We start from the raw sequence: 51,979 nt of genomic DNA on the forward strand, positions 1-51,979 counted from the left end.
AGGGTGTTTCGGCGGCGTGTAAGGGAAGGTGCTCCCTCCCCCTCCCGTCGACGACGCCCCGCGCCCTCCCCACGCTTGCCTTCTCCACACCTCAGTTTCTGATTCGCGCCAACCCATAACGCTTGCAACTTTGGCCGTTGGCGCTGGTGGCGTTAGCGGGGCACTTGCCCTGGAGGCGGCGGATGCGACTGACGAGCCGAGACCCTCACCTTTCCCAGCTGAGCCTCCGGGTGCCGCTGGCGTCCACGCCGGCCTCCAGGCCCTGCCCCAGTCCCAGCCCGGCGCCAGAGTCGCGGGCCGAGCGCTGGTTCAGCAGCTTGACGATGCGGTTGAGGGCGGTGGACGAGGCCGAGCCCGTGCAGCCCGTCGAGGACACGCGGTTGCTCGGGCCCCGGGACGCCGAGGCGCGCGGCGGCGCGGCGGGGAAGTCCATGCCCGCCGTGGTGGGGCCCGGCGACGACAGCCGGTGCAGGCGGAGGTACTTGTGCGGGTCTGGAACAGAATAAAAGCGCCGGTCAACAACAACAAGGACAACAACAAAGACAAGGTACACCGATTGAATTAGTGCCACTTTAAGGACATCAAACAGCCTGCCATCCAATCAATTCCAAACGAAAGAGCGCGTAATTTGTTCCGGACTGAGCGAATGGCGCTGAGCAGTCGATCGATCATTACCTAAAGCGTTTTCCATTTTCCCCTTAACACTAGAACCGCGGAGGGGGTCAATTTGACCCCTTTTAATTTTCGTCATAAATTTTTCTGACTTATTTTTTTCTTCTCGGATTTGGGGCTTTTTGACTTTTTATAAATACCAGAAAAGAACATTTGAGTGAAAATTTTGGCCTGTCGGACCATTTTTGTGGGCGAGGACAACAATATACCTAGAACCGCGGCAGGGGTCATTTTGACCCCTGTATTGTTTGCACTCAGGAAGTTCGAATTTTGGCAATAAAAAAGCGTCACAAGCGTCAATTTTAGTGGTGAATCATTTGGGAGTGCTATGGACTGCCCTGGGAGACCTAACTTGGCCAACGGCATAGGCGACCCGCCGAGCAAACGCCTAAATGTATGCAAGATGCGTGTGTTCCGCGTAAGGTATCTGTAGAATAAAAAAATCTCATTCAACGAACGTTAATGAAAGCAGATGATACTCGTTTGGTTTTCTTCGAGGTAGTAGTTCGGGCTTTTTTATAACTGTGTATGAAATAAATAGATAGCCCAATAATATACATGGACCTAAGCGAGCTGGCCAATGTCGGTGCGAACCGAGCTGTGGCTTGCACCGGCCGAGCCGTGAGACATTGTTGCTGTTCTGTGCGCGCTGTACCCGGGGCAGGGGATTGTTGGCCGGTGCCGCTCGCGCTGTACCCGCGAGGTATTGTCGATGTTTCGAGCAGACTGCCTGCCATGCGACACTCACGATCCCGCCCGGCAGCCACCACCCTAATATTATTGTATTATTGTTAGGATACCGCTTGGTTTCTGGACTCAGCAGTAAAAGCACGGTGACACCTTTATGTGTCTAATAGTTTTAGATACGTTTCAAGTGTAAAGGTATCATCTGGTAAAAAATCTACGTCACTTAGTACCCATCCCCACACTGAATAACAGGAAAAGTTGCGATATACATCGGCAACTTTGGCCGTCCCGTACATTGAGGAATGTACTAATTTCGCCTATTTTAATCCGGACGGGACTTGAACCTGAGTCTGGGGTCAAAATAGATGTTTTTAGATCAGCATAAATTAGATCAGCACCCTCATACACATCAACAACAATGCAAAAACTGAATAAAAGGAATGTTCTAATGTACCCCACTGGGATTTGAACCCGGGTTCAAACCTCTCCGATGCTTGAAACTGGCACCGTTGGTTTGTCTCGTCGCCCCGATTCAAAAATTTCCCTTCATGCTCTTCTAGCTGATCCGTTGCCGAAATCCTCCTCGACCTAAGGTAGACCATGATGCACCTGCAGCAGCGCCCCCGGGGCTCGGATCGGATTTGCTGCCAGCGGGCGGTTCTGAAGGGTCACCCAAGTAGGCTGCATATCAAATTTGGTCAAGATCGGACCACGGGAAGTCCTCAGACGGACGAACGAACGGACGGACGCACAGCATGGATCATACTCCGTCCCTCCGTCATTTTTTTAACAAAAAAAATACAAGGGACGGGCCAAAAATGGTAGAAAAGGAGCAAAACAGGTTATTCGTGCCATGCGGGTTGCCTACCTTTGGCCTTTTAAGGCCCTATATAATTCAAAATATCATTGTTGATCTCAGATACATCATTTTACATCGTTAAGGGCCCATAACATGAGCAAAATTAAAAAAATACGGGCAGAAAAAATGGGGGGTCAAAATGACCCCTTCCGCGGTTCTAGGTATACAAAAAAGTCAGCGGTTCTAGTGTTAATCAAGTAAAAAGAAAAGAGAGAGAAACTGTCGGGCGTTTGGAAGTGTGACATAGGCCAGCTTTTCTCCAGACTTTCTGGCAGTGCGGTCAGGCTGACAACATTATTCGCGAAGCACCTCGGGGCGTGAGTGAGACAAAGCGACGAAGGCGCGGTCGGCGCGGTTCGGAAGCAGTCAGCTGGCCCTGCTTGGCCGCGCCCCGGCACCGCCCCGGCACCGCCCCGGCACCGCCCGAGACGGCTTAATCCGCCCTCGCCCCGCCAGCCCCTCCCCCTTCCACCCCCTTTCCATTTTCGCACCCCGCGAGGGGATCGGACCACCACAGCAGTAAGCATGCCGCCGTGCCGCCCCACCCCGAATACCACACTGCCGCCCCGCCCCGCCGCGCCCCGCCCGTGGCTAAAAGGTCAGCGGGTCAGTCTGGCAACGGGGGCACCCCGTCGTCGTGGAGGTGCGGGCGGTGTGGGGAAAAGGACCGGGCCGAACAGCCATGGCCGAACAGCCATGGCCGAACAGCCATGGCCGAACAGCCATGGCCGAACAGCCATGGCCGAACAGCCATGGCCACCCCGCCACGTCCTCGGCCACGTCGCACTGCGTCGCACTCGGGGCGACTCGGCCGTCGTCGTGATTCCTGCCAAAGTTATGCTGCTTCTTCTTTAGACAGTTGTGATGGACCGCCGGCCAGCCGGCCGCACCTCCGGTGGCACGTCCATAGTTTCACCCCCTGCTGGAAAATGCCACTCCGAATGTTTTTATCACTTTTGACGGTTTTTAAAATACCAAGATGAAACATGACTAACGTCCAAGCCACAGTGCCCCACTGAAGGATAGTGCGCAACCCAACCAGACTGTCAAACTGACTGACAGCTTCGTTACTACTTTGCACCATCCTTTTTTTTTTCTCCTTTCGGAGGGACATTTTGAAACGCAGGCTCATGATTGGTCACCGTGTAGTGGGTGCGGGTCTCGCAGGGCTACAAGTCACCCCGATTTCTGCCACTCCCCCGCCATCCCCGGGGACCACCCCAAGGCCGACAGGATCTAATCTCACAAACGGCAGGGCACAGCGCGGCGCGGCACGGCACTGTGCAGCATGGTGGCCATCCCGCTGGCCCTGAATTTCTTACTAGGCTCGTATACGCTGCCGAGAAACCCCGTAGCTCCAGATTTCGCGGCTTGTAATTGGCCGGGAACGAGCCAGAGGTAATTATGGTGCGTTGTAGTCGCCATGTCGGAGCGTGACCCACATCAACATTATGCCTGACCGGCAAGTGCGCGAGCTAGCGTTTATTAGCCGCCATGGACCATAACCTAACATTGGCCAACCTAACCTCACTTCAGCTGACAGGACCGCCTTCCCGCCACTCTGCCGGCTCGCCATGCTCTGCCCGGTTCTGCCGTGCTGCAATGCTCCGGCAAGGGAGGGCCTGGTGGTGTTTGCACACTTTATACGGCCGCCGTGCCGGCTGGCTGCCGGCCTGACGTCCACAGTGTCGACAGCGGAGTGTGCCCGGACGGCCTGGACGGCTCCAGTGTGCCACACACTCACCCAGCTGCGAGTCGTCGGCGAAGGCGATGCGAGGCGGTCCCGGCGGGCAGGCCGAGCCCTGCAGGCGGGAGAAGCTGCGTCCTTTGCCGCCATCTGCAACACACGACGCCAGCCACTTTACAAAATGGATCCAAGAACACACACGTCACGAAATGTCGAGGAAATATTGAGTGAGCAAGCCAAGGGAACAGAACACGGTCGTCGGGCCTGGCGGGCCCGTCTGGGCCACTCGCCCGCAACCTTCGCCCTTTTCCCGGGCCGCCTTCATTACAGTGTAGTGGGCGAGGGGAGAGCCCCGGCCGGCCCAGACGGCCCGGACGCGCGCAAACACGAAAAGCGGAAAAGTGGCGGGAAAGACGGAAAAAGCGGGAAAACGCCAACGAGCAAAAGAGCGAATGGCAGCATTTCTTCGGGGCGGCCTACACTGCTCCCCCACCCCTCTCGCTCGTTCTTCCGCGCGGCCTGGCTGACGCTCGGCTCAATCTCTCGCACTCACGGGGCGTTTCGTTCACGTGCGAGAGAGACAGCGCGCAAGCTGAAGCCGGCAGAAGGCCGTCTCGGTCCCGTGCGTGGCTCAAAGCTCAAAGGCGCAAACATGAACCGTTCTGTGGCGTCAGGCCAATACCGGTGCGCGAAGCGGATTCCGAAATGCGGTGCTGCTGTGCTGCTGCAGCACGAGGTGTATCGTGCGGGCGGGGCCGCTGCGCGCGCTGCGCCGCCACTTGCTGCTGATCGGCACTTTGGCGCCCCGAGTCCATCAGCAGGCAGCGGCAGGCAGGAAGGAGGTTGGGCGTGGTCAGGCACACCTAGCCAGGCGTGGGGGAACACCGCCCTGCGAAACACACGGCTGGGGAGCGGTGGCTAACTGAACACACCTCAGGGCTCGGGGCCGCCGCCGCCAGCCAGAAGGGCCGGTCTACACTTGTTTGACTGCAAAACCGTCCCTCTTTCTTTGTTTTCTTTCTTTTTTTTGGGGGGGGGGGGGGGGGATTTTTACTTTTTCTCCCTTTTGCGGCGACAAAGCTCGCGAAGGCAGCAGCACTGGCGCGCCACTCCGGCACTCCCGCGCTGCTGGCGCGCAAAAGAAACTTGATTTCTCTAATCATCGCGGCGAGAGGCGAAAGGCGGCCCTCTTCTTTGTCTTCCAGCTCAGCGTTATTAGCAATGCAGATCGGGCGAGGCGCGGCCCGGCGTGGCCTGGCCTGGCGCCCCGGGGAGAGAGGCACGACGCGTAACACACACACTCCCGTTTATTCCGGGGATCAATTAATTAGCATAAAGCATCTTTCGCTTCAAACCACACCAGCGTTTAATACTTGAATTTCTCAGCAAGTGGCGACTCACCAAGTAGTACCAACACAACCGAGTAAACATCAACATAATCTCACCGCTTGCAAAAATGAAAAAGGGAGAGCAGGAGAGAGAGAGAGAGAGAGAGAGAGAGAGAGAGAGAGAGAGAGAGAGGAGAGGGGGGAGAGAGAGAGAGACGAATACGGACTGACTTAACGAGCCCACCGGAGCGCGACTCGACGAGGACCCGACCCAGCCTCTTGGCATACTACCGAGATTCAAAGTAAAGAAACAATAACAACAGCGAGTCTTTTTGTTTTTATTATTTTCGAGTGGCAGCAGTGCGGCGGTATCGCGCGGTGGTGGCGCGCGCCGCACAAAAGGGCGGAGATGTTATCCCATCACATTGTCGTAATAATTTACGCGAGCAGCTTGGCTCGCCCGCGCCGCGCGCCGCTCTCGGGGCTGCAGGCCGTGCCTGCCGAGGCCTGCCCAGGCCTGGCCGAGCCGGAATGCCGCCCGAGCATACAATTTCTCTGCTTTCCGTAAATTAAACTGTTGGCTGTGCAACGCGAGGCACGGCGGCCTCGGCGGCTCCCCGAGGCGTCGGGCCACGCTCCGTCCTGCGCGTGTTGACTCGTGTCTCTCTCTCTCTCTCTCTCTCTCTCTCTCTCTCTCTGTGTGTGTGTGTGTGTGTGTGTGTGGTGTGTGTGTGTGTGAGAGAGAGAGAATTTGAGCGCGCGAGTGCGCGCCAATAGCTAGAGGCCACACCAAAAGTTGAAACACCTCGCAGATGATACTTTTCGCTAATTAATTTCAGTGCAGGGCGCAACGTCACTGGACAACACCGCCATTTCCGGCCATTTCTCACAGTTTATCCATCGGTGATGTAAAAATGAAGAACGTGTTGCTTATTTTAAAAAATGAATCAGTATTTTTTTCAAAATTGATTTTTGCAGTGGCTTATGGATTTGGGCTGATTCCCCCTCCCATTGCTCTGCCTTCTGCCCGCAGTGTACTTGGCCCGTAGCGTCCGCCAGGCCAGAGACTTGTTTTAAATTTGCCCCTCCCCCTCTTTCATCCCTTTTTTTTGGCGTGCAGATTTGATGCCTTCCTTGTCGTAAGAGATTGGGCGGGGTCGGATTAGGCGGTCGCGCGCTCGCGGTGGGTGTGGTGGCAGGCTGGAGGATTAGAGGCTGCCCATAGAGAAAAGGAAGAAAGCTAGAGTAGAAAAAAAAGGAGGGAAAAAGCACGAGAAAGGGAGTAAAGCAAAAACAAAATTACATTGAAACTGGGGCAGATCGCTCAAGCACACCGTAGCGCAAGAAGACCCTGCCATCAATTAATTCGCCCCCAAAAAAAGAGAGACAAACAAAAAATTGATGATTCGCGGAGCAAGAAATCGTGCAACGGTCTGGCCGGCACGACGGGCACGGCACGGCGGGAACAGCTTGCGGGTGGCAACAAAACGCCAGGCAATGCCGTCCGTAGTTTACACCAATCTTGACGGTCGCCGTAAAGGGGAGGCAACAAACACGCCGAGCACCTTGCCACCCCCTCCCCCTCCCCCTCCCCTCCCCTCCCCCTCCCACCCCCTCAGCCCTTCCGCTCCAAAGGACGAGTGCACCCGTCTCCTTTGTAGCTGCGACGGTAAATCATAAACCTCAATGCCTCAATCCCGTGCAGTGTGGCCCCCGCTTGCTCCGCCCTTATTGGCCTCCCACTTGTGCTCCCACGCCACTGGGAGTCCCACTTCAATGCAAAAATTTTAGCGGTCTCGTGACGAAAATTTCAAGGCTTTATTTTCCTCAAGAGACATTGTCGTTACGCCCATCCAATCAAAATCAGAGCGTTTTGAGTAAGATTTCATCCGCGACTTTTGTCACAAAGTGATAGCAGATTTCTGAGCGAGTGCTGGCCCACTTGTAGTTCTTCCACTTGGTTCTCCCAATGGGGCGGGCTGCATTCGCTACATTTTCTCGAGACGCTGCCGGCCGGGTCCACACTGCGGAAGGCCCGCCCCGCTCCGCTCGGCTTGGGTTCAGCGCTTCAGCCAGGTCGGGTTTCGGTTGTATTCATCTCCAGTTGTGCGGGCCTCGGCCGGGCCGGGCCGGGCCTGCCGCGCTGCGCCTGTTGGCCTGGTCCTTTGAAGTCGAGACGCTCTGATCCGCCACCGGAAGGGAAGGGGGTAGCGCGTGCCAGACTTGCATCACGAGGTGGATGCTGTCTCTCTCTCCCCCACCCTCTCTCTTCCGGTGCAGGCGCCCAAGGGCCGTCCCTTGGAAGCCCCGGGGGTGCAGAGTCGAAGGGCCACGAGGGGCCACGAAGGGCCACGAAGGGCCACGAGGGGCCACGAAGGGCCACGAAGGGCCACGACGGGCCACGAAGGGCCACGAAGGATCACAAAGGGCCACGAAGGATCACGAAGGGCCACAAGGGCCACCAAAGGGCCACGAAGGGCCACCGAAGGGCCACCGAAGGGCCACCGAAGGGCCACGAAGGACCACGAAAGACCACGAAGGGCCACTGAAGGGCCACGAAGGGCCACGAAGGGCCACCGAAGGGCCACGAAGGGCCCACCCTCTGACTGCAATTAATTGATGCAGACAGGCTGACAATGGGAGTGCTTCGGTTTCATTCTCTGTTCGCGGCACCCCAAAATTATGATGTAGCCGCACAATCTGTATAATGGATGGGGCCGAGATTCTCCACTCCCCTCCCCCACATTCATTCACTGTTTCTAATTTTTTCTTGTTTTCAGAGGAAGAGGTTTGAGAACCGAACCATATCTACATGCAGGGAGGAGAGGCAAAGGCAGCCGCCCCTAACGGCGGCTCAAGGCTGGCCGGTCCAGCGGTCCAGCAGCCTCCAGCAGCCACCCCGCTGTGAGCCTAACCAAACACCTGCGCGGATGCTGCTTCCGTCTTATTGACACGGCATTTCCCTCTTTACCCCTCGGACTGACTGCCGGTGCGGCCGCAGCGCGAGAAGAAAGTCTGTTTCCTGGTGGCGTCGTCGCGGGGTCGGCAGTCGCGGTCAGGACCCAGGTACGTGCACATCGTTGGAGAGAGGGTCGGCCAAGGGTGAGTCGGGAGAAATGCTTCCGGGCTTTTGCCGCGGAATTACAAATCGACACCTGAACAGAAGACCCGGCTATCTTTTCAGAGCGATTTGAGAACCGGCTACCTTTTCAGAGCGATCCGAGAATCGGCTATCTTTTCAAAGCGACCTGAGAACCGGCTATCTTTTACGAGCGATCCGAGAACCGGCTACCTTTTCAGAGCGGTCCGAGAACCGGCTAACTGACTTTTTTTAAGAAATTGAGTTTCTTACATTAATCGATAGAACAGGTGATGCGGATTATTTTAATGTAAGAAACTCAATTTCTTAAAAAAAGTCAGTTAGCCGGTTCTCGGACCGCTCTGAAAAGATAGCCGGTTCTCGGATCGCTCGTAAAAGATAGCCGGTTCTCAGGTCGCTTTGAAAAGATAGCCGATTCTCGGATCGCTCTGAAAAGGTAGCCGGTTCTCAAATCGCTCTGAAAAGATAGCCGGGTCTTCTGTTCAGGTGTCGAAATACTCAAGATACATGTGTCTGCACGACAGCCTGGAGGCCTTGGGTCCGCCCGCCCCGCCCTCCTCCATGGCCTCCATGGCCTCCATGGCCTCCAAGGCGGCCCGGCCCATCTGGCGCTGCCTGCGCTGCCCCGTCGTCCCGTGCGTGTCTGACCACGTAATGGCCCTGCCCTTCTCTATCGGATCGTGCAACCCCCTCCCCCTCCCTCTTTCCTCTGTTTCGGCTATCGTGCGCCCTGCCCTGCGCCCGCCCTTGCATGGTAAGCGCATCTTCCTTTGCGACGCTGGTGCCCCCATCGATCCTCTCGAATTCGTTTTGTCTGTCTGTCTGTCTGTCTGTCTGTCTGTCTGTCTGTCTGTCTGTCCGTCTGTCTGTCTGTCTGTCTGTCTGTCTGTCCGGCGGGGTCAACCTGTCCGCCCCACAGCGAGCACGGCCCGCACGCATGCAACACGGCGCACATCTGGTGCCCGGGGCGCCGCGCTTTGGAGCTTGGAGCGCGGCCAGCTGGCCGTATCAAGTCATCAGTACGCCCCCCCCCCCTTTTCACAAGGCAACCGAGGACATAAACCTCTCTGGGCGTATCGCCTCGCTGCCCCACTACAGGACAATCATTGGCTCTACGCACCACCCGCGACCTCGCCGTCAAGCGGCCAAGAGGCGGATAATTTCGGAGCGCAAAACACTTCAAACTCGAGTAATGTACGGAAAGCAGGGAGGGGGGGGGGAGAGCCTCCTGTAAAGATAGGACTCAGCTTCTCTCTCTCTCTCGCACTCACGCGGCGTCCCGTGCGGGTGCGACAGAGACAGACAGCGGGCCAGGTGGATCCCGCTCCGCTCGTGGAGTCAGCGTGGCGTATGTCTGCCAGCCGAGCTCCTCGACTCCACCTGCAGCGCCACGCAGCGCACAGTGGGCCAGAAGACCGGTGGAGGCGGCCAAAACTCCAGACGCGTTTTGAGCTCCAGAGTCGCTGTACAGTACTCGAACCGAAAGTGTGACCCCACCAATGGATTGCCCTTCGATCGAGGAATCCATTGGTGGGGTCGCACACGTTCGGTTCGAGGCCAGTTTAGCGACTCTGGAGCTCAAAACGTCTCTAGAGTTTTGGCCGCCTCCACCGGTCATCTGGCCCACTGTGCAGCGCCACGCGGCTCGCACTGACTTTCCAGGAACAACTTGCGCGCCGCTCTGTTCGCCAGATGGCACGGACCAACTCACAGTCAACAGCGACAACTTGGCGCCGACATAATGCCGTGACCAAAGTTAAAACAAATAACAATTCGCGGTGCAAAAGGACCGTTCTGAAACAAAAGAAGGTGGAGCGGCGCGCTCGACAAGCCCAAAAGTGCACCTCGTGATGATGACGGGCTAACCGCACCGCTCGCTGGAGGACGAGATGGAGAGGAGCTCCAGACACTGTTCGAGATTGAGAGCCCGCGGGACCTGTCGATTACTCGAAGGGCAATCCATTGCGTTTGATTCGCGCCCTCTCGTGTGCGACGCGGCGCTTTTTGGAACCGTCGGGCTGGCGGGGCTGGCGGGGCTGGCGGGCTGGCGGGACTCGGGCAAGACAATCACGAGCCGTTCCAGGGGCCGGCTGGAGGCTGGAATGCACTCCGTGCCCCGTAACGACAACGACGCCAGTGTTCGTGTTCTCTCTCTCTCTCTCTCTCTCTCTCTCTCTCTCTCTCTCTCTCTCTCTCTCTCTCTCTCTCTCTCTCTCGGAAATCACGGGGCGTCCCGTTCGGGCGCGAGAGAGACAGACCGACGGGACCCTGCTGAGGGGGAAGTGGTGGAGTGTTGTACCGCACCGCGTTGCCGCGCTAACGCACTTAGCCACTTGTTTGGCGAGCATGTCGGTGCGAGGCTACACAGCGTTCTTGGAGCTCCTGGAGTCGGGTTCGCCCCGGGGGGGGGGGGGGGGGTTAGTTAGGTAAGGATCGAATGGGATGTAAACGCTGCGGAGCGCAACGCGAGACGCGTCCTTGATTTCGCACAGGGCTGTCGCATCGTGGCGCGTCTCGCTGTCTCTCTCGCACGCCTGGGGCGTCGCGTCCAGGTGCAAAGGTGGCAGAGCGAGGAAGCGCTGTGCGGAATCTGTCCACAGCGGCGAATTTCTTTCCGATGCACGCTGCCATCATATGCTGATGTCGTCCGCTCTCGGAGCCATAGGGTGGCCGCCCGCCCCTGCCTCCCCGCAGCCATAGGGTGGCCGCCATCCCTTGCCTCCCCGTTGAACTAGCTGCCGGCATCCCGCGCCATTGGAATGCGGGGAGGTGCGCTGGCGGTAAGCGTGGGGACCGTGCCGTGCCTTGGGGTGCCGAGGAGCGCCGTGCCACAGTGGGCCAGAAGACCGGCGCAGGCGGCCAAAACTCTAGACGCGTTTTGAGCTCCAGAGTCACTAAACAGGCCTCAAACCGAACGTTTGACCCCACCAATGGATTGCTCTCCGAACGAAGAATCCATTGGTGGGGTCACACGTTCGGTTCGAGTGCCATTTAGCGACTCTGGAGCTCAAAACGCGTCTAGAGTTTTGGCCGCCTCCACCGGTCTTCTGGCCCACTGTGCGTGCCGCGCTCCGCCGCATTGCACGTTCTCCTGTTGGCCCGAAAGGGCACCGTGGCGGCGGGCTACACATCGAAGGGACTCGGTCGAAACTCGAAACGTCCAGGAGCGAAACTAGAGCAGTTTGCTGTGACCGAGGCCGTGACGAGATCGTGACGAGGCTGTGACGGGGCCATGCTGCTGCGAGGGACCGCAAAGACTGGCAATGCAAGAGGAACGAAGACCTGCCGGCCTGACCGCCCGAGGACGGCCATGTCTCGTTTTGCAGTGCAGGCGAGCATGTGTCGGGCCCGAAATGGCATACGATCATGAGTGGTCTAGCCCTTAATGGTAATGGTAATGGCAGGGTGGGCCGGCCCGCCAGACACCCCTGTCCGGCGTGCTGCCTACCCTCGCTCCGTCGGGCGCTAACCGGCCGACGCGGCGCGCCGGGCAGCTCGGCGATAAGTCGATTTTAATGCCACGGAGATCGATAAAAAGCCGAACGCCCCCGCGACCGAAACGGTGGCCGTCGTAACCGTCACCCGAGTCGGCGGGCCAATTTCCTAGTGCAGGCCCGCCAGGCCCGCCAGGCAGTCCCGAGTAGTAATTGGAGGCCCGCAAACCGTCCAGGGAAAGCGGAAGACAACGACCGCAACAAAAAACGAAAACAACCATAACCCTAACGAGGCCAAGCTCTTTCTTTGGGAGGGGGAATTTTTTTCGCAGTGGCGTTGCCTGCCACTCGACGACCGGCTTCGACGGGCGGTGCACGCGGCAGTGCAGGCCCCGGTGCAGGCCGCCGAGCCGAGGGCCAAGGGGAAGAGCCCCAGCCCGAATTTGCATGATTCAGGGGGCTGCCACCGGGCTGGCTGTGCTGGCCTGGGCTGGGCCTTCCCCGGCCACCACCCTGCCCGACAGGCTGAAGAGCCGCCGCATCCCTCTCGCTCTCGCGGCGCGTCCCGTCCGTGTGCGGGGGAGACGCTTCGGAGTGGCTGGTCGGCCCTTTATTATTTGGCGCGCTTCCGACGAACCGACAGCCGAACAGCGAGAGGGCAGTGGCAGCAGCGGCCGGCAGACAGCAGCATCTTGACGGCCATCTTGAAGCCCGCCAGAAAGGGTTGTTGTGCGGAGGCAGTGTCCGACGCAGTGCGAAAGAAAACAAGAAAAAACAGAAAACAAAACAACTGCCGTGTGGCTTTGTGGGAATCGGGGCGCCCAAACAAGTGTTTTATCTTGAGCCTCGAACACTGAACTTGAGCCAAGGAGCAGGCATTTCCAGTGTGACGGGAGGGCCCTCTGGCTGAGGGCTGGAGGATTCCATGGCGACGAGAGTTCCCTCTAGAGCACACCTTTCCTTTCTCCCTTTTCGGGGTGTTTGCGTTAGGGGTCGGGACTGCTTAGCGTTGACTGTTCTACAGTGCGGTGTGCGCCGCGTGAGGCGTGTGGGGCGTGTGGCGCCAGGGTACTGTTAGTGAGTCACGCAGACATAAAGGCATAAAGGTCACCCTGCCCGTCCTTTTCCCTTTGGGACCCGTGCCATGGGCTCACGGCTAAGGGCGCCGCTCTAAGGGCCTCTTCGCCATCTTCCCCTTTTTTTCGCGGAGGCGGGCGGCAGGAGCTGAACCCGACCCCAGGCGACGCTACCACCGCCGCGCTCAACAGAACTACCTGCTTTAATTGACGCTGCCAGGAGGGGGGGGGGGTCGCCAGCGACAAACTTTGAGCACACAACATGCGACGCGACGCGCCACGCTGCGCCGCCGTGTCGTGATAATCGCCTTTCGGCGCAAAAGTTGCGTCCAAAGTGAAAACGAGAACGTGTTGACGGTGCGCGGCGAGGTGCTCGGCGGGGCCGGTGGACGGGCGGTGTGGTGGCACGCCGAGCGCTCGAATGGTGCTCCAGGGTCCACTCGGACCGCCCACCCCGCCCCGCCCCGCCCCGCCCCGCCGCGCCCTGACGCCACTATCTGCGACGCTGCCTGTCGGCTGCACCCCTCACCTCAAATCCCTCGGCCGCCCCGCCGCTCCGCCGCACACAGTCCAGTACATCGGATCCCCGGACCGCGGGGCGGGGCGGGGCGGGGTGGGGGCACAGTGTGCGCTCGCTACACAGCCCCTAAGCCTGCAGACTGATTTCGAGCGAGAGGTCTCTCTCTCTCTCTCTCTCTCTCTCTCTCTCTCTCTCTCTCTCTCTCTCTCTCTCTCTCAGCGGGCGTCCCATAAGGGTGCGAGAGAGACCGGCTGACGAAAGCATCAGTCCACTGGGTGCTGGACGCGTCCAATCTCAAGCGGCACCTGCCCTGCTGCCAGCGCGCTGCGCCCTGCGCCCCTCGCGCTGCGGATGCCTGGACTACGGAATTCCCTGTTCACCCGCTCGCACCGACTGGACCCGGACGCCCCGGGCGGCGTGGCCTGCCGTGGCGTGCCGTGGCGTGGCACGGCGGGCTGCCGGGTGGTGGCGCGGACCGCGAGGACCGCACCATCCCCCGTCCGCCCCGGGCTGCCCGGGCTCGTCCACTTGAAAGCGAGACCTAATTTCATCGCCAGGGCCCCACCGCGCCACCACGCCCTGCCACGCCCCGCCGCGCCCCACCGCCTCCAGTCCGAGGGCCAAACAGCCAACACCTCCCCTCCCCTCCCCTCCCAGTCCCAGCGTTCCAGTGCCGCGGTTCCAGGGCCGAGGCTGTCCCTTGGGACGGCGGCTGTGAGGCAGGGTGGCCGGCGCCACCCCTGGCGTCCCGTTGGCGTCCCGTTGGCGGCCACGCCAGCACGCGCGGCCGGCCTGACGGCCTACCCTCCGCGGCTCCGCCAGTGGAGTGCGCAGAAATTTTGAAAGGGAGGGGTCAGGCCATGCTTTTTGCCTACTTACAGGGGGAAAGTGACGCAATTTGCCTACCTTCCAGGCGGCTGTCTAGTGGCCAAAGGGGGGGGGGTCATGACCCCCCCCCCGGGCGCACGCCACTGGGCTCCGCCGGGCTCCGCGGTGTGACGAGTCACGGGCGGCCATGCCTCGGCCATGCCCGTGAATAATGAATGAGAGGGAAAGGGGAAGGCCGCACCCACGGCCTGTTCATCACGACGGCATTATGCCGTACTACGGCGCGGTGCTCGAAATGAATGCGAGTGTAAATGCACATCCCGAGGCGGCCTAGTGGCGGCCGAGTGGCGGTGGGGGAGTGTGGCCGCGACCCGCTGACCCACTGTGCGACCGGGGGGTTTCGCTCTGGCCGACTGGCAGAGATACGGCGGGGAAGTTGGCCCGGCCCATTCGTTGGACGAGGGGGACGTACACTGCCCAAGGAGCGCCAAGGACCGGGAGCGCCCCGGGCCCTAACGGTGTACCCGCCTTATTTCACCTTGAGACTCCCCCCTACTCCCTCCGTCGTCGGCTACCTGACTGACTTCCACCACTTGGGAGAGAGTCTCCCGGGCCACGCCGCCGCCACGCCGCCGCGCCCCCGGGCCTTGTTTTCCTTCTTTCGCCGCCCGAAGTTGGCCATTCCCGTTGTTTGCTTCCTGGCTGGAGTTGAATGGCAGCCTGCAGACCCGCCGAGCCTCGCCATGCCTCGGCCAGGCCCGCACAAAGGGGTGCATGCCAGTCGCAATTCCAATTATTGTTCCATTATACTTTCGGGGTTTAATGCACAGCCCCCTCCTCCCTGTCGTCGTCGGCAGGTCCTGTGAGCCATTTAGCGCGAGCTGCAAAGCTCCTCCACGAGCCGAGAGAGAGGCGGTGGTCGCGTCGCTTGGCGCGGGATACGGCCCTGAAGGATAGCATAAGTTTCCCTCTTTAAAAAAAGATGTAATAAATTTAGCGCGGAGAGGTGTGCAGTCGGCTGCACTTCTTGAACGGGGCGCGGCTCGCCCGCGCTCCCGCTGCTGATTAACTTCGGGAGGAGAAGAAAGGAGATGTTCCTAAGCAGAAAAAAAAAAGTTCTCGTCGAGTTGACTTAATTTTGTTTTGAGTGGCTGGTCATCAAGAGCTATAAACGAAGACGCGATGGGCGAGTCACGCGAAATCAATGCAGCCCGAGGCGCGAACTGCGAACCCGGAGGGGCCGCCCTCACCGCCCCGAGGAAGCGAACAAAGAAGGACCGTCGAAAAGGAAATAAAAAGGGAATGAAATGGAATAGCGGCAGTTAGCCCCCCAGGCGCTGCCAGGCGGCCGGGGCGGGCCGGGCGGGCCGGGGCGGGGCGGGCCGGGCCGGGGCGGGGCGGGCGGGGCCGGGCGGGCCGGGGCGGGGCGGGGCGGGCCGGGGCGGGCCGGGGCGGGGCGGGCGGGCGGGCCGGGGCGGTTTCGAGTCGCGTTCGGGGAGGGCCGGGCAGAGCGAGGAGGGCTTTAAAGGTAGAGGCGGTTGGCTCGGCTTCGCCGTGGCTTCGCCGTGGCTTCGCTTTGCCCTCGTTGGCTTCGGCTCCGCTTTGTCTTGGCTGGTCGGGCCTTGGTCGGGCCGCCGCGCCCCCTCCGGGTTTATCCCTCGGCCATGGAATGTCTGATTGACTGGAAAACGAGTTCCTGAAACAAACGGCACACGCACGGCCCCCACCGTCCCCCCCACCCTCTAGCCCTAGCCTCTGATCCGGCATGGCCCGGGCCGGTCCCCGGACAGGCCTCCCGGCGCGACGCGTACCTCGCGAACCAACCGAACCACGCCGCCACCTGGCGCAGCGGCCCAGCACATGGCCTGAACCTTCTTCTCTCTCCATCGCACCCCCTGGAGAGCCCTGGAAAGCCCTGGAAAGCCCTGGAAAGCCCTGCAACCCTTCCGGGTGCGAAAAGTCGAAAGGAAAACAACAACAGCGGACAAAAAGGGCGGGTCGAGATTTACGAAGCGCCGTTTACTTATGCGCACAATGGCGTTCCATGTGTGTGTGTGTGTGTGTGTGTGTGTGTGTGTGTGTGTGTGTGTGTCTAAAAGAGGGAGGGGAGCCTTTTTGAACTTACATCGGTGGCATGACGACGCTTTGGGCGCGTTGCTGGACCCCTCGAACTCCCGTGCCACCGCGGTTCGCAGCCAGTGTGTGTGTGTGTGTGTGTGTGTGTGTGTGTGTGTGTGTGTGTGTGTGTGTGTGTGTGTGTGTGTGTGTGTGTGTGTGTGTGTGTGGCCCGTGGCCGCACCAGTGCCCCAGGGGCGTAATCATGAAGCAGTAGCTAGAAGGGCCGAGTGGGGCAGGGCCAGGCCGAGCCCTCGGCCGGGCCGGCGCTGCCCAGTGGACCAGAATGATTGCTGGGTCAGTCCCCCTCCGCCCTCTCCCCCCCGCGGAAACACATACAGCGAGCCGCCTCATCCAGGGGAATGCCGCGCGTTGTTCCTGACGGCCTGCAGGGCCTGCAAGGCTGTCCAGCCGTGGCGGCGTGCAGCGCCGTGACCCCTGACCTCCAAGGCAGCGCGTCGCGCGGAGCCACGCCTACACTGCAGCAGCCCTTCGCCGCGCTCTCTCGCTCTCACACGCCGCGCCGGGCGCCCAGTGAGAATGAGAGAGACAATGGGCTTCGCGAGAGAGACAGCGGGTCCGATTCATTAACGCGATTCTCCGCCATTTCGCCGTTCCACCCCCGCTTGTTTGGAGCCGCGGAGCGCGCAGCCAGGCTCGGAGCTGGTGCTTCCTTCCTGACTGTGCGCTCGTGTGAGTGTGTGTGTGTGTGTGTGCGGGGGGGGGGGCTTACCTTTACCTACAGGCACAAACGCTAGTCGCCTATTTCAGAGAGCGCGGGTAGGTCTGGAATGGAAGGGGAGTGGCGCTGCGGGCCACCTCTCTCTCTCTCTCTCTCTCTCTCTCTCTCTCTCTCTCCCCCTCTCTCTCTCTCTCTCTCTCTCTCTCTCTCCCCTTCAAGCCGCAAGCCGCGAGTAAAGCGCGACGTGCCTCGGCGGTCCGTACAGGCCGTATAGGCCGTTCGCACCCTCTTCTCCCCCAAGCAGTGCAGAAGGGACGGGCCCCGGCCCCGGCACAGGTAAGGCGGCCAACGCGGCCAACGCGGGGCAGTGGAGGGGGAGGGGAGGGACTCTGGGTGCACGCAACTTTACGGCTCAATCTGAGGGGCACTTGGGCCGAGGGGAGAGGTGCTCATCTCTGTACGCGCCGCGACGCCCGCCGCCCAGCGCCGCCCAGCGCCAACAGCCGGGAAGGGTAAACAAATAAAACGCCGCGTGTGCCTCTGCGCGCGCGCGCGCGCGCGTGTGTGTGTGTGTGTGTGTTTGTGTGTGTAGGCGTGAGTGTTGGTACGTGCAAGTACACATGTCTGTGTGTGTGTGTGTGTGTGAGCGCACGTGTTGTCCCGAGGCCTGGGAGGCCACGGGAAGGCCCGGCGGTGGGCCACTGGGAGCCGCGGCACCCTGCGTGTGTCCTCAAGGCCCGGGAGGTCCTCCAGGTCCTCCAGGACCCCAAGGCCGGCGCGTTCATCACCGGAATGCTACCCGGCGGTGGCGAAGAGCGCGAAGAACGACCTGCCGCGGCGCTGCAGCCCGATTCCCACCCCCGTCCAAGCCCCCCGGATAAACCCGCTCGAGCTATGGACTGCTGGAGCCGCTAGCTGGGGTTGCTCTTTATCTGTTTGGGCCCTGCTGGCCTACTTCCCGACGCACGTGAGAGAGAGAGAGAGGGAGAGAGAGAGAGAGAGAGAGAGAGAGAGAGAGAGAGAGAGAGAGAGAGACGGAGAGAGAGGGAAAGAGGGAGGGAGAGAGGGAGGCCTAACTGGCGTCGCAAGAAAGAGGCTCCTAATGAGACACTCCCTCACTCTCTCCATTATACACTTCTTTCCCTTCCACTCCAACTCGTTTCCCCCTCCCCCCTGACTCACCCGGCCCGCAAACGAAGACCCTGCTCGGCAGCGCCAGCAACGCCCCTCCTGACGAGGTGCACTTGCCGCATGCATCTGCCGGATTACCCACGTTTCTGACAGTTTTGTTTTCTTGCTTCCTGGAAGTGGTACGCGACCCCCAGACGGCCACATTCTTGTCCACATGCCGATAAAGGCAATATCACCTTTGTAGAGCAGAAGCCAGAAGCATGCCGATATAGGTAAATTTATCTTCTCGGAGCGGGGCAGTACCACAGGAATCTACCCATCCACCCATCCATCTGTCCGGCCGTTCCGCCCCTATCCTGTCTCCCTGTCAATGCCTGCCCCCCCCCCCTTTCCAGCTGGGCCCAATCCTCTCACATAAATGGACGCACGCCAGCGGTTGAGACACTCCTGGGATTGATCATCCTCCTTTTATTGCCAACACTTCCTCTTTAGTCGCATTTGAGCGCCGGGCTTCTTTGTTGTGAGTCGCCATTGGCGCTAGGCAGGCAAGGCTGGCCTAGGCGGAAAGGCGGTTAGCCCCCTGTAAACCCGGCCTGGCTTCGGAACGGCATTTCGGCCGCGGAGGGCGTTTGCGAACGGCCCACTCGCCACCGCCACAGGGAATGGACCTGCAGCGCCACTTATTGGGTTTCCCGGCTGTCTTGTTGGCCGCATGGCACGGCGCGGCACGGCACGGCACGGCACGGCGGCACGGCACGGCACGGCGCGGCACGGCGCGGCACGGCACGACACGGGGCGGCACGGCACGGCCGCGCCGACCCTTCGCCCATTTGCATAGTCCGCGGCTCCGCGGCCTGACAAGCCGTCCCCGTCCCGCTGCCAGCCGCAGAAGCCAATAGCCGAGCCGCGCCACCAGCTGGGAGCACCAATCTCGCAAAGTCGCTCAAAAAGTGGACACTGGAATATTAATGAATACTTGAGAATACGAATACAATGGGTGCCCGCGGGCGGGAACACAGTTTTTGGAGTGAATACCACCTGGCTTTGGTGCTTGGATTGACAGCATTGCTTTGGAGTGAGACGGCGAGACGGGCTGAGGTTTGACAGACGCGGCGCTTCCTGCGCGTCGAACGTCGTTCCGTCGCTCCAAACGCCGTCTGGACGGCAGTGCCGGCATCACGTGGAGTCACAGCCGACGCCCCCGGCGTCGCCTTGACCTTCAGCTCGCTCTGCGCCGGGACACCGCGCTACACCCACCATTCTTTACCCTTAGAAAGATGTTCATGACGGCCGCGGGGCGCGGTGGGGCGGGGCGGGGCGGAGTGGGCCCCAAGCAAGCGGCGGCGGATCTTCCGCAGCTCGGTCCGCATCTGGTAAACGGACTTGCCGTTGTCAAGGACAGAATAACAAACAACGAAATCAAATTTAGCCGCTGTACGCGCGCGACCGCGGCTCCCCGTTGTGCCCGTTTCGGGACGAGGCAGCGACTCAAGCGCCGGGAAGCCTTTGGTCCCCGACCCGTGGAGCCGCAGAGCCGGAGAGGGGCGTCTCAGCCCGTTTCGAGCGGTCACAGACACTTGAGACTGAAATGAAACGCGACTCCCGATTTCCGTTCTCTCCTTCCCTCTCTCACCGACTAAAAGCCACGTCCCGCGCCCACGCAACAAAATTGGAAAGCGGAGAGAAAGTTACTGAAGGTGGGGAAATTGGTCTGCATCAGGACACAAAGTAGCGGGCGAAGGGCTGCATGGCGCGCCATGGCGGCCTGTCTGCACCAGCTGCTGCCGGCGCGAAGTGGAGCGAAGCCCCCACGCCCCGGCCGGCCTATCTCGCATCCGCCCGGCCGCAGATGGCCGGTTCTTCCACCCCTTTCAGCGCCGCGGTTCGAGTGGGAGGGGGGGGGCTGTCGCCGCCTTGCCAATATGCGGGGACACACTTATTGCTGATCATCCATCGACTCAGCCTCCCTCCCCTGTTTATTGCCGTCTCAAGCTATAATATCCGCTTCCCATCGGCTGCCCGTCCATTCCCCCTCCCCCTCCACTCCCCCCTTCCCACACACCCTCCACTCCCCCCCCCTTCCCCCTCCACTTCACCTTTCCTCCCGCAGCAGCACAGCGGAGTCTGCAAAATATTGGCCGCCTCTCTCACTGGACGGACGGGGTGGGGGCGGGGGTCGGGATGCATAAACGGCCCAATGCCTGTTAAACTTTGGCCAGCGGGTTATGGTCCCTGCCATCCAGACGCAGCAGCGCGTGCTTGCAGTGGCGCGGCACGGCCAGGCGCGGCCCCGCGACAGACTGCGCCCCTCTCGACAGCGCAAAACAAGCCCGTTCCGCGCGTGTGAAATACTTAAAAAGTAAGAGGAGTCCGAGGGGCAAACAACTTCGTCAAAATTTGTACACTGTTGTTTCAAATTCCCGTTATTTCATTGTTATTTTAGCGTTATTTCAAGGACATTTCAACGTTGTTTCGCATTATTTTACGTTATTTCACGTTATTTCACCGTCACTTCAGCGTTATTTCGACGTTATTTCACGTTATTTCCAGGGCAATGTACACCAAAATTCAAGTTGTTCATGCCCGTCGGGCCTCGTTCGGGCAAATCGAAGCCACTAAAAGATGTTCCCGACAGCTTTTCTCCTGTTCCTACCTCTCCAATTTTTCATGCTATAGCCACTGTGGGGAGCACGGCGGAGTGGCGCCGCCTCGGCATGGAGATTCAAAGTAGCGACTTGGGCTTGACAAAGGCACACTGCCTCGCAATGCCTCGCGCGCCGCTATGGGGCCAGAGCCAGAGGCGAGGTGAGCAGAGAGAACTCTTTTGCAAAAATATTAATATTTCTGGTTCTTTGTTTGTTTTGCGTTTTATGTGCTTTAGTTCGTTTCACTGAAGAGAGCGTGCGTGGCAGTGGGCGTTTCATTTTCTGCCGACACATCAGTGTGCTCCCGCGGCCCGCGGCCTGCCTCTGACCGCCCCCGCCTCGCCCGCCTCGCCCCGGCGGTCCGCGCGCCCAGCCGCCGTCTCGCCCACTGCAAATGATATGCAAACACCGACCGAAGGTGCCCCGCCCCGCCCCGCGGCACCGGGGCAGTTCGGCCAGGTCGGATCACTTATCTTCTAAGGGCCGCCCGCGGTCCCTCGGAGTCCACATGGCAATCACGGGGGATCCATCGGGGAAGCCGCCGCCACTGTAGGGCGGCGAATACCTGGAGTGGATGGTCCCGCGGGAGGGAGGGAGAGAGGAACTTGATTGGTGCAGCCAAGCCTGCACCGGTTGTGGGAGCAGGACGCACGATCCCCTCTTGACGCGAATGAAACAATGTATTTGAGAAGGTGCTTTCCGAGCGCGCATTCACAACGCTGAGGGCGCACGCCCGAAGCACGCCCGAAGCACGCCCGAAGCACGCCGAAGGAAGCCCGCCCGAAGCACGCCCGAAGCCCGCCCGAAGGAAGCACGCCCGAAGCCCGCCCGAAGGAAGCACGCCCGAAGCACGCCCGAAGTGCGTTCGCGCGTGAGCGGCTCTCTGAAGAGAGGAAACCAGATACGCCGTCCCCATTCCAGGCGGCCCACCTCCTCCTGAAATCAGGCCTGGCTAATTTGCGCCACACCAGCCGTTTGTTGAACGTCCAACCTTAAACCTTAAACCTGCCACGCGCTCCTGACGCTGCGTTCCAGGAAAAGCCGATGCGCGGCGCACAGCGCGCACAGCGCGCACGGAACAACGCTGCACCCCTGTGAGGCAATATCAGCCAGTGCCTCGCAGTGCTCGCGCGGCCCGGACCAAACAACAACAACAACAACAACAACAACAACGTACCGGAAATTGCGTGGGAGGGCCCTGCAGTTGTTATTGTTGTTGTTGCGTCAATGTTTAGCATCGCCAAACACGAGCGCTTTGCGTTGACTTACTTGTTGTAGTTCCAGAGCGCGCCCTGGCGCCGTGGCGCCAACCCATGGTAGTCGCAACCAACCAACGGGCGCCACCACGGGCCTTAGCCTTCGGCAGCGCAAAGGCCATGATCCCACGTCCTACCGCCTCTGCCTGCACCTCACCGTGGGCCGCATGACGGTCATGGCGGATGGGGCATTATGCCCTGCCCTCGAGCCTGTCCCAAGGGCCACGGTGCATAACGCGTGTTATCGAGGTCCGGGGCCTCCGGGGCTCCGGGTAGTCCGGCTATAAAGTAAAGCCAGCGCAATAATTGATGTGCAAGCAAGCAGCGTGGCCGGCCAGGGGCTGACGGCGAGGTGCTGGCCCGCTGGGAGTACTCCGAGTACACGCCAGCCCGCGCCAGCCCCTCTCCCTGACAGATAGGACGGCCCGCTGACCAAGCCGAGAACGCCCTTCGGGCGGCCAGGAGCTGCAGTGCGCTGCAAACGACCTGCCGTGCCTCGCCTTCGCACACGGTGTGGCCTGGCCTCGCAATTGAAATCCACCCGACCAGAAAGCAGCGGACCCAGCCAGACCAGCCAGGCCCAGCCGGGCGAACGGACCAAACGGGTTGCCCTCGACGACACAGGGTGAGAGGCCCCTGAGCGGGCGAGGCGTTCCCCGCCGTAAACGGCCAAAGAAGAGGCCCTGCAGCTCTCGGACCGTGGTGGCCATTTGCCTCCGGGGTCGCTTTTTTTCAGGGGCCGGAATCCCAACACTGGGTCAGCTACACTCGCTGGAGAGGGCGATCCATCAGCCGCCCTCACGTAAGTAATTATCGCAGGGGCGGAGGGGAGGGGGGAGGGAGCCATAAAGGTTGGGGAAGTGCAGGGGAGGTGCTGGCAGGGCCCGAAATGGATGGCCCCTTCCCCTCCCCCCCCCCTCGCCAGGAGACACCGCGCGCATGCCGCGCATGCTAATGCTCGCCGCCCCGCCGGCCGTACACGCTGTACAGTGTACACGCGCTGCCGCAGCTGCCGGCTGCTTCTTGCGTTCCGCGCGTCCGACTGCTGCCGCCGCTGCTGCTGCGTTCCGACCTCGCCGAGGCTCTCGCCTCGCGTTCAACTTGGGGCTGGATCGGCGGCACGCTCGCCGTTCAGCAAATCATTGCCAAAGTCGCACGGATTAGCCCTCCATCCCGGATGACAGCCGCCTCGTTAATCTACCCCCCCTTTTTTTCTCTATATTCTCTCTCTCCCTCTCCGAGACAGCGAGACTGTTGTGCTGGGGATGAGGCCCACTGTGGCGCCACGGATCAGCTGCGTAAGCGGCGATGCAATAGCGCGCGGCGGCAAGACGGGATGCTCCCCGACGTCACCGTCGTCGTCGCCGTAGTCGTCGCCGTAGCCGTCGTCGTCGCCGTCGTCGTCGCCGACCACCAGAGCGCCCAGCTTCAACAACTCCGCCCAGGTGCTTATTCGGCGCGCCGCTCGGCCTTCATTGTTCCTCAAGTTCGACAAGGCGTGTAACGGCGGATGGGGCGGGCTCGCGGGGATGCGCTCCACTCCTGCTCCGCTCCAACTTGGCGGCGGCGCGAGTCATCCCGGGGAGAGCCGCCAGCCGCGCCCCACGCCCTCGGCCGCGCCTACCCGAGGAACAATGGGGCACTGAGTGGAACACGTTGGGGAAGGGCCGGGCACGGCCGGGCGGGGCGGACAAAGTGGAACACAGAGGAACCCAGCGGAACACGCCGTAGTAGGAGGGAAGAGTAACAAAGTGGGGGACTAAACGCTAAAAGTGCAACGAATTTGTGAAGCGCAAGGTGCAACGAAAGTGGAACAAGGTGAAATAAAGTGGAGCACAGGGCCGCTATAAATGGCACTCGCTAGCCGCTCCCTGGGCACTGGCTATGGCGCGACGCGATGGCCATCTGCACGCACGCACCGACAGACTGCTTGCAGTGCGGTCGCATGGACCGCATTGACGCAGCGCCCGCAGACCCTGGCATGCAGACGTCCTCCCAAACCCCAACCCTTAAACCGGTCCGTGATTGGGGGCAAAATGGAAACTCGGTCTGCACCGCGCCTCGTACTGCGGAGACTGTTTGCGTCGCTGTGTCTCTCTCGCACTCGTGAGGCGTCCCGTACAAGTGCGAGAAAGCCAGAGCGATGAAAACGACTCTCGGAAGAGTCTGCAGGGCTCGCCCATACCGGCGTCGCCTCAAAGGCCCCTAATGAAGGGGAGCCCCGAATTCGAAAGCCGGCTAAAATGTCATCGCTCCGCAGGAAAAAATTGAATTAAGTAAATTAAAAACGCGAAACCACAATTTGTTTGGCGGGAGGGTCGTGCCGTTCGCCGTGCGTCCTGCGCGACCCTCCCTGCGGCGGCGGCCTGGCGCGCCATGGCGGGGCGGGCTGCGGTCGGCCTGGCGGGGTGGTGGGGCGGGGCGGCGGGGCGGGGCGGGGCCCGAGGGACGCTCGCTCCGCCCTGATGACACACCGAGCCGAGGTGGCCGGCCGCCCGCACTGCCCCGCACTGCCCGCACGCGGTGGCCACCGCGTGCATCATTCCACAAGTCCCTGGGGACCGAGGCCCCCCTCTCCAAGTTCTCGAGTCTTAGTCTTCGCTTCTCTGCTCGTTTTCCCCCGTCCCGCCGGAAAGGCTTGCAAACAGTGCCGTTTTTGGTCGCGACGGCCGCGCTCCGAATGAAGACAAATGACGGGCAAATGCGCCTTCATGGCGGCTGGCTGGCGGGCTGGCTGGCCGCCCACGCTCCTTGCGCCGCCAGCCCGCCTCGGATCCGTCACTCCAGAGGAGGGGGGGGGGGAGGGGTCGGCCACTCTTCCAGCCGCACTTTGGGGCGCAGCTGGCGTGACACGACAGTCACGACACACAGTGTGTCAGCCGTGCCCTTATCATCTGCATGAGGGGAATAAGGAAAGCAGAGCGGGGGTTGGGGGGACTTTGTGCGGCCCTCAGGGTCGTGGTGGCGCCAGCACCACACCGTCAGCACCACCAGCACGGCCGCGGGGACGAGGGAGGCGCTTCATTAGTCCGTGCGCAGCAAGAAGGCGCGTGCCGACCTTTTCCCTTCCCCCCTCCACTCTCACCTTGCTGGCGCGCCGCCAGGCTCCACGACGAGGACGACGAGGACGTCACGAGCCGTACTGACCTGCAACACAAGAGGGGTCAGTGAGCGTGAGGACGCGGCAGAGGACACGACATGACAGTGGAGGGAGGGGCCAGGGAATCGCATCAACGCCGCGATGAGTCCATGAGTCCGGCAGGAGGAGAAGCAGAGCTGTCACCACACTGCAGTCCAGTCATCGGGTTGCGGGGCCGCGGGGCTGCGGGGCTGCGGGAGGCTGAGCCCCAGCGCCGTGACAGCCAGCGCGTGACGGCGCGTTCCAGTGGCGCGACAGCCCGCGCGAGCTTTCCCGTGTTTCTGCTATCGACCAATCTTCGTTCCGTTCGTTCCGTGCGTTCCGTGCCGGTCGGCAGAGATAGCTAGGCGGCCGTGGGGGGGAAATGAACCGAAGCGAACCGCGAGCGGGCATTCTGGGCGGACTGCCACTACACTGCGACGCGGCCACGCGCTGCCATGCCGTGAGGGACGCGGCCTCGTCCGCCGCACCAGCCAACGCGCCAGCCGATATTCCACCGCGCCTCTTTGTGACGGATCCGCCCGCCCCGCCCCACGGGCACAAAAGGAGCGCGAAAGGCTTATCGAATCGCCGCGGCGGCAAGGTCCTCCAAAGGAAAAAGGAAAAGAGGGACAAAAGGTGAAGAAAAACGTTGGCACGTTTGAGGGATGTGCACGCGGTAGGCTGACAAGCGTCAAGAATTTGTTTTAAAAATTGCGCAATGATGAATATATTTGCAGGCAGTGGTGCAGACTCTGCAACGTGTTTCACAGCCTACTATTTGGGTCACTACCTTTTTCTTTCATTCGTGTTTCTTTTTCCTATTTCATCGATTGAAGACTCAGTATCCTTGAGTTTCTTGAGGTTGCGTTTCCAGCCACATCTACGGCAGGGCTCCCATCTTCTGCAAGCTTGCCGGCGCATAGAAGACTCCTTTTCCAGGCGGTGCTGCAGCCCAGCGGTCCGCGGCATGGTTCAGAGGAACGCCGGAGAGAGAAAGCGAGAGTGAGGGGCGCCACAGAAGCAGCAACCGACCATCCCAGGCTTCGATAATTCCCTCAAAGTTGGCGAGGGGGTCGCAGAGTTCCGCGGACGAGTACTGGCGGGGCGGGCCTGCCTGAATACATTGCGCCGTGTTTGGTCAAGGCTCGGCAGCGGCCTTGAAAGTTATTGCCCAAGGACGGCGAGCAGGTCCTTTCCCACGGAGAAAGCAAGAGTCGGTGTCGTGAATGAATAATTCCAGTGCACCGACACAAAGACTTTCTCGAAATCATGACGTCATCGTGGGGTGCCAAGCGGTTTCCTGGAAAGCCGGAGGGTTTTTTTTCGTGGTGGAACTCGTTTTCGAGAGCGACGCCGTGCCGCGGGGCTGCAGGTGCCGAAGCGTGTTCTTGTCTCTCTCGGCGGCCTTTGGCGGCGCTGGAAAACGCCCGCCATGCGCCGGCACTGACATTTCCACTTCGTCAGCCGCTGCTTCCAGTGGCCGCACACGCCACGCGACGCGGCGACCCGGCCGCGCTTTTTCAAACGCTCGCTTGATTGGCCCTTCACGCACGACAGCGCGCCGCGCACGCCGCGGGCGCCATTTGACGCGAGGCGCGCTGACAATGCGAAATGCGCGCGAAAAAGGGGGAAATTGACGGCTTTGTTAAATGTCCGCGCCGTGCGTTCCCCCAAGGACGCGCCATCAACATATCAGCAGCAATGGCAACGCACGAGGCAGCGCAGCACCCGGGTTTCAAATTGTCGGAAGACTTTGGGAAAGACTTTCGTGAGGTATTGTAAGATTTTTGCAATTTTGCAAGGTTTTGAGAGGATTTGTAAGACACTGAGAGATAAAATTACCACACTGGCCGGCGACTTTTCCTTTTTTTCATGCGGTGCACTTCGAGCTGACGCGCACCCTTTTGAGGCACGAGTAAGAAAAGTGGCCGAAAAACGGGTTTCCACGGCTTGGACCCACGGCTTGTCGTTATAGACCGCCACACGACGCGACAAATCCGGGGAAATACGTGTCCGAGGCGTAAGGCCCCACCGAGCCGTTTTTACCACCAATCATCTCCGGCTGGACAAACAGCCTCCGGGGAGCGGCCGGGCCGGGCCTGGCCGTGGTCCGGCTGCCCGGCAAGCCTGCGCGTGCGGGGCCAGGCCAGCGATCAAAGGCCACCCTTTTAGGCAAATGTGTAAAGCCGGGCGGGGCTGCAGATTGCGCGCGTGAGGGCTGGCGTGTGTGTGTGTGTGTGTGTTAGTGTGGCCTAAACCTGGAGTCCTAGGACTGTAACTCCGCCGTAACCGACCACCGACCCGGGGCTTAATAGTAAAAGGAGCCTCCAGGGCCCCAGTCGCCCACTCCCATTTCAGAGAAGCCACCTGCCGCCCCAGAGCCTGGGGCATAGGCCGGTCCAGGCACACGGTCTGGCCGTTGTATCGGGACGAGAATCCCTCGTCACCTGACACAGGATTTATTACGACACTGACTGCTGGCTGCGCTGGCAGCAGTCCGAGAGCCCCGAGGGGCTCCTGGAGAGGCTGAGCCGGGCTGAGATCACGGTCCGGGGTGGAGGCCCTGCAGCGTCCAAGCGGCGCCAAGCACCCCCAGGTGGAGAGAGCCCCGCCAGTCAATAGTGTCCACGCGCTGTTTGAGGCAACGCGATTCAATTAAGGTGCGGCCTCTATATTGAGAGGAAGAGCCCTGGCCCCGGTGTGTTCTTTGAGTGAGTCAACAAATAAGTCAGCGGGGGAAGTCACACAGTACACAACACACTCCAGCCCGCCGGCCTGCAGGCTTGCTGGGATGAAGTGGGACGTTTAATTCTTTGGATGTAGGGCGCGGGCTGACGTCCGCTGCCCCTCCCCCTGTCTCTGCCCACCGGCCAACAGGGATGCGCTCTGCATTGCATGGGCGTGGCGTGTCGCGGGGACGGCGCCGACCCACAGAGAGTTGTCGCCGACACCTCAAAGCCACTTTGTGTCTGCCGCTGCCCCCGCTACCCCCTCCAGAGAAGCACTGTCGACCGTGTCGACCTAATGCAATCCCCGGCAAGGCAAACACAGTCCGAGCGCTGCGGGGGTTTGCCGCGCATCGAGGCCCCGTGTCGCCGCTCTCGCCTGCTGCTCTAGACTGCTCTCGCCGAGACAGCCGCGGGGTGGCTTCCTTTTCTGAGGCCATAATATGGTCTGGGAACGGCCATTCTTTTGGAATGTCTAGGTCTCCTCTCCACGGACGGGTTGCCACCTGCAACGACTTCACGATTCGCGCGCACAATCAGGCACAACGCCGCAGATGATTCTTCCTGTTGCGACAGTCCGCGGACTATCGAGCAATCGGTCATGCGGCAATCGAACATTTTCCTCCTTTTTCTTCCTCTTTTTCTTCTTTTTTTCTGTCCGCGTGTCGCAAAAAGACGACCATTCTGGCGCTGACTGGAGTAAACCGGAGCCTCGGATGGGATTCCTACGGAGCAACATTCCAAGGAGGCTGCCCAGCCCTTGGCCCAGCCCACCTCCCTCTCCCTCCGTTTGAACCGACTTTGTGAACCTGTCGAACTCATCCGCCAAAGGCTGCCGAGGGCTGCCAGGGCTGCCGGGGGCTGCCGAAGGCTGCCAAAGGCGTGTCACAACAAGAAGAAAGTTGGAATACCGGCCAAAATAAGATGGGAATTCCGCGGCAAACTTGGCGCGCGCCAGTGTGCCTGCAGCTAAACTCGGCGGGCGACATGCCACGGTGCCGGGCGCTCGTCAACGGGCCAGCCCAGCCCCCTTTCACGCCATTGTGGCCGCGGGCCCGCGGGGAAGGGCATGCGCAGGCACGCGTGCGCCGCGCCACATCCTTGAAGCCTCGGGGCCTCGCTCGGAGAGCAGAGAGCCGAGAGAGTGCCGCTGTCTCTCAGCATGCAAATGAATTCGGGATGATTTAAACAAAACAAGCACCGCACACTCACTGCTGCCTGGGTGGGCGGCACTCCGAGGTGTGTGTGTGTGTGTGTGTGTGTGTGAGAGAGAGAGAGAGAGAGAGAGAGAGAGAGAGAGAGAGAGAGAGAGAGAGAGAGAGAGAGAGGCGTTGCCGCGGTGGTGTGTGAGTGTGTGTTTCATTGTGCTGTTGGAGTACGACGGCGTGTGCCGGCTGGTGTTGGGGTCGCTTTTCGGCCCCGCGACTGTGACGCGAAGCGAGCACAGCAAGCACCGCAAGGACAGCAAGCAGAGCGAGCACGGCAAGCAAGCAGTGCAAGCAGGCAGACCCAGCTTAAGTGTGGGGCGTCGCTTTCGGAAGCCGCTTCGCTAATTACAGCAGCGAGATGGTGAGCATCGCCATTTTCCTCGCCCCGGTGCGATTAGCAGCACCGCCGCCTCTGCAACACACACGTGTAGTGTGCAAGTGCGGCTCGCGAACTACTTTTTACGTCATCTGTTATCGCAGTGCCGTGGAGAGGCGAGGAAGAGAAGTGAGAGAAGGAGGAGGAGGGAAGAAAGGGGGCTGGCTAAAATGGGAAGGGACAATAACTAATGGACAACTAACTAATGGTGTGCGACTGCAGTGCTGCTCGACTTGAGTCCTGCCGAGCGATTCCGAACAAGGAGAGTCTCTGTCGCACTCATGGCGCGTCCCGCAGGGGTGCGAGGGAGACGGGAATGTCACTTTGCAATCGTCCGGCTGACGGAGGCGTCGAGGCACTTCCCCGGCCCGCTCCGCTCGCGCCCCGAGGAGGACGGCCACGCCCCGAACGCCGCGAACGCCCCCGAACGCCTCGACAGGGCGCGTCAAGTCTATCTTCCTCCATCTCCACCCAGCCGGCCGCACCGCGCGCCATCAGAGGAATTTCCGAAGACTGCGCGACTCTCGTCCTGTACCCCCCCCCCCCTCCGGCCCGGGCCAGGCCAAGGGGTTGGATTGGATCGGATAGATGAGAGTGGATTTGACGTGCCGTGCCGCCGGGCCATCCCATTGTTTGGAGGGCGGCCGAGTGGGGAGTGGGGAGTGGAACGTGGGGGGAGTGGGGGGAGGAGCGTGTGCCGGACTGAACGGAGGAACAATGCACGTCAGTCCCATGGATAGAGGGGTTCCACGCGCTGAGGGTGCCCGAACAGAAAAACCAAGTGCAAACACGGTTTGGGGTTAAGAGGGTTTTAAAACTTGAATTTGATTGGAATAATCTTTCTAGGGTGAGCATCCGCTTGCTCCTCTACGTGCGGGGCACGATCCCTTGCTCCCTCTCCAGCAGGGTCGGCTATGCCTGGCTGTGCCTGGCTGTGCCTCCTCTGCCCGACCCGGCCCGGCCGCCAGTCGAACACAGCGCTTCACTTAGCCCAAGTCGTGCCCCCGGGCGAGCGCAAGCACGCCCCGCCGCCCGGGCTGTTCGTCCTGCTGGTCCTGTTCTCTCTGCCGGCTGGAGGCTGGCTCTGTGTTGCTGTGCCTCGTCAACCGGCATCGGACTCCCGTTCGCGTGGTGAGGTTATCCAGCAAAAACACGCGTCAGCAGCGCTGCAGCCCGGCCCGGCCGGGTGCTTCAGAAAAGTCGTTCCGTTGCTGTGTCCCTCGCACCCTCGCAGAGGGCGATAGAGAAAGAGAGACGGGACGACTCTCAGTCTGCTGGCGACACTGCTAGCGGGGGCCTTGTCCGACGCGGCCCACGAGGGCCCTCCGAACGGTTACTGCGTCCTCGGCGTGCTGGCCAAAGGGCCGGAGGGTCGCGCCACGGCCAACCGGGCGCCGAGCCAGTGCCGAGCCAGTGCCGGGCCCGGGGCGGCAAGAACGTCAAGGACCCGCTTGTTGTTTTCAAGTTGGGGGCAGCACACTTACAGCGGCAAGGTCAGTGCTCTAGTGGTTTGTTTTGGTGCGCCCCTACCCCTGCCGCTGCCCACAGCATCTATTGACCCCAGCAGCGCCAGCAGCCAGACACGAGCCGGGCGGAAAAGCTACAGAGCGGCAAACGCCTACGGGGAGTTCAACTGGAATCCATTGGCCTGGCCGCCCGGCCGAACTACGGACAGACAGACGGACAGAAAGACAGACAGACAGACAGACGGACAGACAGAAAGACAAACAGGCGGACGAGCAGATACACAGGCAGGCTGGGAGCTGCCTCAGCGACCCGACCGCAGCCCGTAATAGTAATGGTAATTGCGGGGTAGGCTGTCCCGTCACGCACAGCGCTACTCGGGTTGCCTACCCGCGGAATGACAGGGGCTCTCTGGACCACAAGGCTACGAGTTGGAAACCCTAACTTGAACTTGAACCTTTCGACTCCAACCGGCCACAATATACACGTGTTTTCTTGTAATGCAAGACTTAAAGAAAGCTTTTGATGTTGGTGGAAGTGTTTTTTTGATTGGTTTTGGGACACGCTAATTGATTTCGTGATTACAACTTTTAAAGGTTTAGCGGGATTACCTGCTTCACATTTGAAACTTGTCCTTCTATGAGAAAATCGTGAAGGGCAGTTTCTACGCTTGATAAAAGATGACAATTCACCAATTGATGGAATTTTTAAGACAGCTCTTATGACAAATGCACGGCGTGACATCAGTCATCATAGAAACAAGGTTTGATTGCCGTTGGAGGCAGAAATGGCCGTAAAGTTGACGTCGTGACGAACCGTAATTTTTGCATGGTTGTGTTTTTCACGATATAAGAAGCCCTTATCTTTTGTTTTTGAGCAAAATCGTGCCCCACTAAAACGTGCCGGTCTGCACGATAACCTTGTTGGGAACAGTGACTCGCAATGAAGCGGGCGTCACGTTTTTGCCACCGGTCACGCTTAAAAGCGTCCGCGCCGAACACAGTGACATTGTAAAGCGTGGCCGCATCACGACAACATGCATCTAGCAGCTATCCTCGCCGTCGTGTTGGTGTTGTTCCAGGTAAGACGTAGCGGTCCGGTTGGGCTGTCCTCGAGTCAACTGACACGCCTCCCAGTTCCACAAAAGAGCTCAAAGACTTCACAATAGTCCCAAATTTTTAAAAATTTCAATTTTTGAAACTCATTTTGATGCTGACTGCCGTATAAGATATTTTATCAGCAGGATGGATATCCAGCCACCAACAAAAATGTCCCTTTGACAGAAATTTGTCACTGAGAGCTGGCTGTCGGATGACGGTTACCGCGCACCAGAAGGCGGCAGGTGATTCCGTAACTGTTTGACGCAGGTCGCCCTGGCGAGCCCTGCATCGCCTCACGAAGTGGAACGACGCTCGCCAGGAAGAGGACAGTCCCCGCCGAACTACTCTTGGAGCCACTACGCGAAAAATGCGCCCCCCGGCGGCCCGGTGGTCGTGCCGTCGTTCGCCCCGAAGAAGGCCGCGGAGCGCCCCAAGAAGGAGCCCGGCTGCTTCGGGAAGTGGTGCGGCAAATGAGGCCCGGCAGGTGGAGCCTCCAGCGTCAGCCCCAACTTGGTGGCGGAAGCTGTGTGCCTCGAAGACGCAGGCCAACTAATAAACGCCCTTAACACCATCTCTCTGTGTCCACTTAAATTTGGCGGGCTTCTCGTTGAAAAGTTGGAGACTCGGGGGAACGGCCCCTTCGAGCTGCGTCTGGCCGATTGGCAGCGAGACGGCGCGCGAGGCCCCCCCCCCCCCCCGAAGCTGCTCGCGACGCGACAGGGGCCGCCGTTGTCAAAAGGGGGGAAGGCGGAGAGGATCCAGGAGGATCCGGGGGGATCGCTCGCTGGAAGGCGTGATTATGCAAAACCCCTCCAAGGGCCGGCGGGGAGGGCGCGCGAAGGTCAAACACCTCGGCAGGGTCGCACGTTCGGCGCCGCCACCGCTGTCGTCCTCCTGTCTCTGTCTCACTCATGGAGCGTCTCGCACAGGTGCGAGGGAGACAGGGCGACTGAAGGGCGTGCAGAATGAGCCCGCCGGCCGCCGTGCCGCCACTCAAAGCAGCTCATCAAGGCCTCGCCGCGCCTCGCCGCGCGTCCGATCACTGAAACGGGATCGCGCTGCCGAGGCCGACGGCCGCCACACCGCTGTACGCCGCCAACCTGCCGCCGAGTGCGAACGTGTGGCTTGCGGCTTCGCCCAAAGGCCTCCGTAAATATTGGCTTGAGTGTTCCGGCCAAAACAAAAAGTCATACAAACACGATCGCAAAATAATGCCTTTTGTGATTTGGGATGAGTAGTTGGGACACCCTGTCGCATGTTCGCAGCTTTGCCAGCTATTGCGCCCTGAAAACTGACGGTTCGTCGTCCCCTTGCCCTTCGCGTGGGTGGACAATGAGTTGATCAACACGCCGCGAGGGGCGCCGATGTCGACCCTCTGTCGCCCCATGCCGGCCCGCGGGAGCACTGCCTGGCACCGCATAGCGTCTCCGTGACGTCATCGGGCGCCATGGCAACGGATGGACCAACGCCGCGGAGGCCGCTCGACGGAGGCCGTCCCAGACGACACCCCGGGCGCACCTTCGGCCGGCCGGCCGGCGGCCTGAGTCTCGACACTGCTTCGTCGCTCTGTCTCGCGCGCACCGCACCCCTCCGTGAGCTCCTTCAGCCTTTTTAGGGCCCGCCTGATGAATGGAACCGACCATTTGGTCCGCTCTCCGTCCCCAGCACTCGAGTCGAGTCAACACAGCCGATCTGGTGACACAGTAGACGGCAGCATGCCATGCATTCCCGGAGACGCTTCCCCCTCCTGTTTATTCTGGCAATCACGAAACGGAGAGGAGAGGAGACCCTTTCCCGGTGGGCCACGGCCACGGACGCGGTCTCTCATTGGCTATTGATCTATTTGCACACGACGGGCAGAAAAACACGCAAACTGCGCGAGGACGGCGCGATTTGCATGCAGCCAGGACCTGCCCGAGGAAGAAGAAGAAGCAGAAGAAGAAGAAGAAGAAGAAGAAGAAGAAGAAGAAGAAGAAGAAGAAGAAGTCTTTCGTCGCGCGCCGATCTTGTTCCGGTCCTGACTGCCGCGCAGCAGGGCGACGACAAACTAAAGAACAGTTAAGGACTTTCTCGTGTCCCGCCTCTGAGGAAAAATATTTGGTGTAGGAAATTAATTAAAAAGGTGAGAAGAAATCACGCCCCGGAACAAGGCCTGCCCTCCCCCCATTCCGGATGGAACCGTATGGCGCGCCGAAACGGCGCCGGAAAGAAGAAAACAAGTGCATTAAAAATCGCACGAAACGCAGCGCCGTGACGCCAGCGCCGCGAATGTAAACACAGACCGAACGGAGCCGTCATTTGCCTTTCGATTTCATGCGCCACTCTCATGAGAGCCCGTCGTAACGGAGTCCCGTTCATTAATAACGTAACGACCGAGCCTAGTGGGCTCATCAGCGGAGTGGTTGCGGGGACGCTCTGGGTCTGTCTCTCTCACTCACGGCCATCGTGCCGCCGGATGCGAGGGAGAACGAACGTCGTCCAAATTTTCAAAATTTAAGTAAGTTAACAAAAATTAACAAATTAACAACAAATTTTAAATTTAAAAAAAATAGCAATAAATATGACGGTTTGTTCGCCACTTGTTTTTCTTTTCTTTTTCAAATTACCTTTGAGTCTGCGTTTTAAGTACGAGGAAAGGAAAGAGGAGGAGGCGGAGGGGGTTTATCTCCTAACTACCACGTCGCGTAATCAACGCGAGCGGACGCCAATTTTAATTTCCCTCTCCTTTTCGGGGTTTGGATTGGAAATCGGGTCGCCTTTCAGCGCCTTTCAGCCTTGAAGCGGGCGGTGGCGTTCTGCTGCCCCCCTCCAGCCCCCTCCAGCCCCATCCAGCCCCCAGCCCGGTCTCCAGGACTCTCCAGCCCCGGCTCCAGCTTCTTATGAGCCCTGGCTTCCAATCACGCCACTCGCCCAATGGCCGCGAATTCTTTTCCGAATTAGAGACACCCTCCTCCCCTCCTCCTTCTCCTCTCGTGCTTCCTCACTGGGCGGCCCTGCAGGGCAAACGGACAACGACAAACAGACTCGGGGGCCAGGGGCGGTTCGGTAATGTTCTCCCAGTTTAATAACTGCGGTCGAAATGGTCTCCATCGCGGCGCTGGATCCGTCATAAAGAAGCGACGCCGCCGCGGTCGGGGTTCACTCTGCTGCGGGTCCCCAGCAGGGCCTCCAACAGGGACTCCAGCAGGGACTCCATCAGGGCCTCCACGAGGCCACCGATAGAGCCGTGCCGTTTGACGCGAGCGATCCCGTCGTGGTGCCGCGCTGCTTTGCGCTGCTTTGCGCTGCTTTGCGCTGCTTTGCGCTGCTTTGCGCTGCTTTGCGCTGCTTTGCGCTGCTTTGCTGCTTGCGCTGTTTGCGCTGCTTGCCTGCTTTGCGCTGCTTTGCGCTGCTTTGCGCTGCTTTGCGCTGCTTTGCGCTGCTTTGCGCTGCTTTGCGCTGCTTTGCGCTGCTTTGCGCTGCTTTGCGCTGCTTTGCGCTGCTTTGCGCTGCTTTGCGCTGCTTTGCGCTGCTCTGCGATGTGCCGATCAGACGCGAGGCCCCCACGCTGGGGAAAGAGGGACGCCCACCGCTTTCTTTGAACGGCCGCCTCCTTCCAGGAAAGCGTGTTCCCAGTACGCCGCCCACTGAGGCTTGGTGGGCTTGGTCGGCGTGGTGGTGAGGCGATGTGCACTGCCGCCCGCTCGGCCCGCACCCCACGCTGCTCACTCTCTAACACATACAATAACTCGCGCTCGCGCGCGCACACACACACACACACACACACACACACACAACACACACGGCGGCCGCAAGCTGTTGGCCGACCTTAATAAAGTTGGCGGCGTCCGAGAAATGAACAGAGGCAGAGCGGGCAGGCCGACCCGGGCGGAGGGTTGCGGTGCGGCGGTGCTGATGCGGCCTGATGCGGCTTGATGCAAACCAAACTAGCGAGGCCGAGGCCAACCCACCCCTGCTGCCTCCATGCAGCCTCTGCAGCCCGACCGGCCCGGCCGCCCCTTGTGCGACAGACCCCGCCCAACCCACGCGGAGTTCTCGGCTCTCTGTTCTCGGCGTGTCGTTGTTTTCCAGTCAGCCGCTTCGCGTGTGACTGCAGCGCGTCGCACTGCCCCTGAGGGACCCGACAGACCCGGCGGACGGCAGCTGTCCCTCCGGCCTGGCCGAGGACTGGCCGAGGGCTGGCCGAGGGCTGGCCGAGGGCTGGCCGAGGGCTGGCCGACGGCTTGGCACATTTATAAACTAATTAGCCCCTTTCCCCTTTCCAGGGCTTCTTCAAGGCGACTTATTTAGATCCTCTGCCCGCCTCGCTCCTTCAGGCGCCAAATCTCTCAGAGTACCATTTGGCGTTGTCGGAGAGTCTCCGCGTTGTCAAGGCGGCAGGCCTGGCTGGTTGCGAGCGAGCTGCGAAAGTCGAGGTCGCCATTTGTGGACTTGAGCAATAATGGATGAATTTCCGGTGACTGACAATGTCAGCTCCGCTGTACAGCTTCACTGAACAGGTTTAGCAAAATTGAAATTGTGGCAGGGCCGGCAGAGCCCTCGCCAGAGGCCTATTATTGGTTCTAAATGAAGAAACGCTTCCCTCTGGCTTCAACGGCGAAGGCTGAGGCAAGGGCACTAATTTGCCTATTATGGCTGTGGGACGCCCGGCGGCCGCCCACGAAGACGACGCTCTTCCGTCTCTCTCGCTCTCGCTGCGGACCGCGGGAGCGACAGAGAGCCGGGGCGTGATGTTCGCGCACGCGGCACGCGGCCCGGCCGAGCTGTTTCTGGCGCCGCTTTTAAGTCAAGGCCGAAAGGACAAAAGGATGCATTTAGAGGCGTGGCGCGGCGTGGCACGGCGCGGCACGGCGCGGCACGGCCGTCGCATTGACACTTAACTCTCCGTCGCTCCGTTCGCGTCACTCAATTACCGGTACAGTTAAGACATCAAAGCGGGGCTCAAGGTGGGGGCGGCCTTGCCGAGGGCCAGGCGCTCCCCGAACTGGCGCGTCTCGAGGACGACGGGGAAGGCCACCCGGCCGAGCGCGGGGAGAGGGATTTTCCCGGAATCTTGGGAGTCTCGGTGGCAGAGGCACGGGCTCTGTTGCGGGAATGCTTATTTCTCCTGAGGCCGTTCGCGAGAATGTCGCGTGGGAAGTTGAAAACATGGCTGGATGAGGCGGGACTTTTCGACGTACCTTGGTAGCGCAAGTCGATCTGCGCCTGCAGGATGCTGATGCCGGGCACCACGATGGCGGGGAGCGTCCGCGAGCGCAGCAGGGGCGGCGGCGCGCGCGGCCCCGATGCGGCGGGGGCCTGCGCGGCGGCCGCGGCGGCAGCACTGCAACACGGACACACACAGTCAACACTCCGTCACCACACTGCCTTCTAAATGAATCAGGGTCCGTGGAAGGGCGTGGACTGTAGATTTCGGCTCAGCCGCCCCAGTGCACAAAACAAGTTACCACCGTGGCGGCGACCCTGCCTCCGAAGGGACGTCCCTGACGTAGGCACGCGTAGGCACGAGTCGCTGCGAAGACGGACACGTGCCTGAGGCCGCGCCTTTGCTTTGCTGCCGCCTCCCTCCACGGCCTCAGCCCGCCTCAGCCCGCCTCAGCCACGGCGTCGGTGTGAGGCCTCCACCACGACCGCCACCACGACCTCCGCCAACACGACACTGTGTGGCTGGCTTTGGTTCGCCGCCATGCTAGCTCAGACCACACAATGAGCCGCGTGTGTTTGCGCCGGCTGCTTAGTGTGCGTGTGCTCGTGCCTGTGTCTGTGTGTGAGGCGGGGGCGGGGGCGGGCACCGCCTCTCCTCGCCTTAGGCTGCAACCTCCGAGAGCCTCGGGGGAAATTAGTTGCAATACTGTCCGTGGTGGTGCCGCCTTGCGGACGTCTCGGCCGTCTGCCCCTTCAGGAGGGACACGTCGACGACGGGCACGCCGCGCACGCCACGCACGTGCAAGTACGCCGTGCTCCACGTGCGCGGCATTAACAAGGGGACACACACACACACAGACACACACAAACGCGCGCGCGCACGTAATTTATGATCGCAGCCATCCGTGGCCGCGGCAACATTGAGGCCCCGGGACAAAGAGTGGCCCGAAACAGCGGCAACGCCGACGGCACTTCAAATCCAGTGGCCGCCCGCGCACAGTGTTACAAAGGCGGTGAAATCGGCACCGCCTTTCTCATAGCGGTAAACTCGGGACACTGTCAATGCCAAATTGGGCCGGTAAAGCGGCTGCTCAAAACAAAGAAGTCCTCTGTTTGAAAAAATGATGGCAGTGTAGGCTGCGTGAGGTGCGCGGGGCCGTCTGAGTCTCGCTGGGAGGAGGGAGGCTGCTCCGGCTGCTTTATCACACTACCAGTCTGGGGGAAAGGGGAAGGGAAAGGGACGGGCCCAAAAACGGGCCTCGAGAACCAGAGCGGTGAAGGATGGAAGAATTTCCCCCACAGGAAAGACTCAGGTTGCGGAGTGGGTCGGTCCATCGGCACCGAACGTGCGCGCTGCAAAAACAAGGTTCAGATCAAAGTCAAGTAATGAACAAAAATGGCAGGCTGATAGTGTCATTAAATGATCATTGTTTTTCCTGTGGACTGAGTCACACCACTCCACCGGTGTGTTTTTCTTCCAGTGTAGGAATCGCGGCAGATAGTTCCAGATAAGCCACACGGGTGCGGCGGGGAGGGCCTTTGTTCGCGGTGTTGCAATGGCGGCGTCGGCGGAGTGGCCTCCAACATTTCGGCCTTCGTGGCCATGACGGTGGCTATCGCGCGCAGAGTGGCGCACGAGGTGCCTCCAGTGTGCCGCGCCTCAGGTATTGTCCGGGCGACGCCGCGCCTTGCGGCCCCTGGCCTCGCACTCCGCCGGCAAAACAGGGGAGAGGCCGCTAGGAATGCTAACTGCTGTTTGACTCTAGTTTCCTTCTAGGGGACTTTCCTTGCAAGTCCGCGCGGCGCGTTGGTCTTGGTCTGCCCGGGGCGCAGCGCGGGGAGCATCCTGGGCCGCGCGAGGCTCCATTCCGTAATCCCCGCCAAATAATTGGGGTCGGTGGCAACACTTTCCCCGACCAGGCCCTTGTTATCTGGCTCAGGGAATCGCCTAGCCTCGCTCGGCCCGACCGGCCCGACCGGCCTGAGCGGCCTGAGCGGCCTGAGCGGCCTGAGCGGCCTGAGCGGCCTGAGCCCTCAAGGCGCCTCGCCTCCAACCCTGCCCGGCCCGGCGCCACTCGGTCCTCTTGGATCATCGGCTTCGATTCGTAACAGAGACCTCTTCCCCTCCGTCGCCCCCTCAGCCTCCTTCGGCCAGGGGGTCCTGGGCGTCAATTTGGGGGCTGCCGGGCCAGCCGGGCCAGCCAGCACAGGCCATTTCGTGACAAAGGGAAGGGCGCCTCCGAGCTAACTCCCGAATCAGGACCTGGAGCACCCTCCCGTTAAACAGGCCCGCCGGCCGCTGGGGAAACACTATCAGGCGGCTTGTTATATCTGTTGAAGTCGACTATTGTTTGGAAAAAGTCGCTCTTTGCATAATGTATCGCTCTGTCTTCGACCCTTTGTGCTGCAAATCTAACGGCGTCATGACGATGGATGAGGGATGGCTTTGCGTTACTGTTTACTGGTTGGCCGTCGAAGGTAGCAGGACGGGCAGGATACCCTTCCTCAATCGCTGTCCACCGCACGCCAGGCTTGGAGCAACCGCCTCCAGCTCATCCTTTCGCTCTGCCGCCCCCTCCCTCTATCGCGGAGCGGACGAACACGGCGTCAAACTTGTCCGCACCGCACGTGGGTTCGCGCCAGGCCAGCAACTTGGAGGCAACAACAAGCAAGGAAGAGCGAGGCAAAGCAAGGTAGAGCGAGGCAGAGCAAGGTAGAGCGAGGCAGAGCAAGGTAGAGCGAGGCAGAGCAAGGTAGAGCAAGGTAGAGCGAGGCAGAGCAAGGTAGAGCGAGGCAAAGCAAGGTAGAGCGAGGCAAAGCAAGGTAGAGCGAGGCAGAGCAAGGTAGAGCGAGGCAAAGCAAGGTAGAGCGAGGCAAAGCAAGGTAGAGCGAGGCAGAGCAAGGTAGAGCGAGGCAGAGCAAGGTAGAGCGAGGCAAGAAAGGGTAGAGCGAGGCAGAGCAAGGTAGAGCGAGGCAAAGCAAGGTAGAGCGAGGCAAAGCAAGGTAGAGCGAGGCAAAGCAAGGTAGAGCGAGGCAAAGCAAGGTAGAGCGAGGCAAAGCAAGGTAGAGCGAGGCAAAGCAAGGTAGAGCGAGGCAGAGCAAGGCCCCACCGGCGTCCGGCTGGCTGGGCGGCACGTCCCCGAGGAAGTGGGTCACTGGCACGGCCTTGACCACCACCGCGAAGGCTGCAGACGCTGCAGGCACCTCGAGGACGACGAAGGAGTCCACCTCGAGGACTCTCCACTTGATTTTGGTCCTGCACCGGGCCTCGCCAGGCCGGCCGTCCCCCACGATGACGTGATGAGGACCCGCCTCTCCGGGGACAGGGCGGAGTGGGGCGAGGAGTGAGGTGCACCACGGCAGCCACGATCTCACCGAATGTGAGGGCAGATTCGGACCGATACCGGCACCTGCCCCACACTGTAAGTGCACGTCTGGGCGCGATGCTGGAGAAACCGACCCCCACCCTCTGGGGTGCCTCTTCCAGCGCATCGCCTGGAGGAACACCAGCCTCCAGCAAAGGCTGTTAATCTCTTTTCCTTCGCCCCGTGGAGCGCTTGACCAGCTCGACTTGCGGGGCTCCCGAACCCGATGGATCCCCAGGCACGGCGCAGGCACGGCACAGACACGGCAGCGAGAGAGCGAGACGGCTACAAGGGCGGCCTGGAAACTGGGTTGATGCGGTTGGTCCAAGAGAGATTGCCCCTTCCGGCCAGGGCCAGGCGTGGCATATCTCCAGCACTCTCCTGCCCGTCTGTCTGTCTGTCTGTCTGTCTGTCTGTCCACCTGCCAGACCATCTCGCCGCCCCGGGCAAGATATCGCCAGAGTGCCAATCTCCATCCTTTCCCGCCCGTCAAATTACACACAACAACAACAACAACAGCAAAATATTGGCTTTTTCCGGACGAGGCGTCGCGGGGCGCGCCGCAGAAACTCGCGGAATGTGCCGGCACGGTGATGTGATGTGTTGTGTGTTCGAGTAGCGGGCCGCCTGGGCCTGCCTTGCCTGGGCCTGCCTTGCCTGGGCCTGTCGGCACAATAAGCGAGAAATGGGCTGGCTCCGGCAAGCGGCCGCCCCACCCCGCCCCGCCCCGCCAGCGGCGCCCCTTGAGCACGTCCGCGGTCCGGCGGGCGTCATTTGTCGTGTCTCTTGAGCAGCACAGTCATCTCGCCGCCTCCCCGCGCGGCAATTCTAACGCGAGCTGCAGTGTACACTACCACACACACCGCCGGCACACCGCCGGAGCACCGCGCACGGGGCGGCCGAGGCGAGGCTGGCGTCCCCACGGGGGGCGCACGGACCCGGGGGGCGGGGCGGGGCGTCACACACTCGCCACTCTTGGAGCCGGAAATTAAAAGTACTGGAGATAGAACTGAGGGGCTGCAGTACGGCCGAGCCACGCACACACACACGCACACGCGGACACCACACACACACACACACACACAGGCACGCACACGCTCGCACAGCTTCATGTACGCGGTATAAATTTAAGTCACAGCCGCGGCGAGACTTACGGCGCCGAGAGACAAACCTGGCGGTGCCGCGCTGCGACGTCGTCGGGACGGTCGCGACCTACAAGTGCAGCCTGGCGCTGCAGCGAGGGGAAAGGGCGGGGAGGACGACGTTCGACGGCAGCGCGGCATGCAACGGGGAAAGCCTGGCCAAGCGGAGGATGCAATATGGATCTCTACGTCTGGAGATATTGAAGGAAGCCAGCCAATCCCTCGCCGAGCGCAGAGCCTAGAGACCCTCCCGTCTCTAGCAGAGCCCCGCCCCCGCCCCGCCCCGCCCCGCCCCGCCCCGCAGCCTAGCTTCCTGAACCGTGCGGTCCCGCCTCGTACTCTCGTCCTCGTTTCGTCCTTCGCGACGGAGTACATACGAAGCGGCGCGGCCTCGAAACGCGCGCCCGGCTCGGCCTGCTGCACCACGTTCTCGCCGGCCGATTCCCAAGACGAGTTGCTCTGTCTCTCTCGCACCCCGACGCGACAACCCACGAGTGCGACCCGGCCAGGGCGACGAGACGACGGCTCAGCCTGGAGGCCTGGAGGCCAGGAGGGCGGTCTGGAGTCTCGGGGGTCGGCCTTGAATTGGTTCCGGGCCCGACGCCGGCCCGCCCCCAGGGCACTGTTCGGGCCACCCATCCTCCTCGAGACGTGTGTGTACACGAAGACCCGCTACACAGTGGGCCAGAGGCTCGGCCAGAGGACCGGTGGAGGCGGCCGAAATCCCGGACGGGTTTGGTGAGCAACGTGAATTTTACCAGCGCTCTCGCTGCTATTTTCTAGTTGGCCGCATCAAAGATTGGCGCGAATCTTGCGGCCGTCCGGGCGGACGCGCGGGTTTGCCACGGTGTCCCTGGGAGGCCCTACCTGGGAAAGAAAATGGGGTTAGGATTCGCGGGAAATGACGTCATTTGGCGCGCTGGATTTAATAAGGCACTCGACGCTGAGATGGGGCGGCACCGCTCGCCAGGCAGGCACGCCGCACCGCGCCATCGCCTCGCCGCCCCCGCCGCCCCCACGGCCCCCACGGCCCCCACGGCCCGGCCCAACAAAGGGGGCCGCACAATGTCGCCGCCAGCGCCACCAGCAAGCGGCACCACTCAGCCTGCCTCGGCGCCCCTGTCTTCGCGGGGCATCAAATGTTGACGCTCGAGTGGAGGCTTTCCGCCGAGCGAAACGCGCGCGCCTGCCTGCGCCTGGCTGGGCTCAGCCGCTCAGCCGCCCACCGAGACGGTCATCTTCGACGTGCCGCGGGGGCCCGGCCGGCCCCGCAGTCATTGTGTGGAGGCTGGCCGGCGGACCAGGAGAAAGCGGCAGCCCCTCGTGCTCGCCTCCCCGGCGGTGGCGGTCGAGTGCCTGACGGTGTTCGATGACCGCCACGGCGCCGCCTTTCTTCATCCTGGACCTCGCCGTCGACGAACATCGCCACGCCGGGCACGTCCGGATCATTCTTCAGGCCTACATGCGAATTTACTCTGCCCTCGCCACCTGGGCCGTGCCGAGCCGTGCCGAGCCGAGCCGAGCCGTGCCGCGGCGAAGCGAAACAGCAGCAGCTTCGGAGAGGAAAAGACGGCGGCGTCCGTTTATTTTTATTACTCTGGCGAGTTCGGCGAAGGCGGCGGCGAAGGCGCGGTGGCCCCCGGCACCGTGTTTCCCCGGAACGACCGCCAAATTCAGTCGAATAAAGAAATGGAGCCCGTTCGATTTGTCTCCACTCTCAACTAGGAAGAGAGTCGTCACGGTGATCCATTCCACGCGGGCTGGCCTGAGGCATCCTGGGGCTTCCTTCCGCAGCCTCCGCGCAGGGCAACGCGCTCTGTCTCTCTCGCTCCCTTGCGGGGCGGCCCATGAGGGCGAGTGACAGAGCGACGAAAGCTCGGAATGAGTGTGCTGCGCGCCGGCAATCAGATTGGCGGGAGCGTTTGAAATTAGGAAAGGGACGGGGCAATCTAGTGTGGCAGTGACTGGTCCGAGGGGTCCGAGGGGTCCGAGGAGTCCGAGGGGTCCGAGCGGCAGGCTGGGCCGCCTCGAATAAGGGGCCGCCCAAGGGGCTAGCACTGAACGCCTCTTGGCCCCCTCGGCCTCCTCCAGTCTGTCATCGCATCACTGCCGTGGCGTCCATCGCGTCGCCGAGACCTAATAATTACTCCACCACGCACCTGCTGCTGGGCAGCAGCTGCACTGGGAAGCGGGAAAGAAAAGAGAAAACCGGGAAAAAAATGAGCAAGCCGACGTCCCTCCCCCCCCCCCCCAATTCCCACCGACCCGCACCACCGAGGCAAAATGACGAGCTAAGCGTTTAAAAAACCGCGCGCAGCACGGACGGAGCCCCCAGCGACAAGCCAATTATTGAAATGATCATCTGCCTGGCTTGCGGGGGGGAGGGGGGGGCGAGCTTGGGCACGATGGGTAAGACCGGGCACAGTAGGCAAGGGCTCCTGCCTTTGGCGCCGAGTTCAACAACTCGTCGGCGTTGCATGGTGCGCGGTGCGCGGCCCGGGAGGGAGGTTTAGCCGTTTTAGCCCGGCCGGCTTGCGCAGGCAGGCAATCACTCCGGGCGAGGCGAGGCACTAAGCCCACACGGCCCGTCGGCCCGGTACGGCCCTGGCCCCGCCGGGAACTTCCGTCAGCACAAAAATGCCGCCACGCCTCGAGGGGGTATGCGCTCTCTGAACCTGTGTACCGACTATTACGCTATTACGCTCTATTACGCCACAAATTAATCGGAATTTAGCTAAAAACGGCCTAAAACACACCAAAATTGATCAAATTTTGACAATTTCGGCTATTACGCGACTATTACGCGTCTTATTACGCGTGCTATTACACTTAGAGTGAACCGACTATTACGCGAGTGCATACCCCCTCGCCACGCCTCGTCAGCTGAGCCAAACAAGCCCCCATTTTCGCAGCACCCAATTAACGCCTAATCCGAGCGACACACGACGAGCGGAGGGGAAAAGAAGTCGAGGCGGGAGGCGATCCGGCGACCTTCGTGCTTCCGCCATTCGAGCGGTGGCCGCGGGAGGAGCTGATTCGGTTGACTTTCCATCAAGCGAATCTGAATGTGAATCCGGGCAAAGTGCGCCGTCGTCGCAAGCCGCGCCCATTGTCATTCATATTCAGGTTGAGGGCGCCACGGCCCGGCCGGCCAGGGCGGCCAGGGCGCCCCCTCTCCCTCCCCACGCACCGCCCTGCCCCGCCCTGCCCTCTCGGAGGCGCTTCGCCTCGGCGGCGGCCCCGTCGGCCTCGGGCCTCGGCCCACGGTCAGATTGCGTGAGGAGCCGCATTAAATATTCGCGAGTGTAACATTTACCGCCATCATCTCCACCGGTCGTGATGATGTGGAGGAGGGGGAGGGGCAGATAAGGGGAATTGATGACGGCCGCGGGGAGGAGGGAGGGCAGAGGGGGAAAGGAGGTAGATGGATGACACACGAAAAGAGTCCTGCGTCTCGGCCACGGACTTCTACGTAAAAGGATTAGGCTGCTGTCGTTTCCTGCATTTTTAATCTCAGTCATTGTACGTAATATTTTTTATTTAAAGAAAAAAGAACAAATCTTAAATTGAAGTCTTTTAAGTTTGTTTTTTGTACGCGTGTGAAATTTTGCAAATTTTATCGTTTGTCACTCGCGTGTTCACTTTCCGAGGGCCGCAAAAGAATGCAGAAAAGAAAAGAGGGGTTGATGGATGGATGCGCACGTGTGTGTGTGCACACACACATACATGCACACACACACACATGCACACGCATGCATGCACCTCTCGCGCCTTTGAGGAGCCCGCAGGCTGAGCAAGGAGAAGCAAGGAAGCTAAAGGAGCAATAACCCGATTTTCATGCGCCACGTTGGCCAAAAAAAAAGCGTGGGGGCGGAAAAATCCCTTTCGGTCTTGTTATTCCCTCGACGGTGCGGCTCGCGGTGAAGAGAGAGGGGGAGGGGTTGCTTTGTGGAGGCTGACCGCGCCGAGGCGCACACTTCGGGCGGCCGAGGCGCACACCTCGGGCGGCCGAGACGCACACTTCGGGGGGCCGAGGCGCACACTTCGGGCGGCCGAGGCACGAGGCACACACTTCGCGCACACTTCGGGCGGCCGAGACGCACACTTCGGGCGGCCGAGGCGCACACTTCGAGGCGCACACTTCGGGCGGCCGAGGCGCACACTTCGGGCGGCCGAGGCGCACACTTCGGGCGGCCGAGGCGCACACTTCGGGCGGCCGAGGCGCACACTGCGGGCGGCCGAGGCGCACACTTCGGGCGGCCCAGGCGCACACTTCGGGCGGCCGAGGCGCACACTTCGGGCGGCCGAGACGCACACTTCGGGCGGCCGAGGCACACACTTCGGGCGTCCGTAGACTTGTCGGGAAACAAGTCATTCCGGCGCGCATTGTCCGCGACCTAACGAGGGAAATTGTCCGAATCATTAGGACTTATTATTGCGGGCAGAGTCCCGTGGACCAACCAACCAACCAACGGCGCGGACGGACGTCAACAGCTGGTCGATGGACGGCAACCTTGACAACTGGACGGCGAGCAATGCGAAGCATAATGGCGCGAGCGGACCGGGGAAGAAACGCGAGCGCCCGGCAAAATTGTTTCGAAAATTCCAAATTGCGAGAATGTAATCATGACGCGCGTCCCTTCTGCTGGAAGGGACTGGAAGCTGGGAATAAAGGCACGACGTCTTGAATATTTAAGCTCGGCCGGTGCATATTCATAGTGTCGTGACGCCGCGCACGCCGCGAACAAGGAAGCACCTTCGAGGGGGGAAAAAACAACAAAAAAAAAGCAAACACGTGTGCGCGATTCGCACACGGGGCGGGCAAAAACAACATGCAGGACGCTGGCGTGGCTCTCTCATGAATGCTCGCAAGGACATTCGCGCCAAACCCAACACCAGGCACGCCACCGAAGACTTTCATTGAACCACGAACGCACAGCGCGCGGGCGGGCGGCGCGCGCACAGAAAAAAAATCTCATTCAACGAACGTTAATGAAAGCAGATGATACTCGTTTGGTTTTCTTAGACGGGGTAGTATGCGGGATCATTCCAAAGATCTTTGTATTTGTATTTGTATCTATAGTATTTAAAATTGTGTATGAAACAAAATACACAGACCCGAGTGAGCTGGCCGGTGTTGGTACTAGCCGTGCCGAGCTGTGGCCTGCACCGCACGCCGCGGAGCCCGAGCGAGCGCCCCAGGCCGGGCCGAATCGGGAGGCATTGTTGCGCGATACTCCGCGCCGTGGCAGGCGGGGAGGGATTGTCAATGCGAGGAGGAGGTGCCATTGTTTACGCCCGGTGCCGCTGGCGCTGTACCGCGGAGGCATTGTCGAATTCCGCGCAGGCTGCGCCTCATTGCAAGCCAGCCAGCCAGCCACACGCACCAGCCCGCCCCGGCCGCCAGCCCCTATTATATTGTTAGGATACGCGCTTGGTTTCTGGACTCGAGAGTAAAAGCACGCTGACACCTTCATTTGTGTATGGTAGTTTTAAGTATGTTTCAAGTGTGAAGGTATCATCTGCTAAAAACCTTGAGTATACTTTTCCGCTGCACGGACACGTTGGCCGCTATTATCGCCGAGCGGGCTGCTGGCTTCTTGACTTTCCGCGTGTTGCTGTTGGTGCTGTTGGTGCGACTGTCCGGCTCCATAGCCGCCCGTCCACGCCCGGCGAAAGGACGCTTTCGCACCAAGGCGAGCCTGATGGTGGGGCCTGGCGGAGCCGAGCGACCCGGAAATCACAAGCAGTGTAGTGTGTGTGTTTGCATGGGCGCATGTAGTGCACGCATTGTAACGCAGCGAGCCGCTGGCGTCAAAATGCAGCTCCAACCGCCGCCACCCCCCTTTTCCGGGGAGATTCGAAGCGAGGAATAGGCAGGCCGAAGGCAAAACGAGCGGACGCACACGCACACGCACACGCGCGCGCACGCAAACACACACACACACACAGGCACACACACGCACGCAGAACAAGCAGCGCATAAGCAGCACGTGCGTGGCATGAAGCCACAACGGCTGTTGACAGTTGATAGTGGTTGATGGGGTCATGAATTTGCGCGTCATGAAGGCCGGAATGAGCATTAGCGCGGCGTATGGAGCACAACGCTCGCACGCACTCTCTCCCTCTCTCTATCTCTCTCTCTCTCTCTCTCTCTCACACACACACACACACACACACACACACACACACACACACACACACGGGGAGCCCATTTCCAGAGTGATGCCGAGCCATTAAGGCGAAATGTAAAAGACAACGTGACGTCACGGAGTCCGTCTGTCCACCAGGTCTGTCACCAGGCGGCAGGGCGTTGGCTATGGAGGACGCGGTGGCAGCCAGGCAGGCCCAGGCACAGGTCCACCGACAGCCTAAACGAAAGGCAAGAAGTTGGATTGCAGCGGCGGCGCGCTTTAACCGCGGTTCGGCCGGCACGCCTCAGCACAGCCAAATTGAATCCCGCTCCCGCTCGTCCGGGGCAGCCAGGCAGCCAGCCAGGCAGCCAGCCAGGCAGCCAGCCAGGCAGCCAGGCAGGCCAAGGACGGCAGCCACGCGAATCAAAGCGGGACGCACCGAGTCCCCACACTGTGGGAAAAAATCACAGTAAATCCTGTGGTGATTAGTACAGCTGTCACAGAGTTCAGAGTACAGAATTTACTGTACTTTTTTTTTACAGGATCTACTGTACTTTGTACGGGATTTACTGTTACCACAGGAGTGGAGTACGGAATATCCTGTACCAGGTACAGGAAATGCTGTAACCAGGCACAGGAAATACTGTGTCCTGAACTACAGTAAATCCCGGCAAAAAAATTAACGGGATTTACTGTGGTTTTTTCGCACAGTGCAGCCACTCAAAACGTGTGTCTTCCCCTTGTTCTTCCCTATCCCCAAGAATTTAAAAAAAAAATCTCATTCAACGAACGTTAATGAAAGCAGATGATACTCGTTTGGTTTTCTTCTGGGCTCATTAGTATGGGCTCATTCCAAAGATAGTTCTTAAAATCTCATTCAACGAACGAGGCCGAGCTGGCGCCGAAGCCGGCACGAGCTGAGCAGAGCCGAGGTCTGCCCGAGTCACCCACCCTTTGAGACGTGGCAGGCGGAGAGGGATTGTCAATGTTGCGCGCGGGCCGTCGCGCGCGAGGAGGGGGTAGGGGGTGCCATTGTCCGCGCAGGCTGCGCCTCACCGCCAGCCAGCCAGACACACCAGCCCGCCCCGGCGGCCAGCCCCTATTATATTGTTAGGATACGCGCTTGGTTTCTGGACTCGAGAGTAAAAGCACGCTGACACCTTCATGTGTACAGTATTTTTAAGTATGTTTCAAGTGTGGTGAAGGTATCATCTGCTAAAAACCGTATGCGGCAAATCAAAAACCGTATGAGGCAGACCAAAAGCCGTATACGGCAAACAAAAAACCGTATGCGGCAAATCAAAAACCGTATGAGGCAGACCAAAAGCCGTATACGGCAAACAAAAAACCGTATGCGGCAAATCAAAACCCGTATGAGGCAGACCAAAAGCCGTATACGGCAAACAAAAAACCGTATGCGGCAAATCAAAAACCGTATGAGGCAGACCAAAAGCCGTATACGGCAAACAAAAAACCGTATGCGGCAAATCAAAAACCGTATGAGGCAGACCAAAAGCCGTATACGCAAACAAAAAACCGTATGCGGCAAATCAAAAACCGTATGAGGCAGACCAAAAGCCGTATACGGCAAACAAAAAACCGTATGCGGCAAATCAAAAACCGTATGAGGCAGACCAAAAGCCGTATACGGCAAACAAAAAACCGTATGCGGCAAATCAAAAACCGTATGAGGCAGACCAAAAGCCGTATACGGCAAACAAAAAACCGTATGCGGCAAATCAAAACCCGTATGAGGCAGACCAAAAGCCGTATACGGCAAACAAAAAACCGTATGCGGCAAATCAAAACCCGTATGAGGCAGACCAAAAGCCGTATACGGCAAACAAAAAACCGTATGCGGCAAATCAAAAACCGTATGAGGCAGACCAAAAGCCGTATACGGCAAACAAAAAACCGTATGCGGCAAATCAAAAACCGTATGAGGCAGACCAAAAGCCGTATACGGCAAACAAAATCTCATTCAACGAACGTTAATGAAAGCAGATGATACTCGTTTGGTTTTTTTAGACGGGGTAGTATGCGGGCTCATTCCTAAGTTAGTATTTAAAATTGTGTGTATGAAACAAAATACATAGGCCCGAGCCCGAGCGTCCCGGGCCGGGCCGAATCGGGAGGCATTGTTGCGCGTGGCAGGCGGGGAGGGATTGTCAATGTGAGGAGGGGGTGCCATTGTTTAGGCCCGGTGCCGCTAGCGCTGTACCGGGGAGGGATTGTCAAATTCCGCGCAGGCTGCGCCTCACCGCCAGCCGGCCAGACACACCAGCCCGCCCCGGCCGCCAGCCCCTATTATATTGTTAGGATACGCGCTTGGTTTCTGGACTCGAGAGTAAAAGCACGCTGACACCTTCATTTGTGTATAGTAGTTTTAAGTATGTTTCAAGTGTGAAGGTATCATCTGCTAAAAATATAAAGCAGCGATGACTAATTTCTGCGACGTTAGTTTCCCCACCCCCTCTTTTTGCTTCTAGCAAAAACCATGACCGTATGTCAAACAGATTAACAATAGGCCGTTCTTTCCAGGTTTTTTTCTAACGAAACGCAGAGATTTTTCCCCACAGTTTTCACCTTTTGCCTTGTGCAGACCTCAAAGCGTTTTAGCGCGTTTTCCTTTGTCGAGAAGAGTCGAATTCTTGGGAACGGCGGTGCACCGCTTTGTGCACAACGCGCGCACACACACCTGCAAACACGTACACACACACACACACACACACACACACACACAGAGACACAGACACCCACACACCTACACTCACACACACACACATTAGCACGTCTCCCTGATTCTCCGGGTGGCGGCGCACAAGTTAGGCCGGAATTCAGCCAACTAATTTCAATTTCCCCCTTCCTGGGTGCGACGCGGCGCGCCCACCCCGCCCCGCCTGGCCGATGCCTGGCCTGCCTGGCCTCCCTCCGGTGTGCCGACCGACCGCGACCGACGCACTGCAAGCACTGCAAGCACTGCAACGCCAAGGAGGATGCGCCCCGAGCCTGCGAGCACGTGACGACTTGCACGCCCACCCGCCAGATACACCCACACGGGACGGGGTCAAGGATTGCCGTCTAGGGTCGCCTAGGGTCACCTCGGTGAAACTGAGGTCGCCTAAGGTCGCCTTGGTGAAACTGCGGTCGCCTAGGGTCGCCTCGGTGAAACTGAGGTCGCCTAGGGTCGCCTTGGTGAAACTGAGGTCGCCTAGGGTCGCCTCGGTGAAACTGAGGTCGCCTAGGGTCGCCTCGGTGAAACTGAGGTCGCCTAGGGTCGCCTGGATGAAACTGAGGTCGCCTAGGGTCACCTAGGGTAGCCTGGCACCTAAGGTCGCCCAGGGCGGCCCGGGCCCAGGCGCCTTGCAGGCAGGCAACACCGAGACCTGCGCGCGCTGGGGTGTGGCGGGCCTGCCTACCCGCAGATTCGCGGGCGCTCCACTGGAGCGGTTCGGAACAGCGACACGCTACACCTGCACGCACTACTCCGCACACGCGAGAGAGAGAGAGAGAGAGAGAGAGAGAGAGAGCGAGCGAAAAGCGATATTTGGAATCAGCATGATGGAACGCATAGGAAGATAGATTTCGATAAACCAAATCTGGGAAAATCGAGGGTCTCTCTTGAAGTGTCAAATTTAAGCGCCAGCGTCGACCAGGCCTCGAAATCGGATTGAGTAATAGATCCGTACGTCTCGGCAAAGGGTTGACGCGCCTTCGCGCAAAAAAAAGGAAAGAAAAACTCAACAAGAACAACAAAAGTAGGAGCGAGAGAAAAAAAACCGGCGAGTTGGTGCTGCGGAGATCCTTTGGGGATTCCGGAATGAAGCGCGGTGGGCCGGTGGCCTTTTACCCGGGGCGCTTACAGTGTTCTTACATTCCCAAAGTGTCGGCGGTGCCGAGTCCCTCAGCCCCTCGTCCCCTCGGCCCTCAATGGCGTCCCCGCCAGTCCGCGCCCCGCCCCGCCCCGCCGGGCCCGGAGGAGAGGATTTCAACAGGACAGATACGTAATTCAATCCCCGGTAGTCTGGCTCGCGTAGCGGCGCAGCGCGCCCGGAACGTGCCACCGGAGTTGTATTTTTCCCTCACGGCCTGCCCTGCCCGCCTTCGGTCTCCGGACGGTCGGTCCGCGGAGCGCGGAGCAACGCAAAGCAAAGGGACGACGAAAGGGACGTCTTTAG

General features: G+C 60.2%; 1 long non-coding RNA gene across 1 annotated transcript; it reads right to left on the reverse strand.

Annotated features, from left to right (window-relative positions):
- Positions 1-463: 463 nt before the first annotated feature.
- On the reverse strand, positions 464-37,255 carry LOC117646134. The gene is made up of 3 exons (XR_004587763.1): positions 37,196-37,255; positions 3,963-4,055; positions 464-492 (listed from the first exon to the last, which is right to left on the reverse strand). It is a non-coding gene; the product is annotated as an uncharacterized LOC117646134 (long non-coding RNA).
- Positions 37,256-51,979: the final 14,724 nt, after the last annotated feature.

This window comes from Thrips palmi, unplaced genomic scaffold (genome assembly GCF_012932325.1).
Source record: "Thrips palmi isolate BJ-2018 unplaced genomic scaffold, TpBJ-2018v1 HiC_scaffold_19, whole genome shotgun sequence".
Taxonomy (NCBI): domain Eukaryota; kingdom Metazoa; phylum Arthropoda; class Insecta; order Thysanoptera; family Thripidae; genus Thrips; species Thrips palmi.